General features: G+C 45.0%; 1 protein-coding gene across 1 annotated transcript; it reads left to right on the plus strand.

Annotated features, from left to right (window-relative positions):
• Positions 1-17,120: 17,120 nt before the first annotated feature.
• On the plus strand, positions 17,121-35,571 carry LOC307180644 (uncharacterized protein; the record flags this gene model as incomplete). The annotated part of the gene is made up of 5 exons (XM_079911009.1): positions 17,121-17,226; positions 17,383-17,758; positions 30,918-30,963; positions 34,129-34,530; positions 35,449-35,571. 5 exons carry the CDS (start codon positions 17,121-17,123, stop codon positions 35,569-35,571), a joined length of 1,053 nt encoding a protein of 350 aa, XP_079767135.1.
• Between the last annotated feature and the right edge of the window lie 20,347 nt (positions 35,572-55,918).

Raw genomic sequence — 55,918 nt, forward strand, 5'->3', positions numbered from 1 at the left:
ACGTTTGTCTGCTTTTATGTGGCTGCACCAGGTCTTAGTTGCGGCATGCGGGATCTTTGCTGCCGCGTGTAGGATCTTTAATTGGGGCATGTGGGATCTAGTTCCCTGACCAGAGATTGAACCCAGGCCCCCTGCATTAGAGTGCAGAGGCTTAACCGCTGGACCACCAGGGAAGTCCCGATGAATATGTTTTGAAACTAGATGGTGGCAGAACATTGTGAATGTTCTAAATGCCACTGAACCATACACTTTAAAATGGGTAATTATATATTATTTGAATTTTACCACAATTTTAAAAAATGATATAAGAGGAAAATAATTGTTGTGGATAGACTGTGATAAAGGGTATGAGTGGAATAAGACGTGGGACAAGGCGTCAATTTGACTGTCCTAAGCCTCTTTTAGGTATTGGGGTTCCCCTAACCCAATCCCACTCTCATTAAATCTTAGTTTTGTTTGCTTGTTTGGGCACCTCTTGTTGTCCTCTTGGATGCACCTGGTGATAGCAGAACAAATATTGACAAGAAAAGCCTTCAGGTATAAAGGGGCTACATCTCAAATTAGGTAATTAGTCCTTTTATATTTTTAATTCTTTCAGAAATTTGTGTCAACTTTTGAATTGTGAGATGCTTGATGATATTTTTATCTATGGAAAAATGAGATCTAATGCCCAGAGTTCAAGGTCAGGTGAGAGCTTAAAACCATATGCTACATTTGGACTTACGTTTTTATACTGAAATTAATGCAGATGATGCAAGTAAGACTTTAAATGGGCACAAAAAACGTGACCTATGTCATGGCAGCATTCCATCTGAGGTCTCACAGTAGTTAAATCCCTTAGGATAGTCATGAGACAATCAAAGCCAGAGGACCAATGAAGCCAGTTGTTACAATTCAAAATAGCCAGTTTGCGAGAAATTAGAAGTTTTTGAACAGAGTTAGAAAATATAAAGAGGAACAAAACAGAGATGAAGACTATAATAACTGAAATGAAAAATACACTAGAAGAAATCAACAGTCTACCCTGTCTTTACATTCCAGATCAGTGAATGCAAAGACAGGGTAGTGGAAATCACTGACTGAACAGAACAAAGAAAAAAGAATAAAAATAAATGAGAACAGTTTAAGAGATGTCCAGCATACTAATATTCACATTATAGGAGTCACAGACGGAAAAGAGAGAGAAAGATAGGGGCAGAGAACATATCTGAAGACATAATAGCAGAAAACATCCCTAACCTGGGAAAGGAAACACACATCTAGGTCCAGAGAGCACATAGAGTCCCAAACAGGATCAACCCAAACAGGACCACAGCAAGACACATTGTCATAAAAATGGCAAAACTTAAAGATAAAGAGAGAATACTGGGGACTTCCCTGGTGGTCCAGTGGTAAAGAATCTGCCTTTCAACGCAGGGATCTTGGGTTCAAAACAAGTGAATAAACATTACAAAACAGAAACAAAGTCACAGATACAGAGAACAAACATGTGGTTGCCAGAGGGAGAGGGGGGTGGAAGAAGGAAAGAAATAGGTGGGGGAAATTAAGAGGTACAAATTTCCACTTGCAAAATAAATGAGTCACAGGTATGAAATGTACAGTGTGGGGAATATAATCAATACCTATGTGATATCTCTGGTGACATACCATAACTAGACTTATCGTGGAAATCATTTTGAAATAGATAGAAATACCCACTCACTATGTAATAGGAACTAACTGAGTGTTGTAGGTCAATTATACTTCAAAAAGAAACACACAAACTCATAGAAAAAGAGATCTGATTTGTGGTGGGGTGGGGAACGGATGAAGGCAGTCAAATGACACAAACTTCCAGTTATAAGCCAAATAAGTACTGGGGATGTAATGCACAACACGATAAATATAATTAACACAACTGTATGTTACACATGAAAATTAAGAGAGTAAATCCTGAGAGTTCTCATCACACACAAAAGTTTTTTTCTATTTATTTATGTATCTATATGAGATGATGGATGTTCACTAAACTTGTGCAAATAATCTCATGATGTATGTAAGTCAAATCATTATACTGTACACCTTAAACTTTTAGTGTTGTATGTCAATTCTATCTCAATAAAACTGGGGGGAGGAAGGAAATGCTACATTTCTTTACGAGGTAATCCAAAATAAAGGTGTCATTATCCCACCCAAATAAAAGAAATAAATGAAAACAGCCAGTTTCCCTCTAGCATCTGACTATTAAAATGCACAAAGGAAAAGAATAGCAAGACCTCCATCAAGGAACGTACCAAGAGGCAGTTTCAAAACTTGCCATTTGCACAGAAGTGTCCTGGAGTCACGAGGGAAGATGGTGCCCAGGACAGCTCTTGAGAGTGACACCTTGAGCAGGAGCTGTAGGATTGGTTTCGGGAGCCTGGGCTGAAGCCTCGACAGCTGATGGCTGAGGCCATTCAGGTCTCGGGACTGAGGTTAGAATGGGAGCGAGAGTGGTGGCTAAGCGTGGAGCCTGCGGCTTTGCTGGGCTTGGGGAACCGCAAAGAAAGGCTGTGTTTTCTCCATCCGGAGGCACGATGCTGAAACCATCGCTACTGCGTAAGAAGGAGGCGATTCCGATCTCAGAGAAGATCTCAGGTGTCCAGGTTCCAAGAACCCTCTGCAGTGCTACCGCCCAAACCTGACTACCGTGGAAACGGTTTTTGGTCCGTCAGCAAAACTCTTCCTCAGGCTGGGGTCGTCCTACCAACAAGAAGCGTTGTGTGTGCCTGTGTAAATAAAGTGGCGATGCAGCATGGACACGGCTTCAGTTCCGCATGAGCCCCTCCCCGTCCCCAAGACCAGGGTGGACAAGGACACACGTTCTTTCCCAGCATCGAACTTGAAATAACCGAAGGCAAGGACAACAGGCCACTAGATACGTTTCAGAAGGGTTATTTTAACAACACAAGCCAATTCTGCTTGTGTTCCGGGTATTTTCCGGGTATGTCTGTGCTTCTGTCACAGACATGTGCTATAGGGTGCACGCCTGTGTAGTATGTGTGTGTGTGCGTGTGTGTTTTCTACCTGGCAGTTCCATTGGAAGAAGGCCCCGTGAACAAACATAAGGTCTACCTGCTGCTCTTATTTTATTTTTCATTTTTATTTTTTTAACATCTTTATTGGAGTATAATTGCCTTACAATGGTGTGTTAGTTTCTGCTTTATAACAAAGTGAATCCGTTTTTCATATACATATGTTCCCATACCTGCTGCTTTTATTTATTTTTATTTTTAAAATGAATTTATTTTATTATTGGCTGTGTTGGGTCTTTGTGGCTTGCACGGGCTTTCTGTAGTTGCGGCGCTTCTCTTTGCAGTGGCTTCTCTTGTGGTGGAGCACGGGCTCTAGGTGTGCGGCCTTCAGTAGTTGTGGCACACAGGCTCAGTAGTTGTGGCGCACGGGCTTAGTTGCTCTGCGGCATGTGGGATCTTCCCACAGGCAGACTCTTAACCACTGCGTCATCAAGGAAGCCCTACCTGCTTCTTTTAAATAAAGTGATTATCCTGGATCAGTGCTCAGGGACCACCACCTCTTGGCTTCAGGCAACACTCACCCAAGAGGTTCCCTTTCAGTGTTGAATTAGCTGGAACCAGAGTTCTCCCAAGGATGTTGAAGGTGACAAAATACACTTGAAGGCCACATCATCCGTCAGCTCTGAGCTGCGGAAGGAGCTATGATATGCTTTCCGCATCTGGGGGTGGGGGAGAGGGGGTGAGAAGAGCCGCATGCGGGCCTGGACAGTCTCCTCTTGTGTTACCTTCGCAGAGGTAGGCCCCTCCCCCTCCGCTAGCGTGGTTTCTGTCCCCAGGTGCCCTCCACAACAGGGAAGGCGGTGAACAGAACTGGGAGAGAAGCCGACGGTGCCCCGCTCCCTCTCCTCCATAGAGCCCTATGAGTAGTCACTGCAGAAGTGTCCCTTGGAGTCCTCCTTGTACCTGAGCTGGTCACCATGAATGGGCCTCAGGCCTGCTTTGAAACACACTGTTCTCCCATTCGAGACTCACACCACCCGTCTTGCACATCTAGGTGGTCCCAATGGGGCAGCGTGCGGGGAGCATGGGTGCTGGGGGAGAGGGTGGAAGAGAACAGGTGGGTCTGTGTAAACCCCTCACGGGCACCTGGCAAACTTCTGAGATGTGCATGGCCTATGATGGTGACTCAGGGCTGTTACTGCATGAAAGGAGGCCTCCTGGGCATTCGGTCTGAATGGAGTTGGCTTAGCCGTTTCCATCAAATTTACTAACCCCATGTGACACAGAGAACAAATATGCAGAGAACTCACAACTTTATTGAAAATACAAAACATGCCCTAAAACAGTGGGTCAAGGCCTCTACTTCTATTTAATATACTTTGCAGGCATTTGGGGAACTGCTCTTGGTGGTGAGGTATGCAGAATTTGAAACTGGCTCAAAGGCCCTTTGGAAAAAACCGTCACAGACACAATTCAATAGAAAGTCGGGGCAGCTGAAGGATCTCCAATGGAAAGGAACGACGCGATGCCACATGAGGGCACCAACAGTGAAGCACGTGTGGAAGATGACAGGGCGGAGGTGGCAACAGCATAGGAGGAAAGGGTGGCAAGGGTGGCACAGGTGGCTCAGGTGGCACGGGTGGCACGGGCAGGTTAGGTGGCACGGGCGGCATGGGTGGCACGGGTGGCTCAGGCGGCACGGGCAGGTTGGGTGGCATGGGGGGCATGGGTGGGACGGGCGGCATGGGTGGCACGGGCAGGTTGGGTGGCATGGGCGGCATGGGCAGCAGAGGCAGCTCCAGCGGCACTTGCTCCAGAAAAACGTGGACCCAATCCAGCTCCTGAAGCAGAATGGCACTGCAGGGTCGACACACGCTGACGACAGCAGGGAGGACCGGGGGCACGTGGGGCACGTTTCTGAGCATTACTGCCCTCTGATGTCTCCGACACTTGGCCCTTCTACTCCTAAACCAAACCTTCAAGCAGAGAGAAGAAGGGATTGATTAGTATATTGAGCATTTCATGTCAGACATGAAAAATTGCAGCAGGGAGCTCTCGGTGCCTTGAAGATTTGGAAGTGCATCAGGAGAAGCTATTTCCTTCTTGCTAAAGTATCTTAGGATATGTAGCTGAAGGCGCTCCCTTCAGCCGCCCTCCCCCCCAAGAGCGAGCACCGACTATGTGCCAGGCTCTGGATTGGCATATGGCTTTGTCTCTCCCCTCCCACCTTTTCTATTATTTCCCCCACTCTTACACGCAGGTGGAGCTGACCAACTGCACTCTGTCCCTGCTGTTATTACTGTGCCTGGGAGGTCTGCGTCCTGACAACTGACCGTCAGCTCCAGCTGCCACTAATCCCTACTCATTGGGCAGGTGTCACCTTAGTTATGGGGGAAGTTGAGCATAGGAAAAAGTGGGTGCCTTTTAAAATCATACTGAGGGGAACGGTCCCCATTTTGAAAAACCCATCTTTGGTTACAGTAAATAATCAATAGGAGTGGGTTGGATTTTTAAACAAAAGCTTTCCCCAAGGATGACTAAAAAGGGTCATTCATCCTCTGGAGCCTTGGGAAGGTTATAAAGAAGGAGATGGTATTGTGAGGGAGGTTTGGTCATGGGGGGCCCAGGGACTTTGTGGCTTGTCTTGCTGGACACCGGCGGAACTGAAGCCCTGGACACTGCCTTAATATTAGACTATAGGGGTAACGAATGCTTAGACGAACTCAGCCCAAATTTACTAAAACTCTTAAAATCTTTGCCCAGACAAGAGTTTGGGGGGAAAGAGGCATACCATTGTCACCTCTGTCAATTCTGCACTCTCCAACCTGCCCCACCCTCCAAACCTTCCTGGGCTCAGGACCAGGTCAGCTCACTCCGCTCTGGCTACAGTTGCAGGGCCTCGGAGCAGAGCCTCTGGTGCCCAGCAAGGTTGCGCCCTCTAGGAGCTGCTAATCAACCAGGAGATCCCCATCCTGTCCCTTATGCTTAAGTCAAGAGGGTGCAACCTGCATTTTAGGAAGACAGCCGACAACCACGTGAGTGAGGGGTCACAAAACGGCTCCCCCCTAAATATCTGCCAACTATTAACAACTGAAAGTAAAACCTGTCCTGTGGACTCCACTGCTCCCTCAGCATCTCAGTTAATGGAATTGTGCCATATTTAGTATTTTTGGATGTTTCCACTCGGCAAATTTTACATGAGACCAAGGGCCTCCTCTCTCTGTCGCCCCATCTTCCCTCTCCCATCTTAGTATTTGGGTCCTTCTGCTGCATGAATATGTAGTCGAGAAAAGCCAGTGTAATAGAGCTCATTTTGGGGGGTTCGAGTGTACCAATGGTCAAATCTGCATAAATATAAGCAATGTGCAAAGCTGGCTATGTGAGGTTCAGGCTGACACTACTTCCATATTTCCAATACTGGTTTCATAAAACAGCTCCTACTGTCCTTGCAAACCAAGGGAGGGTGTCCATTAAATGTTTCTTTGGGACGCTCATGCTGTAGAGTTTGGAAATAGATGAAAACATTCTCCCGTCTTCTTCATTTGTTTCTTGTTGCTCCTTTTCCCTTCAGAACTCCATTAAGAGACCACTACGTAAACCCAGGAGAAGCAAGCCACCAAAACTTCAGTTTCTCTTTTCCTCTGAGCTTGCTTTGCCTGCTTGAGAAAGCAGAGGCCTGCGCCTCCCAAGCCCTGGCCAGACCTGACTGTGAGCCCAGCCCGTGGCCTTAGGCCGCCAGCACTGCTTTCCAGACCCCACCACCAGCTCTGCAGCCCGTGTCCATCACTGCCCTCACACACGCTCTCTGCAGCAAAGCTAGTGAACCCGTCCTGATTCTTCTGTTTCTCTCTTTCTTTCTTTTCTTCTTCTTTCCCCCCACAAATACTCCTTGGATTTAACTTAGGCTTTTCTATAGTCTCAAATAATCACTCCTGATCCTTTGACTCACAAACTAGTCATCACTGGAAGAGCATATGTATTTCACCTTACCACAGGTAAGAATCCTGCCTGAAGTAAGAGTCATCCTCCACTGCCAACAAATTCCACACACCCCATCTCTTCGTAACAGTACCACGAAAAGGAAGAAAAGCCTCAGGTGTCAGAAATTCCTCAAGAGACTATTCACGAATGCATTCGGTAGTCTCAAAACTTTGAACGTGTGAGGAATCCTCACGGCGTACGTTCCACTCTGTATAACTCTTGCCTGACTTCCACCTTTCTCAGGTCGGTGGAACTTTGTTTGAAATTGTTGTTTTAGTTTGTTTTGTTCTTTAAGACATATGTCAAAGGTTGCAACTCGCCCTCCCACCTGCACTATAATGCAAAACCTACTATGTTAGCAACGCTTTCAGGCTGGCATAGCAAAGAATTCCAGAAAATGAGGATTTAGGGCTGCCACTCTCTCCACTACGTTACCAAACACTTAGAAACTCCAGCAGGAGAGGGCCTCTCTCCCATGGGGCTGTGTGTGTCGCGGGGAGGGGACCTCTTCTCCTCAGCCCTTGGGCTGGAAGCGCAGATCAGCCCTGGGGGATCCCTGTCGGGGCTGCCATGAGCTGGGCACCCTTGTTTTCCTACCTCAGACGTTTGTAGTTGCTGGGAGCCCCTACTTGGTCTACACCAGGCTGGGCCTTACGTGGCAGCACTGGGCACGGGGCCTCTGGCTTTCTTTCCCAGGACACTGCCAGGCTCTCATGGGCTGATCCTGGCCTAGGCTGTCCCCAGGCAAGGACGTATGCACCCCCAACAAGTGACCACCTACTGTACAGACACCCGCCAGTGAGGGGGCCTCTCACCTCCTGCCCTCCTAGACGCAACTGCTTGTTCCCAGCGGATGTCACCTGGAACGGGGTCCAGGCACGGAGGCTGTTGTACAAGGGCTTCTGAGGCCACCTCAGTTGGGGGGAAGCTCACCGTTTTCCCCGCCTGGACTGACCTGGGCGCCAGCCAGGCCGCTCCAGCCCTCAGCCCCCAGCTGTGTCTCCTGCACAGGGTCCCGTGCAGGATTGTGAGGCGGGGGTGGCGAGGAAGAGCCCTGAGTGGGTGCTGGAGAAGAAGGGCACCCCGGGCGTCGGGGCAAGGAAGCCAGACCTGCCCCTCAGCACACTGGCAGCAGCTCAAGCCCTGCCCTAGGCAGCGAGCTGCCTCCAGTGGGACAGCTCGGGGACCCAAAGCCTATGAGCTGTGCCACCCAGCCCGGGCCCTCGCCTCTGGAAAGTGTTCGACATCCAAGTGCCTCCTTCATCCGCTGACAAAATGGTGTTTTACAAAAGTTCTAAAAGATTCTAAAGTCCTAAAAGTATTTTCTTCGCTAACCAAAGTTCTGAGAGCATCTTAGTTTGTTCTGAAAGCAAGAAACCACTCTCTGTGGAAAAGATAACAAAAGAACAGCTGCGGGAGGAGCAGACTTGGACTCTACGCTCTCCCCTCCGCATCAGCGTCAGCGTAACGAAACCTACATCAGTTGCTCGTCTGTTGTGTGCTGAGTGTGAATTATCCCCTCACTCCGATGCCTAAGTATTCATATATTCACTCCTTATGCAAAGCATTTATGCCTGGTTTTATATAATTTAATATAGTTGGGCTCCTCGGTGCATTAATTTGAATAATTGCCACTTCAGACTTAACCTCAGTGTGACTCCACACAGAAGTGGTACCTAAAGGATGCCAGTGTTAGAAGGAATTGGACGTGTGTGTGTAGAATTCAGAGACATATAATATATAAGTTCATATAGGTAGAGTCTAAACAAAGAGATATATAGATATATGTACATATATACACACACACATATATGTATATATATACACACACATACGTATATCTGTTTGTATATATATGTATACACCTTTGTGTAAACTATACCTATATACATATATTTGATTATGGATCTCTATCCATCTACTCAAGCACATATGAAGTCAATTCCTCAAGAATAGGTTCTTACGGGACTAAAGATGCAGACCTACTAGAGAATGGACTTGAGGATACGGGGAGGGGGAAGGGTAAGCTGGGACAAAGCGAGAGAGTGGCATGGACATATACACACTACCAAATGTAAAATAGATAGCTAGTGCGAAGCAGCCGCATAGCACACGGAGATCAGCTGGGTGCTTTGTGACCACCTGGAGGGGTGGGGTAGGGAGGGTGGGAGGGAGGGAGATGCGAGAGGGAGGAGATATGGGGATATATGTATACGTATAACTGATTCGCTTCGTCATAAAGCAGAAACTAACACACCATTGTAAAGCAATTATACTCCAATAAAAACGTTAAAAAAAGTGTACAAGGCAAAAAAAAAAAAAAAGAATAGGTCCTTAAAAGGTGTACAAACATTTTAAGTTCATTGTCTGTATGCCTTCTTCATATTCATTTGCATCAACATTTATGTAATTGCTGCCCAGGGCCTGGGAAACCAGGCTACAAAGGCTTTGCCCCTGCACGCCATCAGCTATTGAGCTAAGTGGTGGGTATAGTTACTGTCTGTGAAGTTTTGGTGTCCTAGAAGTTAAACCTTTGAGTGCCAAGATAATCTAGCATGAATTCAAATTACACAAAGAGCAGGACTCTGCACACTATCTACAGTATGTGGAATATAGTACTTGTAAAAGAAATTATAGGATAAGAAACTGAAAAGGTAGTTTTCATTATCACCCTTGCATGTTAGACAAGGTTATAGTTCAGTTTAATTTGTTTTAGTTTTGCTTTCTTCATCATCTCCATGTAAATTACAATGATAATCTGTTACTTTTGTTCTTGAGTGTTTCTTTGGGGAAGGCAAAGAAGAACTCCCACGCACACCTGAGTCATCTTTAAGTCCACTTCTTCAAGTATGCTTCCAGATTTGTATTGAAAGTAACATCTACCTTCTTTGAACTCCCATATTATTGCTTTGTTACTCACCTGTGGCATTTGTCTTGTTCCAGAATATATGTGACTTTAACTCATGTATTTTCTTTCTCTCCATGACTTGCTTATGTCTTTCTTTGGCCCTCATTTATAGTACATGGACAATGAATTAAAAAATTATACACACACACAGACACATACACACACTAATGATAGGGAGGAAAAGGATGATAACTATGAAGAAGGAGAGAGAAACAGGAGAGAAGAGCCTTTGCAATTCAGACTTCCAGGGCAGCTCCACACACAGTGCTTCAGACACAGAGGAGAGCACGTTGCTGATCTGTTTCTCCACCCCCATGGAAGGCCACCAGCTAAGTGCTAGAGGCTTTCTGGGAAGATCTTTGCTACCTCAGAGTCTGTCGCTCAGGACTGCCAGATGGGCTGGGAGGAAAATAAGAGAATGGAGCCAACACTGGACAAGCTCAGCTAGTAAAAGTCCCCAGGCTCAGTGGCCTTAGTCAAGGCCATCCACCCTTCTTCTATATTCACTTTCAACCAATCAACAAGTCCTTACTGAATGCCTGCTACGTACACAGCACTGCTCTGGGGTACTGCATGGGGAATGCTAAGAAGTGTGTCAAGTGCCAGATTACACCGTAACTGAGAAGTCACAAAATACACATACGTATACCTACGTATTACATCCGCCCATGGACACACACACACACATACATACACCATTCATGCTTCCATACATTTAAGACTGACTCGCAATGCAAGCAATGTGTGATAGGGATCCAATGAATTGGTCCCATTTCAAGAGCAGTAAGAGCTCAGAAGATGACAGTACTGTGGCTTCCTCCAAGAGATGGGGATTGAGCTAGAACTTGAAAAATCTGAAAGTTGACAGGAATTAGCACATTGCATTTCTTTTACCATCGAGTAGACTAAAAGGAAATAGCTTGGGCTTCCCTGGTGGCACGGTGGTTAAGAATCTGCCTGCCAGTGCAGGGGTCACGGGTTCAAGCCCTGGTCCAGGAAGATCCCACATGCCGCGGAGAAAATAAGCCCCTGCGCCACAACGACTGAGCCTGCGCTCTAGAGCCGGCGAGCCACAAGTACTGAGCCCGCGTGCCACAACTACTGATGCCTGCGCGCCTACAGCCCATGCTCCGCAACAAGAGAAGCCACCGCAATGAGAAGCCCGCGCACTGCAACGAAAGGTAGCCCCTGCTCGCCACAACTAGACAAAGCCCGCACGAAGCAACGAAGACCCAATGCAGCCAAAAAAATAAAAAGAAATAACTAAAAAAGCAAATAGCTTTTCCCAGTCCTAGCAAGGCTCAAGAATGTCACGTAAGGTTTCCCTCTGAAGGATGCCCGCAGAGAATGTGGCTGCAGGGAGCAGCCCTTGAGGCTTGAGCCCAGGCTGCCTAAGGTAAAGACATCCTTAGCGAGACGCCTGGTTCATGCTTCACCACATGGAGCCACGAACAGCGGTGGTTCTACAAGCTTGCTGCTCATAATGGCCTAATATCTCTGGCAGAATTTAAAGGAAAATCATGCAATTTTACCCTTAATGCCTGGTTACAGCAAAGGGATGCACTGTCCCAGTGTCTGGACTGGGATTTAGTCTGCAAATGATTTGGAACAAACCCAAAGGGTCCATGCTGTCCTGAGATAGGGCAGTGAATGCAAACACTGAATCACTTTTATTGCCACATACAACCACCAGCAGTAGTATATATCCAGGGCTGTCTTTAATTTCCTGCTCCGCTTTCTAAGGCTGGGATTAGATATGCAAATGCCCACCCCCTCAAGTTTTCCTTTTATTTTATCAGCGTAGACACAGAAAAACTTATATCCTAAAGAAACCAACTGTAAGAAGTCATTTTTGAGGCAATCAGGGAATTCAGAATACAAGCGACTGGGTGATGGCGCCAAGGGATTATTATTACCATCCAGGCGCCTGGATGGCACTCTGGTTATGTAGGAAAAAAGACTGTATTTTTTAGAAAGTGCAGAGACACATAAAGATACAGGGATGAAAACACAAGTTGCCTTGAGTTTCTTTTAAATCAGCACAGCAAGAAGAGGAGAGTGAGTGGGGAGGGGAGGAAGAGAGAAGGACAGAAAGAAGGAAGGGAGGGAAGAAGGGAGGGAGGGAAGCAGGGAGGGAGGGAGCAAGGAAAGAAGATAGATGAAACAGTTTGGTAAGATCGTGATAAATGCTGAAGCTGGGTGATGCTTTTTATGGGAGTCCCTTCCAGTACTCTTGCCATTGTTGTGTATATTTGAATGTTTTCATGATAAAACGTGTTTTTCAAAAGAAATGAGTAAAACCCCTATCACAAGTAACAATTACAATGCAACTAGAGATTATCATCCTAAGTGAAGTAAGTCAGAGAGACAAATACCATATGATATCACTCATATGTGGAATCTAAAATATGACACAAATGAACTTATCTATCAAACAGAAACAGAATCAGGGACATACACAATAGACTGGTGGGACTTCCCTGGTGGCACAGTGGTTGAGAATCTGCCTGCCAATGCAGGGGACACGGGTTTGACCCCTGGTCCAGGAAGATCCCACATGCCCTGGAGCAACTAAGCCCGTGCACCACAACTACCGAGCCTGCGCTCTAGAGCCCGCGTGCCACAACTACTGAAGCCCGCATGCCTAGAGCCCATGCTCCGCAACAAGAAAATCCACCGCAGTGAGAAGCCCGTGCACCACAACGAAGAGTAGCCCCCGCTCGCGGCAACTGGAGAAAGCCCGTGCGCAGCAACGAAAACCCAACTCAGCCAAAAATAAATAAAATTAAACATTAAAAAAAAAAAAAGACCGGTGGTTGCCAAGGGGGAAGGTGGGGTGGGACAGGGATGGATTGGGAGTTTGGGATTAGCAGATGCAAGCTAGTATATATAAAATGGATAAACAACAAGGTCCTACTGTATAGCACAGGGAACTATATTCAATATCCTATGATAAACCATAATGGAAAAGAATGTGTGTATATATATATATATATGTATAACTGAGTCACTCTGCTGTACAGCAGTAATCAACAAAGCATTATAATTCAACTATACTTCAATAAAAATAAACCATTACATAAATCACCCCTTATGTTTATACACAATTAAAGTTAATAGAGTATCTTTCCATACTTCATTCTGACTTCATAAGAATTCCGTGAGATGATTATCTTTATTTTAGCAAATAGTAGTAGTAAGAGTAAAAGTTGTTTATAGTTCGGGAAACTAAGGCTCAGGGACACTAAGGCTTGTCAGTGTCGTGTAGTGAGAATTCAGGGCCAAAGCTCTTGCTATGAGCAGGAAAGTAGAAGTGCCCTAAAACCAGATGCATATGCTGCAACTCCAGAGACTGCTTCCGTTACTCAATTCCTTGGTCTTTCCGATTATTATCATTAGTTATTATTTATTCTTCTTATTATTTTGGGTGGGAGGGGGTGGTTAGGGGCATTGTGTCCCACTTTTTCTGATGAAAAGTGCACACACTATTCTAATGCCACCATACACACGGAACTTTACATTCAAATTCAAGGGGACTCCCAATCCCGCTGACAGCCAGCTGTGGCCTCCAAGTAAGCCCTCCGGATCTGTACCTTGTTCCGCAGGCCCAGTAACTGCAATGAACTGAACCAAGAGCCAGCCTAGAGATCCCCTTCCTATAAACACATCCTAAAACACTGCTTTCATTAAGGCACTCCCCCGGCACAAAACTCTTACAGTTTTCCATGATCCCAAATGCAGACATTCTAACTCCTTCCATAAATTGGACCCCAACCTAACTTTTAAACTTTAGTTCCCACCCAGTACAGAGTTGTCTCCAGGCTCCCCCTCCAGCTCCCTCTCAAGGTCAGCACCTCATATGCATTCATTCTCCTGGCCATCCTGTTTGGGTTGGTGTTCCCTAAGCCAAGCTTTACACTTGATCACTCCTGGGGCTGCTCATACTACCTCCCTGAACTGAAGTTCCATGCACGGCCTGCTTAGCATTTACCAAAATTTGACTCACTCTGTGAGGTGTAAGGGAAACCCCACCACCCTGCAAAAAAAGCCAAATCTGCTTCTACCACGGGCTGCTAAGAACAAAGTCTCTTCAACGGTTTGAATCCTGGCCCTCTTCCACTGACCTATGTAACCTTAGGGAAGTCACTGGACCTCTCCGAGCCTCCATTTCTTCCCTTAGGAACTAAAGAGGGTGATGGCCCCCTCCTCAGGGGACGGTTATAAGATCGATTAGCCAGGCCCTGGTGCACAGTGAGTACCCACATGGTGTCACCAGCCTGAGCAAGCACAGCTCTGTGCCACTCCACAGACTCTCATATCCACTCAGGGGCAGGGGCGACACTCCGTGTCCAGCATCCTCAGTCACAGTGCAGGCCCCTGTGCAGAATGACCGCAGTCAGTCCCGACCCCTTAACTCTAGCATCAGCTAAAGTTATCTGAGCCCTCAGCATGGGCCTTATTTGTATTCCTTCATGTAAATTTCACAACACGGTACAGCAGGTACCATCATGATCCCCATCCTACAGATGTGGCACCTGAGGCACAGAGAGGTCAGCTAATTTAGTTCTGGCCACACAGCAAGTTAGTGGCGGTGGGGCTGGGCACTCTGTCTCCAGAATTTTCAGCTTCTTTCTCTCACATGGGCTGATCTCTCTCCCCAGACTGTGAGAACCCATGGCACAATAGCTGCGTCTGGAATCATGACACTCTCCACACTGCCTGAGGCAGGGCCTTGTAAACAGAGCAGCCAACAGAGGATTCCTGACTGAAGCATGTATAGGGACACAAAAACATGGCAGCGACATATTCACAAGAAAACTTTCTGTCCTCATTGCCAACTGCCAGAGAATAGCCATCATCTTTCTTCTCTCATGGACCTTTGTGAATAAATAAACCACAAAATTGATGAAAATTGGAAATGTGAGACAGCATGGTATGGCCGTTGGTAACACTGTGTTTTCACCATCTCAGTTAATCCTCACGATAACCTGGTGAGGTAGTTACTATTGCTAGCCTCATTTTACAGATGTGGAAACCACGACTAAGTGAGAATAAGCAACCTAACAGTTTAGACAGCTAGCAAGCGTTGAGCGAAGCCAGGATTTAGATGCCAGCAATCTGGCTCCAGGGCCCCTGCTCCCATAAATCCGCTACATCGACTACGATTCATGGCTGTTACTGCTTAGGATGAAGCTCCGTTCAGTATTTAAGGTTTTCAAAGTGTGAAGTCAAGTAAAACTTTCAAATAAATACGACCATGACTGATGCCAAGGTAGGGCAACATTTGTCAAGGGTCACATGGGTGACTAAAGTTGAGAAAACACAAATTCACTGTGGAAATCTGAGATGTGGAAGGACACACCTCCTGAGCTGTCACAGACCTCCTAGCTTGTCTAATGCAAATCATGATAAAAACCCTCATAGGTCTCGCATGTGATAACTGATATGGAACCAAAATTGTGTACAGGGTATCCAGCCAAGAGAGGGACAGGCCTGCCAAACTCACCAAGGGCCAACCTGAGGAGGAAATGTCTTGGTTAAAATCAGGAGGAGGTACTCATATTGCCATGTCTTACCAGTTTTTGAAAGAGAATTGGTCAACAAACCTTTTTTAGTTTCTGGACCACCCTCCACAGACGTGAGGCAGGGGCACTTATCCCTTAGGCACTGTAGGTGAGGGGACTAGGTCCCATGATATGTTTAGGAGCCCACAAAAATGATTTGGCTTCTGATCCCCAATGGGGTTGATGAAAATGGTTGTCCAAGGAAACACAGGCTAAATCAAGTACATTGTCAAGTATAGGGCCCATTATTATAAGCTATTTTCAATATTTAGGATATTAAGTCTTGGGGCATCTATAAAACACTTCTCCAAGGAAAAACCATAGAGCTGTAAATCTGGCCTGGCCCTCTTTTATTTGACAATAAATAAAATTTATTTACTCCTCAGCAAGGGCTCAGGAGAATATTTCGAGAAAACGTGAGGAGATGAGATGGGGGGATAGGCAGCGGCAAGAAAGCGGGTAAATTTACCCATGTCCACAGGGGCCCACCACAAGGGACATGTATGCTTTTGTAGAGGATCCACAGCCAGAAGCAATAGGAGCTTAGGAGCTGTGCACAAAGATGTAGCATAGTCCAGAGCTGCAACAAGGACCAAAAAAAAGAAAAAGAAAAAAGGCAGGAAATCTGTACCCGGCAAGCATTCTTGAGTGCTTGAAACACTGTGCAGGTTTCTACACCTGCAATCTGATGTTGATTCATTACTAAAAATCTATAGGCTAATCGGGGGGGGGGGGGGGGGGCGGGGCGCTGGCTTTCGCTTTCTTTTGTTTTGTTTGCATAGTGCATCTGAGCACCAGGCATGCTCAGAAAACCCAGCCCTGAACTCCTGCTCCTGGAGACCCGGGGAGTATGGCGGACTCTGACTTCAACCTCATTGCAAAAATTCAGAGCAAGCAAACTCCTAGCTAATAATACGGTCGACCCTTCAAATACACGGCTTTTGAACTTGCAAGTCCACTTAAACACAGGTTTTTGGTGTTTTTTAAAAAAATTTCAATAAATATACAGGCGGCCCTCCATAGCCATGGGTTTCGCATCAGCAGATGCGGAGGGCCGACTCTGGGACTTGAGCATCCGCCGATTTTGGTATCCGCGGCGGGTCCTGGAACCAATCCCCCGCGGATACCGAGGGGCGACCGTATTACTTTGATTACTGTTCCCTTCTTGGTACTGGCTGCCGGATATGGAGGGCTCGGTCAAGAGATAGTCCCCAAACGCTTCTCCAAGGTCTATGGAGCTTGGGTGAGGTCTCTCTCTTACCCTCCACAAAACGGGCACAGCCCCTTGATCTGGGAAGGCGCCCGACCAAGTGCGGAGTACTTAGTCAGCTAGGTTGCAACCTGCGACCCGGAATTCTGCTCTCACGCATGCTCCCTACCAGCGCCTGGGCGGCGCGCAACATCCTCCGCGCCCTGCCCGCGCCCCCTTAGACGGTCCCTAGACGGCCGACGCCCTGCCGCATGCGCACATCAGCTAACCCAACCCCCAGCAGGCTGTGGTAAACCCACAGCGGGCGTCATACCAGAATCTCTGAAACCGGACCAGCCGCCAGAGGAGCCTTAACGTGCCAGATCGTGGGCCACCGCTCTAGCCTTGAGTCGTGAGCCGGGGGTCTCAGGAGATCCGGAGCAGCCTCTGCTGAAGCTCACAGCCTCCTCGACAGCAGTCGGGACATGGAGCGTCAGCCGCCGAGCAGCCACGATGCCTATGACGTCACGGATGCAGCCATTGCCCGCTTCTTCAAGCTGGGGGTCGAAGAGGAGCGGGAAGAAGCAAAAGGTCAGTGGCGGGTGGGGCACTCGCTTTAACGGATTCCAGGAAAGGTACTTTCCCAGGGCGGGGCGAACGGCAGGACCCCCCCTCGGACGCAGGCCCTCCCCAGAGCCGGGCTCACTCGACGGCCTGATCTTTCTCTTTGGGTTTCCTCCCTTGCAGAGGTGAAGCCCACGGAGATGTCGCCTCCCGGAGAGGGGGGAGAGGAGCAGAAGGCTCAGTCCGAACCGGAGCAGGGAGCAGCCGCGGAAGGGAAAGAGGCGGGAGACGAAGGAGAAGGAAAGGAAGGCTGCGAGGTCAGCGTCGGAGCCGCCGGCCCCGCGGACGGCGAAAGCCGCGAGGCCGAGGCCGAGGCCGAGGCGGGCGGCGGCGAAGGCGGAGAGCAGGGCGGCGAGGAGCAGCCCCCGCGGGCCGCCGTCGAGGGTCCCGAGACCGCAGACGGGCAGCGGCGGGGCCCCCGCGCCAGGTTCACGCAGGTGCAGGTGCAGGACCTGGAGAGCGTTTTCAAGCACACTCAGTACCCCACCGCGCTCATGCGGTAAGCAGGCGTCTCGGGTGGCGCGGGCTGCCGCGCGGGTGGTGGGCGGCGCTCTCGCGAGTCCCTCTCCTCGGCTCCGGATCTGAAAGCCCCGGGGCCTGGCGGCGGCCCGCCCTTCCGGCACACTCGAGGCCTAGGACGGGGGCGGGGACTCTGCCTGGCGGGAATCGAGGTCGATATTTCCGTGCGGTGTTTGAGTAAGTCACGTTGGGGAGCTTTGTGGGCCGCCGGTTCACATAAATAATGAGTCGCCCGAGACGTGGTGGAGCAAATGCAGAGTTGGAATCTACTTTTATCTGAAATTTTGATCATCAGTTATTCATGGATTATATTTGCATTTGTTTAAACACTACATGAAAACATCCTTTATCTTTTCTTTTTTTTTTTTTTTTTTTTTTTGCGGTGCACGGACCTCTCACTGTTGTGGCCTTTCCGGTTGCGGAGCACAGGCTCCGGACGTGCAGGCTCAGCGGCCATGGCTCACGGGCAGGCTCAGCGGCCATGGCTCACGGGCTCAGCCTCTCCGCGGCATGTGGGATGTTCCCGGACCGGGGCACGAACCCGTGTCCCCCGCATCGGCAGGCGGACTGTCAACCACTGCGCCACCAGGGAAGCCCTAAAACATCCTTTATCTTGATTACTGAATTTTTAAAAATAAATCAATTTATTTATTTATGGCTGCATTGGGTCTTTGTTGCTGCTCTCGGGCTCTGGGCGCGGGCTTTCTCTAGTTGCGGCGAGCGGGGGCTACCCTAAAATTGCGGTGCGCGCATTGTGGTGGCTTCTCTTGTTGCAGAGCGCGGGCTCTAGGCGGGTGGGCTTCCGTAGTAGTTGTGGCACGTGGGCTCAGTAGTTGTGGCTCGCGGGCTCTAGAGCGCAGTCTCGGTAGTGGTGGCACACGGGCTTAGTTGCCCCGCGGCATGCGGGATCTTCCCGGACCAGGGCTCGGACCCGTGTCCCCTGCATCGGCAGGTGGATTCTTAACCCCTGCGCCACCAGGGAAGCCCGATTACTGAATTTTTAGTTACCCCTGAAGTTTGTGCCTGAGGCAGAATTGTTCCCTAAAGCAAGCTTCTGTGTGGAGAATGAATGGGTTGCTGAGTACCTGTGAATGCGGCTAAAATTTAAAAAGCTATCATTTACATTGTGCTTACTGTGTGTTAAGCACTTGTTTTAAAGGGTTTTTCTACATACTGTCATTGAATCTTCACAACCCCTTGTGAATGTGGTAGCCACTGTTATTATCCCCACTTATAACTGTGAAAAAACTGAAGCTCAGAGAAGTGATGAGACTTGCCCAAGATGGCACAGCTGGAATGTGGCAGAGCTGGGATTCAGTCCTAGGAGTCCTAGGAGGACTGAACAGCCTAGGAGGCTGTTCAGTAGGCAAGGCCAGAGGTGATGGTGTGTTGGTCCAGGGTAGTGGCGATGGAGAGAAGTGAACAGATTAAAGAGATATTTAGCAGGTAAAATTGATAGCAATTCATGGTAATTTGAACACGGGGGTAAAAGGAAATGTTTAAGAAAAATGTATAAATTTCTGATTTGCCCAAATGAATGGCTGCTGGTATATTCAGTGAGCTAGGGAATATTGAAAGACAATAAAAGAAGCTTGCAAGAGACAGAGGAGGAGTGTTTGGAGAGGCTGTTTGTAGGCAAACCGTATCGTGGAAACCTGGATGGCGGTAGGAGACGATTCAACAAGAAGGGATGGTAACTAGCATCAACTTCGGTTTAGGATTTTCTGTTCAACTTGATTACTCCAAGTTCGGTTGCTTTTTGCTGTGGTGTGATAATTGGATCAGCCCAATTTCTCCCTTTCTCAAAAGTGTCAAACTCAAGATGCCCCTTGATTTGGATGTCTAGAGCTGCCTGATAAATATTTTTTCTTCCAGTCTATTATGATATAATTAACATTCAGTACTGTATAAGTTTAAGGTGCACAGCATAATGAGTTGGCTTACGTGCGTCATGAAATGATTATCATAATAAGTTTGGTGACCATCCATCATCTCATATAGATACATAATTAAACAGAAAAAAAGTTTTTTGTGTGATGAGAACTTTTAGGAACTCTCTTAACAGATTTCGTATATAACATACAGCAGTGTTAATTTTATTTATCATGTTGTACATTATATCCCTAGTACTTATTTATCTTATAACTGGAAGTTTGTACCTTTTGACTGCCTTCATCCAATTTCCCCACCTCACTCAATTTCATTTCTTTTTATGGCTGAGTAATATTCCATTGTATATATATGCCACATCTTCCCCATCCATTCATCCGATGATGAGCACCTAGGTTGCTTCCATCTCTGGGCCATTGTAAATAGAGCTGCAATGAACATCCTGGTACATGACTCCCTTTGAACCATAGTCCTCCCAGGGTATATGCCCAGTAGTGGGCCCGCTGGGTCACGTGGCAGTTCCACTTGTAGTTTTCCAAGGAACCCCCATACTGTTCTCCATAGTGGCTGTACCAATTCACATTCCCACCAGCAGTGCAGGAGCGTTCCCCTTTCTCCACACCCTCTCCAGCATTTATTGTTTCTAGATTTTTTGATGATGGCCATTCTGACCGGTGTGAGATGATATCTCACCGCAGCCCTGATCTGCATTTCCCTCATGATTAATGATATTGAGCATTCCTCCATGTGCTTGCTGGCAGTCTGTACAACTTCCTTGGAGAAATGTCTACCCAGGTCCCCTGCCCATTCCTGGATTGGGTTGCCCGTTTTTCTGTTATTGAGCTGCACGAGCTGCTTGCATATTTTGGAAATTAATCCTTTGTCAGTTGCTCCATCTGCAAACACCTTCTTCCATTCTGAGGGTCGTCCCCTGGTCTTGCTTATGGTTTCCTCCGCTGTGCAAAGGCCCTGAAGTTTCACTAGGTCCCACCTGTTCACCCTTGTTTCTATTTCCATTTCTCTAGGAGGTGGGTCAAAAAGGATCTTGCTGTGATTTATGTCACAGAGTGTTCTGCCTATGCTTTCCTCTAAGAGCCCGACAGCTTCTGGCCTTACATTCAGGCCCTCCATCCATTTTGAGCTTATTTTTGTGCATGGTGCCAGGGAGTGATCTAATCTCAAACCTTTACATGTACCTGTCCAGTCCTCCCAGCACCACCCATTGAAGAGGCTGTCCCTTCTCCACTGTACACTCCTGCCTCCTTCATCAAAGATAAGGTGACCATATGTGCGTGGGTTCATCTCTGGGCTTTCCATCCTGTTGCATTGATCCATCTCCCTGCCTCTGCGCCAGTACCACAGTGTCCCGACCACTGCAGCTCTGTAGTACAGTCCGAAGCCAGGGAGCCCGACTCCTCCAGCTCCGTTCCTCGTTCTCAAGACTGCCCTGGCCATTCGGGGTCCCCTGTGTTTCCTGTATGGATATTTTAGCAATATTAATTCTTCCAATCCAAGAACACAGTGTATCTTGCCATTTGGGGGGAACATTTTCAAATTCCTTCATCAGTGTTTTGTATATAGTTTTCAGAGTATAGGTCTTTCACTTCCTTGGTTAAGTTTATTCCTAGGTATTTTATTCTTTTTGATGCTATTTTATTTCTTATTATTAATTAATTAATTACTTTTATTTTTGGCTGCGTTGGGTCTTTGTTGCTGCACGTGGGCTTTCTTTAGTTGCGGCAAGTGGGGCCTTTTCATTGCGGTGGCTTCTCTTGTTGCAGAGCACAGGCTCTAGGCACGCGGGCTTTAGTAGTTGTGGCACGTGGGCTCAGTAGCTGTGGCTCGCAGGCTCCAGATCGCAGGCTCAGTAGTTGTGTCCCACAGGCTTAGTTGCTCCACGGCATGTGGGATCTTCCCAGACCAGGGCTTGAACCTGTGGCCCCTGCATCGGCAGGCGGACTCTCAACCACTGCGCCACCAGGGAAGCCCTGTTGGAAGATTTTTAATCACAGTTTCAATTTAATTACTTGTGATTGGTCTGTTCATATTTTCTATTTCTTCCTGGTTCAGTCTTGGAAGGTTATACCGTTCTAAGAATTTGTCCATTTCTTCCAGGTTGTCCATTTTATTTCCATAGAGTTGCTTGTAGTAGTCTCTTAGGTTGCTTTGTATTTCTGCAGTGTCTGTTGTAACTTTTCCTTTTGCATTCCTAATTTAATTGATTTGAGTTCTCTCCCTCTTTTCCTTGAGGAGTCTGGCTAATGGTGTATGAATTTCGTTTATCTTCTCAAAGAACCAGCTTTTAGTTCTGTTGATCTTTGCTATTGTTTTCTTTGTTTCTATTTCATTTATTTCTGCTCTGATCTTTATGATTTCTTTCCTTCTGCTAACTTTGGGTTTTGTTTGTTCTTCTTTCTCTAGTTCCTTTAGGTGTAAGTTTAGATTGTTTACTTGAGATTTTTATTGTTTCTTGAGGTAGGCTTGTATTGCTATAAACTTCCGTCTTAGAACTGCTTTTGCTGCATCCCATAGGTTTTGGATCGCCGTGTTTTCATTGTCATTCGTCTCTAGGTATTTTTTGATTTCCTCTTTAATTTCTTCAATGATCTCTTGGTTATTTAGTAACGTATTGTTTAGCCTGCATGTGTTCGTGTTTTTTACGTTTTTTTCCCTGTAATTGATTTCTAATCTTATAGCGTTGTGGTCAGAAAAGATGCTTGATATCATTTCAATTTTGTTAAATTTACTGAAGCTTGATTTGTGGCCGTAGATGTGATCTGTCCTGGAGAATGTTCCATGCGCAGTTGAGAAAAAAGTGTAATCTGCTGTTTTTGGATGGAATGTCCTATAAATATCAATTAAATCTATCTGGTCTATTGTGTCATTTAAAGCTTGTGTTTCCTTATTAATTTTCTGTTTGGATGATCTGTCCATTGGTGTAAGTGAGGTGTTAAAGTCCCCCACTATTATTGTGTTGCTGTCGATTACCTCTTTTATAGCTGTTAGCAGTTGCCCTATGTATTGAGGTGCTCCTATGTTGAGTGCATATATATTTATAATTCTTATATCTTCTTCCTGGATTGATCATTATGTAGTGTCCTTCCTTGTCTCTTGTAACATTGTTTATTTTAAGGTCTATTTTATCTGATACAAGTATTGCTACTCCAGCTTTTTTTTTCTTTCTTTATTTTTTTTTGTGGTACGTGGGCCTCTCACTGTTGTGGCCTCTCCCGTTGCAGAGCACAGGTTCCGGATGCGCAGGCTCAGCGGCCATGTCTCGCGGGCCTAGCCGCTCCGCGGCATATGGAATCCTCCCGGACCAGGGCACAAACCCATGTCCCCTGCATAGGCAGGCAGACTCTCAACCACCGCGCCACCAGGGAAGCCCTCCAGCTTTCTTTTGATTTCCATTTGCATGGAATATCTTTTTCCATCCCCTCACTTTCAGTCTGTATGTGTCCCTTGGTCTGAAGTGGGTCTCTTGTAGACAGCATGTATATGGTTCTTATTTTTCTGTCCATTCAGCGAGCCTGTGTCTTTTAGTTGGAGCATTTAGTCCATTCATGTTTAAGGTAATTATCGATATGTATGTTCCTGTTACCATTGTCTTAATTGTTATGGGTTTGTTTTTGTAGGTCCTTTTTTTCTCTTGTGTCTCCCACTTAGAGAACTTCCTGTAGCATTTGTTGTAAAGCTGGTTTGGTAGTGCTGAATTCTCTTAGCTTTTGCTTGTCTGTAAAGCTTTTGATTTCTCCATCGAACTGAATGACATCCTTGCCGAGTAGAGTAATCTTGGTTGTAGGTTCTTCCCTTTCATCACTTTAAGTATATCATGCCACTCCCTTCTGGCTTTTGTAGAGTTCCTGCTGAGAAATCAGCTGTTAACCTTATGGCAGTTCCCTTGTATATTATTTGTCATTTTTCCCTTGTTGCTTTCAGTAATTTTTCTTTGTCTTTAATTTTTGTCAATTTGATTACTATGTGTCTCGGTGTGTTTCCCCTTGGGTTTATCCTGCCTGGGACTCTCTGTGCTTCCTGGACTTGGGTGGCTATTTCCTTTCCCACGTTAGGGAAGTTTTCCACTATAATCTCTTCAAATATTTTCTCGGGTCCTTTCTCTCTCTCTTCTCCTTCTGGGACCCCTATAATGCGAATGTTGTTGCGTTTAATGTGGTCCCAGAGGTCTCTTAGGCTGTCTTCATTTCTTTTCATTCTTTTTTCTTTATTCTGCTCCGTGGCAGTGAACTCCACCATTCTGTCTTCCAGGTCACTTATCTGTTCTTCTGCCTCAGTTATTCTGCGATTGATTCCTTCTAGTGTATTTTTCATTTCAGTTATTGTATTGTTCATCTCTGTTTGTTTGTGCTTTAATTCTCCTAGATCTTTGTTTAACATTTCTTGCATCTTCTCAATCGTTGCCTCCATTCGTTTTCTGAGGTCCTGGATCATCTTCACTATCATTATTCTGAATTCATTTTCTGGAAGTTTTCCTATCTCCACTTCATTTAGTTGTTTTTCTGAGGTTTCATCTTGTTCCTTCATCTGGTACATAGCCCTCTGCCTTTTCATCTTGTCTATCTTTCTGTGATTGTGGTTTTTGTTCCACAGGCTGTGGGATTGTAGTTCTTCTTGCTTCTGCTCTCTACTTCCTAATGTCTGTTTTTATTGAGGTATATTTGATTTACAATGTTATATTAGTTTCAGATGTGCAGCACAGTGATTCAATATTTTCATAGATTATTCTCCATTTAAAGTTATTATAAACTATTGGCTCTATTCCTGGTGCTGTAAAATATGTCCTTTTTTTATTATCCAATTCAGTTTCATTACTGATCATTGATGTATTCAAATTTTCTATTTCTTACTGCTTTAGTCTTGGGAGACGGTACATTTCTGGGAATTTGTTCATTTCTTCTCGTTTGTCCATTTTATTGATGTATGATTGTTCATAGTAATCTCTTATGATCCTTTGTATTTCTGTGGTGTTGGTTCTAACCTCTTTTTCTTTTCTGATTTTATTGATTTGGACCCTCTTTCTCTTTTTCTTGATGAGTCTGGCTAAAGGTTTATCAATTTTATTTACCTTTTCAAAGAATCATCTCTTACTTCCATTGATATTTTATATATTTTAAAATCTATTTCATTTCTTTCTTCTCTGATCTTTGTGACTTTGTCCCTTGTACTAACTTTGGGTTTTGTTCTCTTATTTTGTTTTTTTGTTTTTTTAACATCTTTATTGGGGTATAATTGCTTTACAATGGTGTGTTAGTTTCTGCTTTATAACAAAGTGAATCAGTTATACATATACATATGTCCCCATATCTCTTCCCGCTTGCGTCTCCCTCCCTCCCACCCTCCCTATCCCACCCCTCTAGGTGGTCACAAAGCACCGAGCTGATCTCCCTGTGCTATGCGGCTGCTTCCCACTAGCTATCTATTTTACGTTTGGTAGTGTATATATGTCCATGCCACTCTCTCAGTTTGTCCCAGCTTACCCTTCCCCCTCCCCGTATCCTCAAGTCCATTCTCTAGTAGGTCTGTGTCTTTATTCCTGTCTTGCGCCTAGTTCTTCATGTCATTTTTTTTCTTAGATTCCATATATATGTGTTAGCATACGGTATTTGTCTTTCTCTTTCTGACTTACTTCACTGTGTAAGACAGACGCTAGGTCCATCCACCTCACTACAAATAACTCGATTTCGCTTCTTTTTATGGCTGAGTAACATTCCATTGTATATATGTGCCACATCTTCTTTATCCATTCACCTGTTGATGGACACTTAGGTTGCTTCCATGTCCTGGCTATTGTAAATAGAGCTGCAATGAACATTGTGGTACATGACTCTTTTGGAATTATGGTTTTCTCAGGGTATATTCCCAGTAGTGGGTTTGCTGGGTCGTATGGTAGTTCTATTTTTAGCTTTCTAAGGAACCTCCATACTGTTCTCCATAGTGGTTGTATCAATTTACATTCCAACCAACAGTGCAAGAGCGTTCCCTTTTCTGCGCACCCTCTCCAGCATTTATCGTTTCTAGATTTTTTTGATGATGGCCATTCTGACCGGTGTGATATGACATCTCATTGTAGTTTTGATTTGCATTTCTCTAATGATTAATGATGTTGAGCAGGGCTTCCCTGGTGGTGCAGTGGTTGAGAATCTGCCTGCCAATGCAGGGGACACGGGTTCGAGCCCCGGTCTGGGAAGATCCCACATGCCACGGAGCAACTGGGCCCGTGAGCCACAACTGCTGAGCCTGTGCGTCTGGAGCCTGTGCTCCGCAACAAGAGAGGCCGTGATAGTGAGAGGCCCGCGCACCGCGATGAAGAGTGGCCCCCGCTTTCCGCAACTAGAGAGAGCCCTCGCACAGAAATGAAGACCCAACACGGCCAAAAATAAATAAATAAATTAATTAATTACAAAAAATGATGTTGAGCATTCTTTCATGTGTTTGTTGGCAATCTGTGTATCTTCTTTGGAGAAATGTCTATTTAGGTCTTCTGCCCATTTATGGATTGGGCTGTTGTTTGTTTGATATTGAGCTGCATGAACTGTTTGTAAATTTTGGAGATGAATCCTTTGTCAGTTGCTTCATTTGCAAATACTTTTTTCCATTCTGAGGGTTGTCTTTTGGTCTTGTTTATGCTTTCCTTTGCTGTGAAAAAGCTTTGAAGTTTCAATAGGTCCCATTTGTTTATTTTTGTTTTTATTTCCATTTCTCTAGGAAGTGGGTCAAGAAGGATCTTGCTCTGATTTATGTCATAGAGTGTTCTGCCTATGTTTTCCTCTAAGAGTTTGATAGTGTCTGGCCTTACATTTAGGTCTTTAATCCATTTTTAGTTTATTTTTGTATATGGTGATAGGGAGTGTTCTAATTTCATACTTTTCCATGTACCTGTCCAGTTTTCCCAGCACCACTTATTGAAGAGGCTGTCTTTTCTCTACCATATATTGTTGCCTCCTTTATCAAAGGTAAAGTGACCATATGTGCGTGGGTTTATGTCTGGGCTTTCTATCCTGTTCCATTGATCTGTATTTCTGGTTTTGTGCCAGTACCATACTGTCTTGATTACTGTAACTTTGTAGTATAGTCTGAAGTCAGGGAGCCTGATCCCTCCAGCTCCATTTTTCGTTCTCAGGATTGCTTTAGGTATTCGGGGTCTTTTGTGTTTCCATACAATTTGTGAAATTTTTTGTTCTAGTTCTGTGAAAAATGCCAGTGGTAGTTTGATAGGGATTGCATTAAATCTGTAGATTGCTTTGGGTAGTAGAGTCATTTTCACAATGTTGGTTCTTCCATTCCAAGAACATGGTATATCTCTCCATCTATTCGTGTCATCTTTAATTTCTTTCATCAGTGTCTTATAATTTTCTGCACACAGGTCTTTTGTCTCCTTAGGTTGGTTTATTCCTAGATACTTTATTCTTTTTGTTGCAGTGGTAACTGGGAGTGTTTTCTTAGTTTCACTTTTCGATTTTTCATCATTATTGTATAGGAATGCCAGAGATTTCTGTGCATTAATTTTGTATCCTGCTGCTTTACCAAATACATTGATTCACTCTAGTAGTTTTCTGCTAGCATCTTTAGGATTCTCTATGTATAGTATCATGTCATCTGCAAACAGTGACAGCTTTACTTCTTCTTTTCCAATTTGGATTCCTTTTATTTTTTGTTTCTCTGATTGCTGTGGCTAAAACTTCCAAAACTATGTTGAATAAGAGTGGTGAGAAAGTGGGAAACCTTGTCTTGCTCCTGATCTTAGTGGAAATGGTTTCAGTTTTTCACCATTGAGGACGATGTTGGCTGTGGGCTTGTCATATATGGCCTTTATTATGTTGAGGAAAGTTCCCTCTATGCCTGCTTTCTGCAGGGTTTTTATCATAAATGGGTGTTGAATTTTGTCGAAAGCTTTCTCTGCATCGATTGAGATGATCCTATGGTTTTTCTCCTTCAATGTGTTAATATGGTGTATCACATTGATTGATTTGCGTATATGGAAGAATCCTTGCATTCTTGGAATAAACCCCACTTGATCATGGTGCATGATCCTTTTAATGTGCTGTTGGATTCTGTTTGCTAGTATTTTGTTGAGGATTTTTGCATCTATGTTCATCAGTGATATTGCCTGTAGTTTTCTTGCTTTGTGACATCTTGTCTAGTTTTGGTATCAGGGTGATGGTGGCCTCGTAGAATGAGTTTGGGAGTGTTCCTCCCTCTGCTATATTTTGGAAGAGTTTGAGATTGATAGGTGTTAGCTCTTCTCTAAATGTTTGATAGAATTCGCCTGTGAAGCCATCTGGTCCTGGGCTTTTGTTTGTTGGAAGATTTTTAATCACACTTTCAATTTCAGTGCTTGTGATCGGTCAGTTCATATTTTCTATTTCTTCCTGGTTCAGTCTCGGCAAGTTGTGCCTTTCTAAGAATTTGTCCATTTTTTCCCGTTGTCAAATTTATTGGCATATAGTTGCTTGTAGTAATCGCTCATGATCCTTTGTATTTCTGCAGTGTCAGTTGTTACTTCTCCTTTTTCATTTCTAATTCTATTGATTTGAGTCTTCTCCCTTTTTTTCTTGATGAGTCTGGGTAATGGTTTATCAATTTTGTTTATCTTCTCAAAGAACCAGCTTTTAGTTTTATTGATCTTTGCTATCATTTCCTTCATTTCTTTTTCATTTATTTCTGATCTGATCTTCATGATTTCTTTCCTTCTGCTAACTTTGGGGGTTTTTTTGTTCTTCTTTCTCTAATTGCTTTAGGTGCAAGGTTAGGTTGTTTATTTGAGATGTTTCCTGTTCCTTAAGGTAGGATTGTATTGCTATAAACTTCCCTCTTAGAACTGCTTTTGCTGCATCCCATAGGTTTTGGGTCATCGTGTCTCCATTGTCATTTGTTTCTAGGTATTTTTTGATTTCCTCTTTGATTTCTTCAGTGATCACTTGGTTATTAAGTGGTGTATTGTTTAGCCTCCATGTGTTTGTATTTTTTACAGATCTTTTCCTGTAATTGATATCTAGTTTCATAGCGTGGTGGTCGGAAAAGATACTTGATATGATTTCAATTTTCTTAAATTTACCAAGGCTTGATTTGTGATCCAAGATATGATCTATCCTGGAGAATGTTCCATGAGTACTTGAGAAGAATGTGTATTCTGTTGTTTTGGGATGGAATGTCCTATAAATATCAATTAAGTCCATCTTGTTTAATGTATCATTTAAAGCTTGTGTTTCCTTATTTATCTTCATTTTAGATGATCTGCCCATTGGTGAAAGTGGGGTGTTAAAGTCCCCTACTATGATTGCGTTACCGTCGGTTTCCCCTTTTATGGCTGTTAGCCTTTGCCTTATGTATTGAGGTGCTCCTATGTTGGGTGCTTAAATATTTACAGTTGTTATATCTTCTTCTTGGATCGATCCCTTGATCATTATGGAGTGTCCTTCTTTGTCTCTTGTAATAGTCTTTATTATAAAGTGTATTTTGTCTCATATGAGAAGTGCTACTCCAGCTTTATTTTGATTTCCATTTGCATGGAATACCTTTTTCCATCCCTTCACTTTCTGTCTGAGTCTTTAGATCTGAAGTGCGTCTCTTGTAGGCAGCATGTATGTGGGTCTTGTTTTTGTATCCATTCAGCCACTCTTTGTCGTTTGATTGGAGCATTTATTCCATTTATATTTAAAGTAATTATTGGTAGGTATGTAATTACTGCCATTTTGCTAATTGTTTTTGGAGTTCTTTTTTGTTCCTTCTTCTTTTGCTCTCTTCCCTTGTGATTTGATGACTATCTTTAGTGTTATGTTTGGATTCCTTTCTCTTTCTGTGTGTGTGTATCTATTATAGATTTTTGGTTTGTGGTTACCATGAGGTTTATATATAGCAGTGCATTAGATTATACGTATATATGTATATATCTATATTCTTTTTTCTTATTCTTTTCCATTATATTTTATTACAAGATATTGAATAGAGTTCCCTGTTGCTATACAATAAATCCTTGTGGTTTATCTGGTATCTATGGTAGTGTGCATCTGTTAATCCTGTGCTCCCAATTTATCCCCCCACTTGGTAACCATAAGTTTGTTTTTTATGTCTGTGAATCTGTTTTTGTTTTGTAAATAAGTTCACTTGTTCTGTTTTTTAGATTCCACATATAAGTGATATCATGTAATATTTGTCTTTCTCTGTCTGACTTACTTCACTTAGGATAGTACTCTCTAAGTCCGTCCATGTTGTTACAAATGGCAGGATTTCATACCTTTTTATGGCTGAGTAATATTCCATTGTATATATATACCACATCGTCCTTATCCATTCATCTGTTGATGGACACTTAGGTTGCTTCCACATCTTAGTTATTGTAAACAGTGCTGCTCTGAACATTGGGGTGCATGTATCTTTTCGAATTAGAGCTTTCATCTTTTTCAGGTATATGCCCAGATATGGGATTAGTGATGTTGAGCATCTTTTCATGTGCCTGTTGGCCATCTGTATGTCTTCTTTGGAGAAATGTCTATTTAGGTCTTCTGCCCATTTTTTGATTGCGTTGTTTGTTTTTTTGTTATTGAGTTGTATGAGCTATTGGCATATTTTGGAAATTAAGCCCTTGTCAGTTGCATGGTGTGCAAATATTTTCTCCCAGTTCGTAAATCTAATGTGCTTGGACCCCTTGCTTCTTGGGGAGAACCTCTGCAATTGTAATTATCCTCCCATTTATGGGTCGCCAACCTGGGGGTGTGGGTCTTGACTATACCACATCTCGGCCCTTCCTATCCATCTCATTGTGTTTCCTTCTTTATATCTGTAGTTGTGGAAGCTCTTGTCTGCTAGTCTTCAGGTCATTCTCATCAATAGTTGCTCTGTAGGCTTCCCTGGTGGCGCAGTGGTTGAGTGTCCACCTGCCGATGCAGGGGACACGGGTTCGTGCCGCGGTCCGGGAAGATCCCACATGCCGCGGAGCGGCTGGGCCCGTGAGCCATGAGCGCTGAGCCTGCGCGTCCGGAGCCTGTGCTCCGCAACGGGAGAGGCCACAACAGTGAGAGGCCTGCGTACCGCAAAAAAAAAAAAAAAAGTTGCTCTGTAAATAGCTGTAATTTTGGTGTACCCATGGAAGGAGGTAAGCTCGGGGTTTTTCCTATGTCATCATCTTGGCTACTCTCTGAATAAACATTTTAACATAGCATAAAATGTGCATTGTATATTTTGTTTCATCCATAATGTCAAGTGCTGAATATTTTCAATATTTTTCCCCTCAGAAAGGAGCTTGCAAGACGCCTGGGAGTGACTGAAGCCAGTGTGTGGGTCAGTAAACCTGAAAAAAGCAACTTGGCAGGGCAGCCAATCTAAAACCTGCTTTAGGAATTGGATACCTTGTCCTAGACATTCTCAAGTTGGTGTGTTTTTGTACACTTGTCGATGTTTTGGAAATAAGGTTTGGACTTTTGGGGCTTTGGGGCCAGAATATATGTATCTTCAGTAAAGTTAAACTCCTTCCAAAACTGGTATCCCTTAGGGGACAAGTCTCTGTGGAATCATGTTGGGGCTGATTCTGACTTGGCAGTTATTCAAATTAATGCACCAAATAGCTGGGTTAGAAGAGGGTTCAAGTATACTAAATTATTTAAAAGTTTTAAAGCCAGGCCTAAGCTCTCTGTATAAGGAGTGAATTTACAAGTATTCAGGCAATTGGGTAAGGGAATAAATAACTCACCTCGGAACACAACATGTGAGCAACTAATATATGTTTAGTTTAGGTGAGACTGATGGGGAGGCGAATAGCTTAAAATTCCAAGTGCCTGGTCCTCTTGCTGTTGTTTTTATGTGTTTGGTAGAGCAGTGTAGAGAGTTTCAGCCGTAAATTTTAATTTTCTGAAATTTTTTGATGTGCAGCCTGAAAACATTGCTAACATAGTAGGTTGTGCAGTATGATGGAGAGGGGGGAAAGGTTTGCAACCTTTAGGAATTTGTCTAAACATATAAAACAATAAAACAAACAAAAAGAACAAATTTGAATAAATTTCCACTGACCTCAAAAGGTGGACGGGTTTGAGAATAATTGGATACTATCGATATATGTCTTGGAGATACTGCGTAAATTCAACATTATGAAACTACCGAATGTATCAGTGAATATTATTTTCAGCAATTTCTAATGTCTAAGAATTTTTTTCTTCCGTTTTCATACTATTATGAGGGATTGGTTTCGAAGAATTTGTTTGTGATGGTCAGTGGTTGGCTCTCAGCTAGTCGCTTACCTGTGTTAATTTGAAATACTTGCTCATTCATTCAGGTAGTGGTTACTAGTTGGTAGCTCATGGCACAGAAGCTGATTATTTGTCCATAGAACACAGTAAGTTGTATCAAAGGAGTATATATATATATATTACATATATATATATATATTTAATATATTTATTTATTTATATTTGGCTGCGTTGGGTCTTCGTTGCTGTGCGTGGGCTCTTCTCTAGTTGAGGAGAGCCGGGGTTACTCTTCGTTGTGGTGCGCGGTCTTCTCAGGGCAGTGGCTTCGCTTGTTGTGGAAGAGGAATATTTTTTAAAACACAAGATTGATAGAAAGGAAGAAAGAAGGAAGGAAGGAAAGAAGAATCAGGATGGGTTCACTAGCTTTGCTGCAGAGAGCGTGTGTGAGGGCAGTGATGGACACGGGCTGCAGAGCTGGTGGTGGGGTCTGGAAAGCAGTGCTGGCGGCCTAAGGCCACGGGCTGGGCTCACAGTCAGGTCTGGCCAGGGCTTGGGAGGCGCAGGCCTCTGCTTTCTCAAGCAGGCAAAGCAAGCTCAGAGGAAAAGAGAAACTGAAGTTTTGGTGGCTTGCTTCTCCTGGGTTTACGTAGTGGTCTCTTAATGGAGTTCTGAAGGGGAAAGGAGCAACAAGAAACAAATGAAGAAGACGGGAGAATGTTTTCATCTATTTCCAAACTCTACAGCATGAGCGTCCCAAAGAAACATTTAATGGACACCCTCCCTTGGTTTGCAAGGACAGTAGGAGCTGTTTTATGAAACCAGTATTGGAAATATGGAAGTAGTGTCAGCCTGAACCTCACATAGCCAGCTTTGCACATTGCTTATATTTATGCAGATTTGACCATTGGTACACTCGAACCCCCCAAAATGAGCTCTATTACACTGGCTTTTCTCGACTACATATTCATGCAGCAGAAGGACCCAAATACTAAGATGGGAGAGGGAAGATGGGGCGACAGAGAGAGGAGGCCCTTGGTCTCATGTAAAATTTGCCGAGTGGAAACATCCAAAAATACTAAATATGGCACAATTCCATTAACTGAGATGCTGAGGGAGCAGTGGAGTCCACAGGACAGGTTTTACTTTCAGTTGTTAATAGTTGGCAGATATTTAGGGGGGAGCCGTTTTGTGACCCCTCACTCACGTGGTTGTCGGCTGTCTTCCTAAAATGCAGGTTGCACCCTCTTGACTTAAGCATAAGGGACAGGATGGGGATCTCCTGGTTGATTAGCAGCTCCTAGAGGGCGCAACCTTGCTGGGCACCAGAGGCTCTGCTCCAAGGCCCTGCAACTGTAGCCAGAGCGGAGTGAGCTGACCTGGTCCTGAGCCCAGGAAGGTTTGGAGGGTGGGGCAGGTTGGAGAGTGCAGAATTGACAGAGGTGACAATGGTATGCCTCTTTCCCCCCAAACTCTTGTCTGGGCAAAGATTTTAAGAGTTTTAGTAAATTTGGGCTGAGTTCGTCTAAGCATTCGTTACCCCTATAGTCTAATATTAAGGCAGTGTCCAGGGCTTCAGTTCCGCCGGTGTCCAGCAAGACAAGCCACAAAGTCCCTGGGCCCCCCATGACCAAACCTCCCTCACAATACCATCTCCTTCTTTATAACCATCCCAAGGCTCCAGAGGATGAATGACCCTTTTTAGTCATCCTTGGGGAAAGCTTTTGTTTAAAAATCCAACCCACTCCTATTGATTATTTACTGTAACCAAAGATGGGTTTTTCAAAATGGGGACCGTTCCCCTCAGTATGATTTTAAAAGGCACCCACTTTTTCCTATGCTCAACTTCCCCCATAACTAAGGTGACACCTGCCCAATGAGTAGGGATTAGTGGCAGCTGGAGCTGACGGTCAGTTGTCAGGACGCAGACCTCCCAGGCACAGTAATAACAGCAGGGACAGAGTGCAGTTGGTCAGCTCCACCTGCGTGTAAGAGTGGGGGAAATAATAGAAAAGGTGGGAGGGGAGAGACAAAGCCATATGCCAATCCAGAGCCTGGCACATAGTCGGTGCTCGCTCTTGGGGGGGAGGGCGGCTGAAGGGAGCGCCTTCAGCTACATATCCTAAGATACTTTAGCAAGAAGGAAATAGCTTCTCCTGATGCACTTCCAAATCTTCAAGGCACCGAGAGCTCCCTGCTGCAATTTTTCATGTCTGACATGAAATGCTCAATATACTAATCAATCTCTTTTTCTCTCTGCTTGAAGGCTTGGTTTAAGAGGAAAAGGGCCAAGTGGAGGAGACATCAGAGGGCACTAATGCTCAGTAACGTGCCCCCCGTGCTCCCTGTTGTCGTCAGCTTGTGTGAGCCCTGCCCTGCCGTCTCGCGTCAGGAGCTGAATTCGTCATGCGATCTTCTGGAGCCACTGCTGATGGACCTGTCCCTGCTGCCCAGACCGCCCGTGCCACCCAGGCCACCTGTGCCACCCATGCTGCCCGTGCCGCCCGTGCCACCCGTGCTGCCCGAGGATCCCATGCCACCCATGCGGCCTGTGGTGCCCAGGCCACCCGTGCCACCCATGCCGCCCATGCAGCTCATGTGGCCCGTGCACCCCATGCCACCAATGCCGCCCGTGCCGCCCATGCTGCCCGAGCCGCCCCTGTGGCACGTGCAACCCATGCCACACATGATGCCCATGCAGCCCTTTCCTCCAATGCCGTTGCCTTCTCCACCCAGGCTTCTTCCACACTTGCTTCCCTGTAGGTGCCCTCATGCAGCATGGCCTGGTCCCTAACCATCGGCGATCCTACGGTAGCCCTAGTTTCCTCTTAAATGGTGTGCATGACAGTTTTTTTCAAAGGTCCTTTGAGCCAGTTTCAAATTCTGCATACCTCACCACCAAGAGCAGTTCCCCAAATGCCTGCAAAGTATATTAAATAGAAGTAGAGGCCTTGACCCACTGTTTTAGGGCATGTTTTGTATTTTCAATAAAGTTGTGAGTCCTCTGCATATTTGTTCTCTGTGTCACATGGGGTTAGTAAATTTGATGGAAACGGCTAAGCCAACTGCATTCAGACCGAATGCCCAGGAGGCCTCCTTTCATGCAGTAACAGCCCTGAGTCACCATCATAGGCCATGCACATCTCAGAAGTTTGCCAGGTGCCCGTGAGGGGTTTACACAGACCCACCTGTTCTCTTCCACCCTCTCCCCCAGCACCCATGCTCCCCGCACGCTGCCCCATTGGGACCACCTAGATGTGCAAGACGGGTGGTGTGAGTCTCGAATGGGAGAACAGTGTGTTTCAAAGCAGGCCTGAGGCCCATTCATGGTGACCAGCTCAGGTACAAGGAGGACTCCAAGGGACACTTCTGCAGTGACTACTCATAGGCCTTTGTGGAGGAGAGGGAGCGGGGCACCGTCGGCTTCTCTCCCAGTTCTGTTCACCGCCTTCCCTGTTGTGGAGGGCACCTGGGGACAGAAACCACGCTAGCGGAGGGGGAGGGGCCTACCTCTGCGAAGGTAACACAAGAGGAGACTGTCCAGGCCCGCATGGGGCTCTTCTCACCCCCTCTCCCCCACCCCCAGATGCGGAAAGCATATCATAGCTCCTTCCGCAGCTCAGAGCTGACGGATGATGTGGCCTTCAAGTGTATTTTGTCACCTTCAACATCCTTGGGAGAACCCTGGTTCCAGCTAATTCAACACTGAAAGGGAGCCTCTTGGGTGAGTGTTGCCTGAAGCCAGGAGGTGGTGGTCCCTGAGCACTGATCCAGGATAATCACTTTATTTAAAAGAAGCAGGTAGGGCTTCCCTGGTGACGCAGTGGTTAAGAGTCTGCCTGCGGGAAGATCCCACATGCCGCGGAGCAACTAAGCCCGTGCGCCACAACTACTGAGCCTGTGTGCCACAACTACTGAAGGCCGCACACCTAGAGCCCGTGCTCCACCACAAGAGCAGCCACTGCAATGACAAGTGCCGCAACTACAGAAAGCCCACGCGCAGCCACAAAGACCCAACATAGCCAAAAATAAAATAAATTCATTTTAAAAATAAAAATAAATAAAAGCAGGTATGGGAACATATGTATATGAAAAAAGGATTCACTTTGTTATGAAGCAGAAACTAACACACCATTGTAAGGCAATTATACTCCAATAAAGATGTTAAAAAAATAAAAATGAAAAATAAAATAAGAGCAGCAGGTAGACCTTACGTTTGTTCACGGGACCTTCTTCCAATGGAACTGCCAGGTAGAAAACACACACGCACACACACACATACTACACAGGTGTGCACCCTATAGCACATGTCTGTGATAGAAGCACAGACATACCCGGAAAATAGTTTCTATCACATGTTGGCTATTTTATAAAAAGGACTTGACTTTATTGTTCTCTGACTCACTGAAGGTACTTTATATAATGATCCAGATGATTATCGCTTGACCCTAGTCTCCTGGGTGTAGGGTACACCTGTGTAGTATGTGTGTGTGTGCGTGTGTGTTTTCTACCTGGCAGTTCCATTTGAAGAAGGCCCCGTGAACAAACGTAAGGTCTACCTGCTGCTCTTATTTTATTTTTCATTTTTATTTTTTTAACATCTTTATTGGAGTATAATTGCTTTACAATGGTGTGTTAGTTTCTGCTTTATAACAAAGTGAATCCGTTTTTCATATACATATGTTCCCATACCTGCTGCTTTTATTTATTTTTATTTTTTAAATGAATTTATTTTATTATTGGCTGTGTTGGGTCTTTGTGGCTGTGCATGGGCTTTCTGTAGTTGCGGCACTTCTCTTTGCAGTGGCTTCTCTTGTGGTGGAGCACAGGCTCTAGGTGTGCGGCCTTCAGTAGTTGTGGCACACAGGCTCAGTAGTTGTGGCGCACGGGCTTAGTTGCTCCGCGGCATGTGGGACCTTCTCACAGGCAGACTCTTAACCACTGCGTCACCAGGGAAGCCCTACCTGCTTCTTTTAAATAAAGTGATTATCCCGGATCAGTGCTCAGGGACCACACCACCTCCTGGCTTCAGGCAACACTCACCCAAGAGGCTCCCTTTCAGTGTTGAATTAGCTGGAACCAGGGTTCTCCCAAGGATGTTGAAGGTGACAAAATACACTTGAAGGCCACATCATCCGTCAGCTCTGAGCTGGGGAAGGAGCTACGATATGCCTTCCGCGTCTGGGGGTGGGGGAGAGGGGGTGAGAAGAGCCGCATGCAGGCCTGGACAGTCTCCTCTTGTGTTACCTTCGCAGAGGTAGGCCCCTCCCCCTCCGCTAGCGTGGTTTCTGTCCCCAGGTGCCCTCCACAACAGGGAAGGCGGTGAACAGAACTGGGAGAGAAGCCAACTGTCCCCTGCTCCCTCGTCTTTTAAATGGTCTTAATTGGTAAAATTCAAAGATAATGACCTATGTCAGAACCCAGTTTTATGTTACTAATATTATTAGTCTATGAAATCTCTCAGGCTGGGATCCCCTGCCCTTAACCAGTGTACTTTGTATATGGAGTGGTTGGTGTCTCATGTAAGACAATCTGTCTCAATTCCAACAAAGAAAGGAAAGTGCTTTGCTAAGTGTCATCTCTGAGCTCACTGCCTGGAAGACACCAGACAAACCCAGGACGCACACAGACGTGCTGCTGAGATGGCATGGAGTGGTAGAGGCATGCAGTTTGGGAGGAGGAAGTGTAGAAGGCATTGTGGCTCAATAGGAAGAAGACAAACTTCGGGCTCAGAGGGTTTCAAATCATAGCTCCGCCACGTACTGGCTGTGTGACTTTCGACAGACTGTTTCAGCTTTCTGAGCCTCATCCATACAAAGGGATCTTAATAATAGTTCATAGGGCTGAAAAGAAGAGGAAATGAAGAGATTCATGTAGAGCACTCAGAACAATGCCTGGCAAGCTGTAGGTGTTCAATAAACATTAGCTACCATGATGATGATTAAATAAGACACTAACAACAACAGATGGAAAAAAACAGTAAAGGAATCAGAAGGAGCCCACTGCTTCCCTGAAGCTGGGAGAATTTTCTCAGTACTACAGGGACAGATGTGTCTTGAGCTGTCACTCATTAGGGTCTATGCCCAGCAGCCAAGGAAGAAGGATTTGTATGGACACTCATTGACGAGCACACAAGCTGCAGAGCTATGAATACTGCTGCTGCTGATGGGGACTGGCCTCAGCTCTGCTCACTTGTCTGAATCCCACAAAGCCCATAAGACTAACTGCTATGATCCTTCTAGTGCCACAGCAGGCCCCAAACCATAGCTCTGCCCTGTTTCTGGGCACAGGAAAAAAAAAAATTTACTGCAAAAATAGCAAAACTTGACCAACGAAAAGAATAATGTAAAAATGGTGTTCAGGCGCCCTCTTCTGGACAATCTGGGCAAGGGCTTTCCCAAAGACGTCTCTGGATCTGGTCACTCAATAATGGGGCCTCAAGGGAGATTGATGGGCTCCCCATTTAGGAACTCGGGGCCAGGTACCAGATTACCTGGAGAGGCTGCATGGTGATAGCCCTTTGCCTTTCTTGGTGAGTCTGAAGATGAATGAGAGAGCTCCACTGTCTTAGCTTCAGACACAATTATTGGCCTGTTATTGGGCCTTGGTGGATATTGAGCACATGATTCATGGCTGTGAAGTAATCTTAAGACCATAAGTTCCAATCATGTCATGGATACAAGCAGATGTCTCAAGTCACCTCGTGGAGGTGGCTCAGGAATCTTCTATGTAAATGGTACATATAGGAATGTGCAAAACTCGGCCCAGATGGGGTCTCAGAACTCCCTGAAAGTTCTCAGGAGTGTCCCTTTGGCTGTCTGGCATACTGCCCGAAGAGCCAGTGCCTCCACTGGCCCTATGAGGGTGCAGAGACAAAGACCTCCCTGGACCATAAATGGGCCTGATCAGCACACCTGATAGCTCCTCCCGGTTAACTACTAACGAGCAGGAATAGGGCGCAGCTGCCATCCAACCTGAGAACGACCTTTCCCTTACCGAGCATGGTAAGGGATGCTCAGCACAATGGGCAGAGCTTCATGCAGTGGGGATGTCTGTCCAGGTCGCTTCAGCAAAGAAGGCTTTCTGTATCTTCACTGACTCATGGATGTGGCTAATGGCCTTGCCATTTGGTCAGCCTTCTGGCAAGACTCAGACTGGCATACAGAACAAGCCTCCCTGTGGAAACAATCTGTGTTCCTCTTTAGGTAAGGTGTTTTTATTCTCTGACTTTTTTTTCAAGATTTTCTCTTTGTGTTTGGTTTTCTGCAATTCGAATATGATATGCCTAGGCGGGTTTGGGGTGTTTTTTTTGGCACTTATCCTGCTTGGTGTTCTCTGAACTTCCTAGATGTGTGGTTTGATTTCTATCATTAATCTTACAAAAATCCCAGCCATTATTACTTCAAATATTTCATCTGTTTCTTTTCTTTCTTCTGCTTTTGGTAGTCCCATTATACATATGTTATACTTTTTGTAATTGTCCCACAATGATTGGAGATATTCTATTCCATTTTTAATGTTTTTCTCTTTACATTTAAGTTTGGGAAGTTTCTACTGATATATATTCAAACTCTCTGATTCTAATCCCAGCCCTTTCCAATCATCTGATGGGTCCATCAAATGTATTCTTTATTTCTTTACAGTGTTTTTTATTCTAGTATTTCCTTTATATTCTTTCTAAGGGTTTCTATCTCTGTTTACATTATCCATCTGTTCTTGCATGTTGTCCACCTTTTCCAATAGAGCCCTTAGCATATTAATCATTTATTTTTAATTCTCAGTCTGATAATTTCATAATCTCTGCTATACCTGAATCTGGTTCTGACACTTGCTTTTTCTCTTCAGACTCTTTCCTTTTATCATGCCATGTAATTTTTTTGTTGAAAGCCAATCATGAATTGTCAGGTATTAGGACATAGACAGAACTTTGTATGACATCTTACTTTTATTTGGCCAGGAGATATGCTGTGTTTACTGTTTTCTGTATCTGTAGTATCAGAGGATTCAATTTCCACAAGCATCTTTGATTTTGTCTGCTGGCATCTTTTGTTTCCCCTACAAACCCCATTGAGTCTGAGCCTTCATTTCTTTCCAGCTGTGACCCACTGTCACAGCTGAAAGAGTAAGGAGCCCTTACTGAAGTTTCATCAGGTCTGTGTTGAGGAGACACGTTCTGTAATCCTATGATTTGGTCTTGGTCGTTTAGTATGCCTGTCCCCCGGGCTGTGACCTTCACAAGTACTTCTCAGGTTTTTTCTTCCCTTATGTGAAGGCGGATGGCCAGAGGGTCTGAAGTTTAGTAATTTCCCTTACCCCAAGTCCAAGAAGGCTCTGGTGAAGTCTTCTCCCTTGCTGGGTAGGCCATTGTATGGAAAATGCTCTTGGCTTATTTCAAAATGGTTACTTCTCCCCTCTCCCTGGCCAAACAGCAGGCAATTTTTCTCTGATATTTACCAAGAAAACCTGTCGAGGATCCAAAGGGTAAACACCATGATTGTCAGGGATGGGGGGGTGCTTAGATTAGGCCCCCAGGAGTTTTAATTCTCAAGTTAGTCCACACTCGGTCACCAGCAATTCATTGAAGCTACCATTTAAGTCCCAGTTTTACAGATTCCAGCAGTTTCTGCCTCAGGTGTGCTGATCTGTGTTCACTATAATCTGTAATCTCTAGCATCACCTGTTTCTCCAGTTTGGTGGTTGCAATTTGTCCCATGACCTCAATTCTCTGATGTGGCCAAGAATAGTCATTGATTTTTTTTTAAATTTAAAAATTTTTTTTTGCGGTACGTGGGCCTCTCACTGCTGTGGCCTCTCCCGTTGCGGAGCACAGGCTCCGGACGCGCAGGCTCAGCGGCAATGGCTCACTCTGTATGACAGTCTCTAGATCCACCCACGTCTCTACAAGGAGGAATTCCCAGAACTTCTGCTGCCAGTGTCCTTGTCCTCATGATGAGACACAGTCCCCCACCCCCGCCTCTGCAGGAGACCCTCCAACACTTGCCAGTAGGTCTGGTTCAGTCTCCTATGGGGTCACTTCTCCTTCCCCTGGGTCCTGATGTGCACACTACTTTGTGTGTGCCCTCCAAGAGTGGAGTCTCTGTTTCCCCCAGTTCAGTCAGAGTCCTGCAATCGATTCCCACTAGCCTTTAAAGTCTGATTCTCTAGGAATTCCTCCTCCTGTTGCCGGACTCCCAGGTTGGGAAGCCTGACGTGGGGCTCAGAACCTTCACTCCAGTGGGTGGACTTCTGTGGTGTAAGTGTTCTCCAGTTTGTGAGTCACCCACCCAGAGGTTATGGGATTGGATTTTATTGTGATTGCGCCCCTCCTACCATCTCACTGTGGCTTCTCCTTTGTCTTTGGATGTGGGGTGTCCTTTTTGGTGAGTTCCAGTGTCCTCCTGTTGATGACTGTTCAGCAGTTAGCCGTGACCCCAGTGCTCTCGCAAGAGGGAGTGAGAGCACGTCCTTCTACTCTGCCATCTTGAACCAATCTCTAGTCATTGATCTTTAATCTGTTCATATTTTTTCTTGTGAGGGTGGGAATAAGTTGCAAGTTCTTTACTTATTGGAGTGGAATCTTTCCTTTAGATTTTAGACATTGTTTTCTTTAGCTCTTTGGACATATTAAAATATCTGATAAAAGTCCATGAAAAGGCATGGAAGAACCTTAAATGCATTATTACTAAATGAACAAAGCCAACTCAAAAAGGCTACATACTGGGACTTCCCTGGTGGTGCAGTGGTTAAGACTCCGCACTCCCAATGCAGGGGGCTGGGTTCGATCCTTGGTCGGGGAACTAGATCCCACATGTATGCTGCAACTAAGAGTTCACATGCCACAACTAAGGAGCCCATGTGCTGCAACTAAGGAGCCTGCCTGCCACAACTAAGACCTGGCACAACCAAATAAATAAATGTTTAAAAAAAATTAAAAAGGCTACATATTGTATGATTCCAATTATATGCCATTGTGGAAAAGGTAAAACTATGGAGACAGAAAAAAAGACCAGTGGCTGTCAGGGGTCGGGGGTCGGGGAAGGGATGAGTAGGCAGAGCACAGAGGATTTTTAGGGCAGTGAAAATATTCTGTTTGATACTATAGTGATGGATACATGTCATAATACATTTGTCCAAATCCACAGAATGCATAACACCAATAGTCCCCTGGTTCATTCTCCAAACTCCTTTGGAGCATCTCTCCTCCTCACTCCTGATATCCAGTCACACGGCCTTTCATAGAACATATGAAACTTTCCCAATTCAGGATTTTTGCCCAACACCTTTCATCTGGCTTATTTATCTTTCAGGTTAAGCTTTCGTGTCCCTTCCTGGAGTGGCCTTCCTTGCCCTCACAACCTAAATCAGAATCCATTGTATTCTCTCTCCTTGTACCATGTTCCTTACGTGGACACACTTACCACCATTCGTGTATTTATTAGTTTATTGTCTGAGTCCCTAGTAGGGAGGCAAATTTCATGACAGTAAGGCAAGCATCTGTCTTGCTCCCTGATGTACTCCCAGCACCTAGCCCAGGGCCCAACTGGAGTAGGTAGGTGCTCAGTTGACACATGTGGAATGAGTGAATAAAGGAGGTTTATTCATCCACTCTGTGAGGTTGATGCCATTACCTCAGAGTAGTTTAGTGACTGCCACACAGCTAGCAAGTGGACATAAATGGGTGCGATCTCAGAATTACAGTTCTTAGGTGAACACACCATCTAGGAAAGTATTTGCTAAGGGGATGGAAAGTAGGGGTGGGGGAGGAGTGGGGTGTGGAGCAAGGCAATTTGGACGATTCCAGACCAGTCACTCTCAGGGAAATGGTCCCCGGGGGAGGGGGAGGGGAGAACCTGCAACACATATGTTCAGCATTTTACATGTTGAAAATTATCTTCTGTTTTCACCCTGGCTGGGAAGGATAATAGAAAATTATCCTTCTTCTAAGGACAGATTTTCCGATTTATGGGAAGGAGGCAGGTTTAAAAGGCGACAGGGAAACCGCCCCCAGCTTTCTACCATTTCCCTAAGCAAGTAAAGGGCTGAGGGGCGTAGGAGATATGTGGGCACGGGTGGCGCCAGGACCACACTCGCGCAGGGGAAAGTGGATCTTGGTGGCATGGCGCCCCACAGGCTGCACATCCCTCCCCGCCGCAAAGACTCCCTTCCACGACACCCCCAGCCGGCCTGCACCTTACTTCTCAGACTCCACACGCCCCCCACCGCAGCCCTCCGCGAGCCCCACTTCACCCCACGTCACCTAGCAGTCTCACATCAACCCACGAATGGCGAGAAGCTTGCAGGGAAGGCACGGCTGTGGGGAGTCCGCGCTCAGCGGCGGCGTGGAGCCGACTCCACAGCAGAGGGCGCCGGAGAGCCTCGCAGCGCCGGCCCGCCGGACGCTCGCGCGCGGGGGCCGCCTCCTTGCCGGGTAGCTCGCAGGCAGGTAGTAAGCCAAGGCCGCCAGCCACGCCCTTCTAAGAAACAGACTCTTCCCGACTTCCGAGGCTCCGCAGTGAGTTGGCTACTTTGAATGGCCCTATGGATAGCTGCAAAATAAAGGTTAATTGCTGTTATTATTATCATTTATCACATGTATCGGTAACAGGTGATCTTAAGAAAGAAGCCAAGAGTCTATGGAATAAGAACTGAAGTGCAGATTGTGTTTGGGTAGTTTGCTTTTGTTTCTTTTGTGGTTTGGGTTGCAGGGTGTGCTATTTCGGCATATAGTGTTTTTTGTTTGTCTGTTTCTTAAGGTATAGGTTAAAAATTGTCTTTGTGGGGAGATTGAGATTGACATATATACGCTACTATATATAAAATACATCACTAATAAGGACCCACTGTATAGCACAGGGAACTCTACTCAGTACTCTGTAATGACCTACATGGGAAAAGAATCTAAAAAAGAGTGGATATATGTACATGTATAACTGAATCACTTTGCTGTACAGCTGAAACTAACACAACATTGTAAATCAACTATACTGCAATAAAAATGAATTTTAAAAATTGTCTTTCTGGGAAAAGACTGATTCTTCTAGAGTGATTTGACACATTTCTGGAGAAATGCATTAACATTCCCTTCACAAAAAACTGATGGGAAGGGGATAATGGGAACAACAACTTCATATGCCGAGGAAAACAGATAAGGTGTGAGGAGACCGTTTATTGACATTTAAACCCCCACACGCCCTTTTTGTATTTTTTTTAAATAAAGAACTTCTCTAGGAATGAAATTGACCAAGTCAAAGAACATTAGACCTGGAAGGAATTTTCGAAATTAAACCACCTTCTCATTATTATATATGTGGAACAGAAGGCCCAGAGAGGATAAGTGTCGGTCAAAGTCGCGGAACACCTGTGTGCAGTCAGGGCTGATTTCCAGTCTGGAGCTCAAGTGGGAAGCAGTATCTCTCAGGGAAAGGACAGTAGTATGATGTTTAAGGATTTTATTCTTTATTAAGTAATTATTGTAGGAAAAGTTGGGAGAAGTTAACGTTTGAATTTACCTAGAGTCCTACCACTTCGAAATGCTCATTGTATTTCTGCTGTATAATATTCCAGACTTCTTCATGTATGCAAATACTGGTAAAAATGCTGTATTTACTAAAATTGGATCATTCTATCCATACTTCTTTGCAATATAATTCCTAACAGATGCATAACTATTCTGTTGGATGGAGGGACTTTTATTAATTTAATCAGTCCCTTATGATAAACATATAAGCTTTTTCTAATGTTAAACTCTTATAAAAGATGCTGCACTAAACATTCCTGTTTGTACATCTTTTGCTGAAGTGATGTCTGCCTATTGTTCAGCTTGAATTTTTGTAGGAATGTAGTGCAACGGTATAGGCTGGGTTTGAACTCCAGCTCTGGAATTTACTGTGTGTCTTTGCACAAATCACAGCCTTTCTAGGCTCCAGTTTCCTCATCTTTAAGTGGAAGCAATCAGACTACTGATTGCCTACAGCTATTGGGAGGATTAAATGAGATAATACACGTAAAATAATTGGTTAGTGCCTAGCACATAGCAAATCCTCAATCAATATTAGCCATTATTATTATTATTATTATTATTATTACCACCATGACCCCTGAAGAAGGCTGTTTCTTCAAAATGACTCCCATAGTTTCTATTACTCTTTAAAAGAGAGTAATCAGAATTTCATGAAGAAGTTTTTAGGTGTAAAACTTTAGTAGTTAAATGAATATTTCCTATTTCTAACTTCATTTATCCAGAGGATAAATAATAAAGTGTGGGCTGTAGAGCTACTTAACCATGTTCTAGTTATAATAGGTTTATTGTCAGTCAAACCAGGAAATGATAGCTTTTCATTGGAGGTTCTTATGTAAAAATCAACTGTTTTGTGACAAATAAAACCACCCCTGATTCTTTCTTCTGTGGAAAATCCTCAAAGCACAGCTTATCCCAAAAAAACAGCAGAATATCTATGCTATCACCTATGCAGCTTCCCAGTGCCTTCAAGCTATTCTCTTCTGATTTTCTCTTGTATCCATGGGCCCACTATTTCTTATTCTTAATAGGTGTGGGAGAGAGCACAGAAGCAGAAGTTGTTGCCTCTGAAACTTTGCTTTTAATATGGGAAGACACCATGAGTCACACTGGGACAGATTTCAGGTTCATATTCCCATCTGAAACTTTGGAAACTAGTCACTATTCCTACCAAAGCCTATACAGTTAACCCAAGCCTGTGTTACCCTTATTTCTCCAAGGGCTGTCAAAAAATAAGGAAACACTCACTCTGTTTTATTGATTGATTTATTTGTATATTTTTAATTCAGGTATAGTTGATGTACAATAAGTTTCAAGTGTACAACATAGTGATTCACAATTTTTAAAGGTTATAGTACATTTATAGTTATTATAAAATATTGACTATATTTCCTGTGCTGTACAATATATCTTTGTAGCTTATTTATGTTATGCATAGTAGTTTGAGTCTCTTAATCCCCTTCTTCTATCTTGTCCCTCCCTACTGCGTCTCTTCCACTGGTAACCACTAGTTTGTTTTCTATATCTGTTGCCAAAATTCGGCCTTTGTTCACAGGTGCTGAATAGAAATGTGGAGAGAGTTTTGGGTGAAGTAGGAAAAACAGCTTTATCGCTTTGCCAGACAAAGGGGGCCACAGCAGGCTAATGCCCTCAAGACTGTGTGACCTACCCTGGAGGGGGTAGTGAGGAGTCTTATAGTGTTCAAGGAGCAGGGGGTGATCAGATTCCTCTGATTGGTTGGTGGTGAGGTCATCAGGACTCAGCATCATCAACCTTCTGGTTCCAACCGGTCTGGGGTCTCCGTGCTTGTGGGCAGCATACAGTTAACTTCTTCCACCTGGTGGGAGTTTCAGTCTCTGCAAAACAGCTCAAAGGAGATGGCTCAATATTATCTATAGTCCTTGAGGAGGAACTAAAGGTCTTTGACTTTGTTTAATGGCTAAAGTATTACTATTTTGTCTTGCTTGACTGTTTTCCTTTCTGCATTTTCTCACTTCTCTGATTTAATTTATTCTTTTTAAAAATATTTATTTATTTATTTTTGGCTTCATTGGGTCTTCGTTGTTGGGTCTTCGTTGCTGCCCATGGGCTTTCTCTAGTTGTGGCGAACAGGGGCTACTCTTCGTTGCAGTGCACGGGCTTCTTATTGCGGTGGCTTCTCTTGTTGCAGAGCATGGGCTCTAGGCGCATGGGCGTCAGTAGTTGTGGCATGCAGGCTCAGCAGTTGTGGCTCATGGGCTCTAGAGTGCAGGCTCAGTAGTTGTGGCACATGGGCTTAGTTGCTCCGCGGCATGTGGGATCTTCCCAGATCAGAGCTTGAACCCGTGTCCCCTGCATTAGCAGGCGGCTTCTTAACCACTGCACCACCAGGGAAGTCCCTTAATTTATTCTCTGACTAAAGTTTTTCTACAGACAAAAGGCAGGCAGAGGACATGGGTAGGGGTCTATTCTGGGAAGGCCTCATAGGGTCTTTCTCAGTTACATATCTGTGAGTCTGTTTCTTTTCTGGCATATTCACTAGTTTGTTTTATTTTTTAGATTCCACATATAAGTGATATCATATAGTATTTGTCTCTCTGACTTATTTCACTAAGCATAATACTCTCTAAGTCCATCCATGTTGCTGCAAATGCCAAATTTTCCTTTTTATGGCTGAATAATATTCCATTGTATATATAGATACCACATCTTCTTTATCCATTCCTCTGTTGATGGACACTTGGGTTGCTTCCATTACCTTGGCTATTGTAAATAATGCTGCAATGAACACTGTGGTGCATGTATCTTTTCGAATTAGTGTTTTCAGTTTGTTTTCAGATATATACCCAGGACCACTCACCCTCTTTGAGAAGCTGGATGGAATGTTCAGAGTTTGATGGCCTATCTCAGAAGTCAGCAGTCAGTGACCAAAATTCATGGTGGCCAGAAGATTTCCAAAATGCTGCCAGTAACTCTGTGCTTACTTACGGTTCCTTCCTCTTCTGCTCCACTGACACTGTGAACAGAGACACTCAACAGGATCGGTGGAGTAAATGTGGTGGTTAAATGAGTCCTTCCTGGACACAGCTCTTGTGGAATCTGAGCACCAAATGCTGGGAAATCCTTGCCTATAACTGAGGCCCGGAATGACCTCCCGTGTGTCTTTTGCCATGGTGTGCCATCCTTCTTTCCAGTAATGACCAGTTATACTCTATTATAGTGTCTCACGCTTGTTGTAGTGGCTTTGACAATTTAGCTAGGCTAGAACTTTCCCGGGATTGCCTTCCCTGTCCTGAATTAGGGTTGGCTGGAAGAAAAATTGGGGCAAGATTTGGGAGGTAGAAGTGAAGCCACAGCCATTATGTTCTGAAATTTGGTATAAGACCAGGTGCTATTGCCACTTGTGCACGTTGGCACTGACCCTCTGGCATATCTTTTTGGCGTGGGACAGCAGTGGGGCCCGCAGCGACTCCACCCACAAGATCTCCTCCAACGTCTCCAGATCCTGGGCCGGGTGCGTGTGCAGCTCCGTGGCAAAGGATGGCAGTTCCTTCTCTAGATTGGAGACAGTAAGAGGCAGTTATAGGGTCCACAAAGTTTTGTGTCTTCATGGGTTTTAGTTTGTCCTCATGGGTTCAAGGGAATCCTTGCAGATTCCAGTTGGTCTTTGCTCTCCCCCATTTCACATGCACTTATCTGCCCAACTATTGGCCTTGAATATGTGCATTGACTTCAGGCCACCGTCAAATGCAGAGGCAATAGCCTTTCATAGACTTCTTCCTCAGCTCCCACAACTGCATGAGATCTAATCCCTATAATAAATTCCCTCATTGCCTTTCACTCCGCTTCTCTGATCAAACCCTACAACTGTGTTTAGGTGAGTCTTATTTTATACCCAAATTTGAAAGTCAGATACAGGATTACAGACATGACAAAAGAATGGTTTCTTTGTTTTTTGGCCGCGCTGTGCGGCATGTGGGATCTTAGTTCCCCGACCAGGGATTGAACCCACGCCCCCTGCATTGGAAGTGCAGAGTCTTAACCACTGGACCGCCAGGGAAGCCCGAGAATTTTTAAAACTGAAGTATGGTTGATTTACAATATTGTGTTAGATTGAGGTGTGCAGCATAGTGATTCAGTTTTTTGTTTGCAGATTATATTCTATTATAGGTTATTATATTACAAGGTATTGGATATAATTCCCTGTGCTATACAGTAAACCCTTGTTGCTTATCTATTTTATGTATAGTAGAGTGTATCTGTTAATCCCATATTCCTAATTTGTCCTTCACCCTCTCCCTCTCCGCTTTGGTAACCGTACGTTTGTTTTCTATGTCTGTTGAGTCTGTTTTTGTTTTGTACATAGATTCATTTGTATTATTTTTTAGATTCCACACAAGTGATATCATGCAGTATTTGTCTTTTTCTGTCTGACTTATTTCACTAAGCATAATATTCTCTAGGTCCATCCATGTTGCTGCAAATGACAATATTTCATTCTATTTTATGGCTGAGTAATATTCATATATACACACACACACACACACACACACACACACATATATATATATATATATATATATATATATATATATATATCACATCCTTTTAAGCCAATCATCTGTTGATGGGCACTTGGGTTGTTTCCATGTCTTGGCTGTTTGTATATTTTGGATATTAACCCCTCGTTGGTTGCATTGTTTGAAAATATTTTCTCCCATTCAGTAGGTTGTCTTTTTGTTTTGTTGATGGTTTCCATTGCTGTGCATAAGCTTTTTAAGTTTGATTAGGTCCCATTTGTTTATTTTTGCTTATATTTCTTTTGCCTTGGGAGACTGATCTAAGAATATATTACTACAATTTATGTCAAAGAATGTTTCGCCTATGTTTTTTTCTAGGAGTTTTATGGTGTCATGTTTTACATTTAGGTTTTTAAACGATTTTGAGTTTATTTTTGTATACGGTGTAAGGGAGTTTTCTAATTTCATTGATTTACATGTGGCTGTCCAGCTTTCCCAACATCACTTGTTGAAGAGACTGTCTTTTCTCCATTGTATATTCTTGCCTCCTTTGTCATATATTAATTGGCCATAGGTGTGTGGGTTTATTTCTGGGCTCTCCATTCTGTTCCATTGATCTATGTGTCTGTTTTTGTGCCAGCACCATGGTGTTTTGATTACTGTGCCTGACAAAAGAACCTTTGATTTTTCAAAAGAAAAAAAAAAGATTTGTACGTGACAGTTAACTAACCATCTATTACCCTTGCTTTCGTTTTGATGTCAAACTCCTTTAAATTGTACTCTACGTTTATTGCCAACTTATTTTATTTTTCTTCCTCCCATTTTCTCTACAATCCCTTGAATATGACTCCTCCCTTACAAAACACTTTTTTACTTCAGTAGGGACTTACCAAACAGCACATCCAGGTCTCAGTCTTCTTTATTTCTTCTTCGTACTTCTTTACACAGTTGGCTGCTTTCTTTTTCTTGAATTTCTCTCCTCTCTTGGTTTCTGTAATCTGCAGTCTTTGGGATTTTCTCCTCTCTCTCCAACTGCTCCTTCTCTGTCTTGTTTGCTGACTTTTCTTCTCCCCACTCCTCAAGGTGTAGTTGTTGCCCAAAGCCCAGTTCTTAGCACTCTTGAATTCTCACTTTACCCTTTATCCCTTTATGATCTCCTCTACTCTCATGGATTCAACCATCATCCCTTCACACTCATGATTTACAAATCTATGTCTTTATCTCTGCTGTCTCTCCTGAATGCCAGGATCATGTTTCTAAGCGTTCATTGAGTTGCACATGAATCTCAGATTCAACGTGTGTAACCCCCACTATTTGTTTACCACCACAAGTCAGTGTTCCCTAAATTGCATAATGGCATCACTGTCCTTCAGTCGTCCTGCTCAAAACTTCAGAGCTGTTCAACACTCTTCCCTCTAATCATCTTCAAGTCCATGAGTGCTCTGACTCTCCCCTTCGTCCAGTTCCCCTTGCCAGGCCCTCATTTGGGCTTACTTTTACAACTTACTATTACAACAAACTCCTACTTGATTCCTAACTTTAGCTTCCACCTATTTCCTTTCCTACCCCCTGCAGCCTGTGTTACTTTCCCAAAATAGGCATGGGTTTATGTAACTTCTTTGCTGGAAATATCTCCTGGTTCCCCCTTACATATATAATAAATACCTGCCAGTTTTGCACAGCACAGCCACATCTTGATTCCTTCCCTTTCAACCTCATGTCCTACGATACTCCAATCTCCCAGCATGCACAGTCTATGGATCCCTGGACATACCTGCCTGCTCCCAGCCTAGGGCCTTGGCTCAAGTCTTTTCTGCTTGGGCTCTGTACTATATTGAATTCCTAACCATCCTCTCTATCCAGGCTCAATTCTCACTCCTAGCTAGTGACTTGGGTAAGAATCTCTGAATCAGAGGTAGTTTTCATCAATAACATGAAAATAACAATACATATAATAGCAATAGCTCTCATGGCTCAAGTACTTACCTACTGTGCCAGGCACTGTTCTACATGTTTTACATGTATACATTCTTGAGTTCTTCCCAATAACTCCTCACCTGACATCTTCATGTCAGTGCGGACGTGGATACAGACTGACCTCACTCTTGATCCCTTTACTTGAGCGTCAGCTGATGTTGGTTGAGTGCTCACCATGGGCCTTATCTTTTTTTTTTTTTTTTTTTTCGGTACGCGGGCCTCTCACTGTTGTGGCCTCTCCCGTTGCGGAGCACAGGCTCCGGATGCGCAGCCTCAGCGACCACAGCCCACGGGCCCAGCCGCTCCGCGGCATGTGGGACCTTCCCGGATAGGGGCACAAACCCGTGTCCCCTGAATCGGCAGGTGGACTCTCAACCACTGCGCCACCAAGGAAGCCCATGGGCCTTATCTTTATTACGTTATTTAAACCTCACAACACCGTAAGGCAGGTACCATCATGATATCCATTCTACAGATGTGGCAATTGAGGCACAGAGGGAGGTCAGCCTTGCCCAGGGTCACAGAGTGAGTAAATGGTGGGGCTGGGCGATCTGCCTCCATAATTTGTGGCTTCCTTCTCTGGTGTGGGCCGATCTGCCTCTCGAGACTGAGAACCCACAGCACGATGGCTGGGTCAGGCATTGTGACATTCCCCACATCGCCTGGCACAGGGCCCTGTATACCAGCAGCTGACATAGGCTTACTGACTGATGCTCACAGGTACAGAAAGCGGCAGGAGGGACATTATTTTCACAGGAAAACATCCTGTCCTCGTTGAGAACCACCAGAGGATAACCATCTCCCCTCTTACAGACCCTCATGAATACATAAATAAATAGAAAGTGACTGAAGTGGTGAATATAAAGCAGTGTGGTGTGGTCATCTGTAAAGTTTTATTAGAAATATTCAATCCCAAAGTGTTACTGCCCATGATGTAAGTAACCGCTACTCCCAAAGACAAGCTTCCAAAGAGCACATCAGTGATGCGTGCACAAATCTCACGTCACCTCTTCTCCTCCACACCTGCACTAAATTGTCATTAAGAATGAGACATTTAAAGAATTTATAAATGGAATTAATTAATGACAAAAAATGATTAATGTCCTCCAGGGTAAAGGTACCTAAGAGGCTGCTTAATCAAATCCCCTTGTCCCCTCAAAGGCAGGTTGGCTGACACAGCAGCCCAGGCTCTGTCTATCAGCTCCTCCTTCTCTGTTCCAACTCACTGGTGGACGAGGGGCCACATCTGAAAGTGCAGTGAGTGGAACCACTTCATCATCAGGGCAGGGCAGGGCTTGTCTATGAGTGAGGTTGAGCCATTCCACCCTGGTGTAATTTCTTTTAAAAAGAGGATGATGATAATGATGATTGTGAAGGTAGAAATAGGATAAGTCATGTACAATGTCAAGCACAGGACCCATGGTTAGAAGCTATTCTTAATATTCAGGATATTAACACGCCCCTGGGGACCTGTAAACACCTCTTGAAGAACCATAAAACCCTCAATCTGGCCTGGCTTTCATTTGGCCCTTCTTGGTGGGGAACAAGAATTCCAATATGGAGAACAGTATGGAGGTTCCTTAAAAAACTAAAAATAGAACTGCCATACGACCCAGCAATCCCACTACTGGGCATATACCCTGAGAAAACCATAATTCAAAAAGAGTCATGTACCAAAATGTTCATTGCAGCTCTATTTACAATAGCCAGGACATGGAAGCAACCTAAGTGTCCATCAACAGATGAATGGATAAAGAAGATGTGGCACATATATACAATGGAATATTACTCAGCCATAAAAAGGAACGAAACTGGGTTATTTGTAGTGAGGCGGATGGACCTAGAGTCTGTCATACAGAGTGAAGTAAGTCAGAAAGAGAAAAACAAATACTGTATGCTAACACATATATATGGAATCTAAGAAAAAAAAAAAAGGTCATGAAGAACCTAGGGGCAAGACAGGAATAAAGACACAGACCTACTAGAGAATGGACTTGAGGATATGGGGAGGGGGAAGGGTAAGCTGTGACAAAGCAAGAGAGTGACATGGACATATATACACTACCAAACGTAAAATAGATAGCTAGTGGGAAGCAGCCGCATAGCACAGGGAGATCAGCTCGGTGCTTTGTGACCACCTAGAGGGGTGGGATAGGGAGGGTGGGAGGGAGGGAGACGCAAGAGGGAAGAGATATGGGAACATATGTATATGTATAACTGATTCACTTTGTTATAAAGCAGGAACTAACACACCATTGTAAAGCAATTATACTCCAATAAAGATGTTAAAATAAAATTAAATTAAAAAAAAAGAGGAGAGAGCTACCAAAAAAAAAAAAAGGAATTCCGGAAGTTAGAGGAGAGACAGAGTGGGAGGGGTGGGGTGGGAGATGGGGTGCAGGAGAAAAGGGCGGCATGGGGAAGATGGAAACTCTCCCTGGTCTACAATACAGGCCCAAGTAAAGGGCAAACATGCACCTATGTAGGGCACCTGCAGCCAGAGGTGTGGAGCAGAGTCCAGCGGACGATGCATAGCTCCACAGTTACGTCCAAAGTCGAAGGAAGGGCCCCTTGCACTGTAAACGTTCTTGGGAGCACTGATCACTGGCAGGGTTCTACACTTGCACTCTGACGTGGGTTAGTACAAATCTGGAGCACTTGTTGCATTCGGCAAGAGACAGGTTGGGTTTCTTGCAGCAGGCATCTGAGCACACAGAGTGCTCTGCAAACACAGCCCCAAGCTCCCACTATAATGCGCCCCAGGGAGCCAGAGCAAGCAGCTCCCTGATCATTTCATATGAACCACTAGCCCAATTCGTGGACTTTGCGGGCGAATGGAACAGAACCAGAGTCCCATCCATTAGTTACCGACTTTCGGGCGGTTAGGGGGAGAGTCGTGCTCAGAGCCCACACGACAAGGGGTGGTGACCGGGCTGGGGCTGCTGGGGCCCCGCGTGCTTTCTCCAGCCCCACCTCTGTGTCTCTTGCTCCGGGGTAACTAAGGGCAACGAGCCTGCGCCCATGGAGGGGCCAGGCCGAGAGATGTTCTCCCAACATTTTTCCCGGGCCCCGGGGGCGAGTGAGGTCTCATTCCCATGCCCCTCCCCCGCCTCAAGTTGGCACCCCTCTACGGTCACTCCCTGGCCTCGTGCACGCCTCAGCGGGTCCTACCCACCGCAGGCCAGGTGGGGATGGGCACCTAACCATGAGCGGGTACGCACTGCACCTGCGACAGACACGCTATAACCGGGACCAGGCGCCAAAAAGAGGACCTGACCCGGCCACTGGCCCTAGCTCTATCCCCGACGAGGGCATCCCCACAGATCCCAGCGCAGCTTTATCCACAGCACTCAAGACGTGGAGCCTCGGCTCGTGTGGGGGCGGGGCAGTGGAGTAGCCTTGATGATACTGGCTATCACAGCCTGAGTCGGTGAAGACCGGGAAGAACCACAAGGCCAGTGCCCGGACCGGGACAGGTGCTTTGGCGAAGCCCAGGAAATGCCCTTTCCCTGGGAGAGGCGAGTGGACAGGACGCTGCTGCAGCTCAGTGACGGCCCTTCGCCTCCCTATAGGCTCTCTCTTTGCCTTTCCCCCTTTTCAGATATGAAGCCCTCCGTGATCTCAGCGATGGATGGTAGCGGGAGGTGAAGAGGAGGCAGTGTGGTCCGAACTGGGGCGGGGGAGGACGAGGAGGCGGTGGCCAGGAGCCCACAAAGCAGCAGCAGCAGGAGCTGACCTCCCCAGGTCCCTGAGGGGCGGAAGCCTGGGGACAGGTAGCGGCGCTTCTGCCGCATCACATTCACCCCTTTGCAGCTACGGATGGAGAGCCTTTTACACCGCACTGGATACCCCGCCGTGTTCCCCATGTACGCGGCTAGCCCTGGAGGTGCCTAGCTCTCCAGGGGGCTCGGTTGTCTCTGGGTGTCTCTGGCTCTCTTCCGGAGTCTGAGCCAAAAGCCACCTAGAGGGCCCAAGGCCACCAGGGCCCCCTCCCCCAGGACTCTGGGGTGGGGGCAATACCTACCGGGCATCAAGGTAAATATTTTCATGCGGTATTTAAATCCATCAAGTAGGGAAACTTTGGCCGGAGGCCCGTTTTGTAAATAACGTTTTGTTGGAACCGTGCATGAGGCACCGTGGAGCAAGTGCAGGGTCAGATTCTACCTATGTTTAAATTTTGGTAATATTTTCATCATGGGCTATTTTTGCACTAATTTTGGTATTTGTTAAATACTACACTAAAACATTATTTATCTTGATTACTGATTTTTTTGGTGTCCCATTAAATTTTGTGTGGGAGGGAAAACCACCTGCTAAGGCGAGCCTGGAGCTGGGTATTACAGAAAAGTGTACTGTGGTGGGGGGCATGAAGGGGATAGAAAATTTAAAACAAGAATGAAATAACATCCATATATTTAATTTCATCCACATCTCAGAATACTGAACATTTGTGATTTTCTTCTCGCTTGCAAGACACATGGGTGATACTGAAGCCAAGGTGCAGGTGAGTAAACCTGAAAAAAACAACCTGGCAGGGCAGCCATCCTAAAACCTGCTTTGGGACTTGGACATCTTTGTCATGGACATTCTCACGTTGGTTTGTTTTTATTGCCTTTTCCATGATTGGAAAATAAGTTTTTGAACTTTGGGGACTTTAAGGGGTAGTAAATGGGATCAGTAAATTCCAGTTTATGGAAACTGCCCATCATTCCCAAAGAAGAAAAAATAGAACAGAGCCACTTTTCCTACACCTGTGGTATCTATCCATCTGAATATATATAGATATGTGTTTTTTCCAATAAAATTCAAGTCCTCCTAACACAAGTATCCTTTAGGGAGAATGTTAGCCCTCCTTAAAGCAATACTTCTATCTTCCATGCAGTCATGTTGGGACTCAATCTGACCTGGAAGTATTTACATTAATACACTGAGGAGCTGGGTTATAAGAGGGTTCAACAGTGCTAAATTATTTAAAATATTCAAAACCAAGCATAAACTCTGAGGTAAAATGAGTGATTCTGTAAACATTTCAGCACTGGTGCAAGGGAGTAATTGGTCCAGAG

The sequence above is a fragment of the Stenella coeruleoalba genome, assembly GCF_951394435.1.
Source record: "Stenella coeruleoalba genome assembly, chromosome: X".
NCBI classification, from domain to species: Eukaryota; Metazoa; Chordata; class Mammalia; order Artiodactyla; family Delphinidae; genus Stenella; species Stenella coeruleoalba.